This window comes from Phyllobates terribilis, unplaced genomic scaffold, assembly GCF_046119375.1.
Source record: "Phyllobates terribilis strain yellow unplaced genomic scaffold, ASM4611937v1 Scaffold_1__5_contigs__length_1240528914, whole genome shotgun sequence".
NCBI lineage: Eukaryota > Metazoa > Chordata > Amphibia > Anura > Dendrobatidae > Phyllobates > Phyllobates terribilis.
Window position 1 is genome coordinate 495,952,884 of NW_027362761.1, and position 72,089 is coordinate 496,024,972.

Consider the following 72,089-nt stretch of genomic DNA (forward strand, 5'->3'; position numbering starts at 1 on the left):
CCCCAATGTTGACTGCAATGACAACATCTGTAAAGCGCTGCGGAATATCATGGAGCTTTATAAGTAAGCATAATAAATAAAATAATAATAATAAACCCACGTGTTTCCTAGACTCTTCCATATAAAGAATATAGAAGTTGGTAAATTTGGAAAATGTACCTCTAACAATTTTAAACATTTGCTATGTTTTAAAGGAGATGATTAATCAGTGTTGGATCACCTTTCTTGGATTTACATTTATATACACTACTTACTAGAAGAAATACTGCATGTTGGCTGGAATACATGTGTCACGGGGATACCGCGACAGAGAGGGGTCAGAAGATTACGGCTTCTGGTCACCCGAACTCCTGCACTGGTTAGAACTGCTTCACTATCCTACTAAACAGTGCAGGTTTTCTTTGCTCTGGTATTGCTAGGGTTAATCTGTTCAATTGATCTCCAGGAGCTCTCCATCCTGGATTGCCTCAGCTGTTCTGTGTTGGACACTCCCCTCTGGTATATATGCTTGCCACTGGCATTTGGAAATTGCCAGTGATAGTTCTGCAAGAGTGACAACATGTTTGCTACACAAGGAGGATAACTAGCTTCCAGACCCTTCTATGTCTGCTGATCTACTAGTGTAATAAAGAATTGACCATGTTAAAATCCAGCATGTCCATCTTTGTTAACCTTAGCAAACATTAAGGACAATAGCTTAGGAGAAATCAAAATTATCCTACAACAATGACCTCTGCTCCAATGATATAATCATGTGGATTAACCGAGTTTACATACTTTTTTGAGGCCTGCTGACATGTAGCGAGGTGAGATACTAGAGTTAGGGACCATCCTGATTGTGTACACCTTGTCGCGATGGGATGGATTTATGCTCATTTCAACTAAGTACCCAATGTTATCTACATTTATTTATATTGTTTATATATTTACTGCAGGATATTTGCTCATTGTTTTCATCATAGGTTTTGTTTGTTAATGGCCACAGTGTGAAAGTGCACCTACACATTGCACTTATGCCAACAGAAGTGCTGGCACATTTTTTTGGTTATGAGTTTAGATATTTGCAGTCATATAGTGGGTGTAGCATCGGCGTCTCTGCCTCCTGCCGGGCAGAGAAGCTGACACGCCCCCTGGGCCTGTGCTGTGGTGCAGCGTTGCGCACGCGGGGAATACCCGGAGCCGGATCTGTTGGGGGTAGTAGTCCTCGTGGCGGTGACCCGGTCCGTGCCCAGGGTGTCAAACTAAATGGCAGTCTTTAGCAGTAGCTGTTAGTGTTCGACTACGCCACCCGTTGAATGCGGCTATGAAGCCGCCGCTGCAGGGCAGACCGCTGAGGCCGGTGGTACGGATGTGCAGCGTGGATGGTATAACCCCCAACGGGAGGGGTATGGCCTCAGGGCAGCCGACGTGAATGATGGGGTTAGCAGAGTTGCACGCAGGCACCAGGAACCACTCAGAGACGGTGCGGTGTAGTTCAGGGTCTTTACTGGTGGCAAAGGTAGACCCTCCCGGAGTACTGGCTAGCGATCGGGGCCTGGTCAGTCTGTGAGCAGATAGGATCTCCCCTGGCCAGGCGGAGTTGTAGGCCTCCCCAACTAATTGTACTCTTCTGGCTACCTTGCTAGAGGCGGGTAAAAGTAGCCCACGTCCCTGAGTGTACCGTGTGGTGCTCACCCGTATGGCCGGTGACTCGGGGCCTTCTGGTAGCTTCCGCTCCACGACGGCGGTGCTGGTCCCTTGCGTGTGACCATGCCTTCGGGTTTCTGGGCCAGAGGACCTGAAATCCCCTGCCGGTCGGTTTCTGCTGCTGGGTAAGGATTAGTCCCCACAGCCTCGGACTCCGGGTCCGGTGAGAACTCTTCAATCAGGGCGAGCTCTACAGCTTCCAGCCCCTGATTCCTTTTAGCACTGCTCCCACTGAGCTCCTGATCTTTCTTTCCTTGCTTTTGCTACACTCCAGACCAGACTGTGTCTCTGTCTGGGACTCCTCTTCTTCTCCCTAACCCTGCCTCAGCCCTAGTTTTATATAGGGGAAGTTCTTCCCCTCCCAGGACTGGGCAGGAGGTGTGGCATGCATAGGATTCCTGACCAGGAGACCTCCCACCTGCTCTCAGACGTAATATTGCTATTACTGTGGAAACCAGACCCCTGGGGTGCCACATTCCCCCCTAGTAAAATTTAGTACTCCGGGACTAAACATATTTTTGTAACCATAACAAATTATAAACAGAAACAGTACAATAAAGAAAAACACATTAGGATGGTCACGGCGTGTCCGCAACCGGGTGCAGTTTTTGAAGAAAACAAGGGTGTCCATTTCACCAAGGAACAGGGAGCCGTAACCAGGTAGGGGTCTGTCCTACCCCGAGTCTTTAACAGTCTTAGTCCTTTCCTGGGTTACGCTCCAAACATATATACAAAGGATTCCGGATAATCCATAACTGACACCTATAAAATAACTGGAAATACATAATTATTTACAAGCAACAATAAACAGGTAAATACAAATAAAACAGTCTAAACACTTTAGATCCTCCAACGTACGGGCAACTGGCCTCTAGTGGCTCTAGTGGACCTACGGAGCTTACTGACTGGTCCTGAGCTACAAGTTGTAGGAGCTGTCAAAGGTAAACTGGGCAGCTGTCTACGGGCTCTTTGGCTCACTAGGGGTACGGCAGGCTCACTATAAGCAGAGGGTTGATTCTCCTGGTCTGCTTGTGTGGGGTCTTCTGCCTCCTGGACCGGCTGCTCTTCCAGCTCTACCTGTTTCTCCGTAGGCACTCGGGATGCTGGTTGGAGGAAGGTGAGGACGGGTACCACAACAGCGCCATTCACTTGTGTCCAAGACCGAGGGAAGTCTCCGAGTACAGTACGGACCATCTCTTCCCTTTCCTCTGCGGGTCGAGGGTCTTCTTGTTCTTCTTCAGGGTTTCGTAGCTGTTCGGGACACTTCTTCAGGTGATCTCGGGAGACAATGGCTGTGGTTTCTCCTCCGTCCTTACTGATTGTGCAGACCTTTGGGTTCTCATGGCTTGAGGGCAGTACGGTGTACGGGTCTTTCTCCCACTGGTCGTCCAACTTGTGGAGCCATCTCTTCCTCTTCAAGACCTGCTCTCCAGGTACCAGGGGAACAGCGGGAGCATACTGGTTGTAAGCCTTCTCCTGTCTTTCTCTAGCTTGACAGAGACTTCGCTCAACGCTCTCCAGTACTTTCCGGTACTGCTGCTGCCTCTCTGTGTCCCAGTCTGCTTCTGGTGAAGTGTCCTCGGGTGTCAGGACTCCCATATCCAGATCAACAGGCAGCTTACCAGGTCTTGCTCTCATCAGGTAAGCCGGGGTACAGTTGGTAGAACCTACCGGGATGTGGTTGTATAGGTCCACCAGATCAGGCAGTTTCTCAGGCCACAGACTGCGTTCTTCCAGGGGCAATGTTTTCAGAAGGTCTATCACCACCTGGTTCATTTTCTCACAGAGTCCATTGGTTTGCGGATGATAGGGTGTTGTTCTTATCTTCCGGCAGCCATACAGAGTGCAGAACTCCTGGAAGACTTCCGCTTCAAAGGCAGGTCCTTGGTCCGTCAGCACCTGTTCTGGGTATCCGTGTGGACGGCAGAAGTGCTGCTGGAAGGCTCTAGCTGCTGTTTGAGCCGTTAAGTCCTTGACCGGGACCACCACCAGGAACCGGGAGTAATGATCTACGATTGTGAGGGCGTAGACATACCCAGATCTGCTTGGAGCCAGTTTCACATGGTCCAGGGCTACCAGTTCCAGTGGCTGTCGGGTGATGAGGGGCTGCAAGGGAGTCTTCTGGCTGGCACGGTCCTTCCTTCTTAGGTGGCACGGTCCACAGTCTCTGCACCACCTCTCGATGGTTCCTCTCATGCCTACCCAGTGGAACCGCCCGCGCAGCAGGAACTCCAGCTTCTTCCATCCGAAGTGTCCAGCCCCGTCGTGGTATGCATCCATCACCATGGCTGCGTCTCTTCTTGGCACCACTACTTGCCAGATCAGTTCATGCGTCCGGGAGTTAACCATTCTGCGGCACAACTTCCCCTTGTAAAGGAACAGTTGACTTTTCTCAGCCCACAGTTGCTTGGTCTCCTCCGGAGCGTCTGGGTCAAGGCGGACATCTGGCTGAGTCAGCATCTCCTTCACCAGTCGGACGGCGGGGTCACTGTCTTGCGTTTCCGCCCAGTTGTAATGAGGTAAGGGGTTGAACGTAGCGGATTGCTTACCCCTTACACGGTGGGAATACTGGATAGTCCCATGACGGTGGAACGCGGGGAGTTCAACTTCTTCCAATTCCTCTGGATCTTCCCCTATGTCCGGTAGGTTTGGCATTCTGGACAGGGCATCCGCGTTGGTATTGGAGCGTCCTGCCCGGTATTTGATCATGAACTCATAGTTGGACAGGCGGGCCATCCATCTCTGCTCCAGGGCACCGAGTCTTGCCGTATCCAGGTGTGTCAACGGGTTGTTATCCGTGTACACGGTGAACCGGGAAGAGGCGAGGTAGTGTTTAAAGCGTTCGGTGACTGCCCACACCACTGCCAGGAATTCTAGCTTGAATGAGCTGTAATTCTCAGGGTTTCTTTCGGTGGGTCGCAGTTTTCGGCTGGCGTAAGCAATTACCCGTTCCTTCCCCTGCTGGATCTGGGACAGTACGGCTCCTAGCCCGATGTTACTTGCGTCGGTGTAGAGGATAAAGGGCTGGCTGTAATCAGGGTACGCCAGGATGTCATCCCCCGTGAGGGCCATCTTCAGCTGGCGGAAGGACTCTTCTTCCAACTTCTCCCATCTGAAGAGCGGCTTCTGGTTCTTGGCCTTCCTGGACTGGCCTATCAGGAGGTCCTGCATAGGAGCTGCCTTTTTGGTGAAACCGGGAATGAACCTTCGGTAGTAGCCTACCAACCCGAGGAACTGCCGCACTTCCTTTACGCTGGAGGATCTTGGCCATTCCTTAATCGCGGTGATCTTATCAGGGTCGGGAGCCACTCCGTCAGCACTCACCACGTGTCCCAGGTACTGCACCCTTGGTTTCAGGAGGTGACACTTGGAGGGTTTCACCTTTAGGCCGTAGTTTGCCAGGGCTTCGAACACTTCTGCCAGGTGTTTCAGGTGGTCCTCGTAGGTCTTGGAGTAGACGATGACATCGTCCAGGTATAACAGGACCGTCTCGAAGTTTCTGTGTCCCAGACAGCATTCCATCAACCGTTGGAAGGTTCCTGGTGCGTTGCAGAGTCCGAACGGCATGCAGGTAAACTCGCTAAGTCCCATCGGGGTGGTGAATGCGGTCTTCTCCCGGTCCGCCTCTGCTACAGGAACCTGCCAGTACCCGCTAGTGAGATCCAAAGTAGAGAAGAAGTTAGCAGATTTTAAAGCGGCCAAAGACTCCTCTATCCTTGGTAAGGGGTACGCATCTTTGTGTGTGATACGGTTGATTTTCCGGTAATCTACACACATTCTCATGGTGTTGTCTTTTTTTTTAACCAAGACCAGTGGAGCTGCCCAGGGGCTACAGCTATCCCTGATTACCCCAGCCTCCTTCATGTCTCTAAGCATTCCCTTGGCGTGTTGGTAGTGTGAAGGGGGTACGGGTCGGTATCTCTCCTTTATGGGAGGATGGTCTCCCGTGGGGATATGATGTTCTACCCCCTTTACTCGCCCGAAGTCTAACGGGTGTTTACTAAACACTCTCTCGTACTCTTGAACCACCCGATAGACTCCCTGTTTCTGGTGTGAGGGAGTGGAGTCAGTACCCAAATGTAGTTGCTGACACCAGTCCTCTATTGTTTTCTTAGAGCCGTTACCTTCCTCTGGATGAGATGGAGGCAAGGGTTCCACGGACTGTACAGAATTTTGATTGATGGTATACAATTTGGCTAGCGTAGCATACCGGGGCAGGTACACTTCCCATTTCCCGATGTTTATTATGCGAACGGGCACCCTCCCATGGCGTACATCAACCACCCCCCGTGCTGTCAAAATGGTGGGCCTACTGTCTGAGTAGACGGGTTCTACCATTGCTTGGTAGTCTCTACCTCTTAGACCAATAGCTGCCCGGCACCAAATCATCATTTCACTTTTTGGGGGCATGGCAATAGGGAAAGGGTCACACATTCTCACGCTTCCAATCTCCCCACCGGAGAGTTCCACCTGTTGCCGCCGCATCAGTGCCCGGATCTCTTTTTGGAGCACTCGCTGTTGGCCGGAGCTGGCGTTCTTGGCAACCTGCTGTAAAATGAAAATCACCTCTGCAAGACAATTTTCAATCACATTAGTTCCTAGAGTTATCTTTGGGTGACTCTCGCGCTTGTCAATGTCTACAATGATCAGTCCCTGTGCTGCCAGTTCGACTCTACCGACTTTAATGGTCATCTCTTTGAATCCGATCTGTGGCACGGGTTGACCATTGCTGGCGATGATACTCAAGTCGTCGTCAGGGTAGCGGGTTATATCCGAGTCATTCCAGTACTGCTTAAAGAGCACGTACGGGATGGTGGTGACCTGTGACCCGGTGTCAAGTAGGGCACTCATAGGAATGCCATCCAGTACTACAGGCAAGACTGGACGTCCTCCCACGTATTTGTCACGCCAGTTCGATGGGCCTGGTGATCTTATTCCTAGGGGTTGGCCCTCTACCCCAGGTTGTGCCAGTTTAAAGGACAGTACCTTGCCATATGTCCGGGTTGATTGCAGCGGCGGCAGATGGGTTGTCCGTCCTCGTTGTATCGGTCGCTGGGTCTTCCTCTGGCCGGTGGGGTCCTCCTTGGTCGACGCCACGGGATGTCCTCCGGTCCGGATGCCAGCTGGATCTTCCCTGGAGCAGCAACCTGTAAAGACTGCACAGTTCGGGTTAGCGCAGCTACGCTTTTAGCTAGCTCTTGGACCTGATGGTGCAGGTCTGGAGCCGGGTCATTGTTCAAAGCCTGCGCATCAGCTCCCACAGGCCCTGCCGACAAGGGCGCCGCCTCCTGGTGGTAAGCGGTAGTAGGGCGCCTGTGGGCCACAACGCCACCCGGTGCCGGTTCTCGGAGCACCCGAATGGCTCTGTCCTTGAACTGTGCAAAGTCCAGATGAGGATCCTGTAAGGCCATTGCCCGCAACTGGGTTCGGTGGGCATTGCAATATAGTCCCTCTATAAATTGTTCGGTCAACAGCCTGTCCTCGTTTCCCACGCCGTCAGGGTCGGCCTGCTTAATGGCTCTCAGGGCCTCTTGTAGGTTTAGTGCATAGTCCCTTATATTCTCATGTGCTCGCTGTTTGCACCCGTAGAATCTAAGCTTAATCTCAGCTGAGGTGCGGGTATCAAAGGTGTTCTTCAGCCTGGTTAATATCCCTGCTACAGTCCTCCTCCCAGGTGGCCAGGACTTTACCTCCCTTTGGGCTGCCCCGGTTAGTTGGGCCACCAGGATGCTCACTTTTTGCTCTTCTGTGAGGGGGTACACCTGGAAGAGGCTATCCAGCTTTTCTCTAAAGTCATTCAGGGTATGTGACTCCCCTGAGTACTGGGGTAGCCAGGCTGCCCCCGGGATATAGGGCATCGTGAAAGGCATGACCGCTGCAGCGGTGGCTGTGGCAGTGAAGCTCTCCTCCGTATCCGACATCCTCCTCCCCCCTAGTGGACCGTGGCCTACCTTGCGATGATCCTCTTCCGTAGGCCGCGGCTCCGCAGTGGATCGTCAGGGTCGAGGACCTTCCGTCGCGCTCCTGTGACGTCGGCGTCTGCTGGGCTCCTTCCAGGACCTTACGCAACGTCCGGACGTGAGGCGGAGCTCCAGTTCTCGCGCGCTTTCGGAGTCCACGCCCCTCTTCTTCCCGCGCGGCATCTTCAAGATGGCGTCCAACGGCGGGAAAACTCCACGGATGGCGGGAAGAAGGCAGAAGATGGCGTCCAACGGCGGGAAAACTCCACGGATGGCGGGAAGAAGGTAGAAGATGGCGTCGGATGGCGGGAATCTTCACCACAGGTAAGTTTAAAAGTCTCTTTTTCAGGCACGCAGTACCCGGTGGTTGCGGGCACGAAATCCTGCCGACTACGCCAAAGTTGACGCGCCCCCTGGGCCTGTGCTGTGGTGCAGCGTTGCGCACGCGGGGAATACCCGGAGCCGGATCTGTTGGGGGTAGTAGTCCTCGTGGCGGTGACCCGGTCCGTGCCCAGGGTGTCAAACTAAATGGCAGTCTTTAGCAGTAGATGTTAGAGTGTTCGACTACGCCACCCGTTGAATGCGGCTATGAAGCCGCCGCTGCAGGGCAGACCGCTGAGGCCGGTGGTACGGATGTGCAGCGTGGATGGTATAACCCCCAACGGGAGGGGTATGGCCTCAGGGCAGCCGACGTGAATGATGGGGTTAGCAGAGTTGCACGCAGGCACCAGGAACCACTCAGAGACGGTGCGGTGTAGTTCAGGGTCTTTACTGGTGGCAAAGGTAGACCCTCCCGGAGTACTGGCTAGCGATCGGGGCCTGGTCAGTCTGTGAGCAGATAGGATCTCCCCTGGCCAGGCGGAGTTGTAGGCCTCCCCAACTAATTGTACTCTTCTGGCTACCTTGCTAGAGGCGGGTAAAAGTAGCCCACGTCCCTGAGTGTACCGTGTGGTGCTCACCCGTATGGCCGGTGACTCGGGGCCTTCTGGTAGCTTCCGCTCCACGACGGCGGTGCTGGTCCCTTGCGTGTGACCGTGCCTTCGGGTTTCTGGGCCAGAGGACCTGAAATCCCCTGCCGGTCGGTTTCTGCTGCTGGGTAAGGATTAGTCCCCACAGCCTCGGACTCCGGGTCCGATGAGAACTCTTCAATCAGGGCGAGCTCTACAGCTTCCAGCCCCTGATTCTTTTTAGCACTGCTCCCACTGAGCTCCTGATCTTTCTTTCCTTGCTTTTGCTACACTCCAGACCAGACTGTGTCTCTGTCTGGGACTCCTCTTCTTCTCCCTAACCCTGCCTCAGCCCTAGTTTTATATAGGGGAAGTTCTTCCCCTCCCAGGACTGGGCAGGAGGTGTGGCATGCATAGGATTCCTGACCAGGAGACCTTCCACCTGCTCTCAGACGTAATATTGCTATTACTGTGGAAACCAGACCCCTGGGGTGCCACAAAGCCATTCCCCCCACCGCCGCGGTCCAGGTCCGGCGTCTTCCCGTCCCCCTGCTGCTGTGGCGCGCAGCTTCTCGGGCACTGTGCTTAGGGCGCGCGCGCACTCCCTCCCTCTTAAAGGGGCCGCGCGCGCCGTCCTATAGAGTCCCCGGCCAATGGCCGGAGGACTTCCGCTACATAAGGCACCTCCTCCAAAATGGAGGTGCCTGTGCAAGGTTGTTGTTCCGTGTGCTTAACACTTGCTTCATCCCTCAGGTCCCGCTGCCTGTCAGTCCAGCCCCCCAGCCTGTCTAACAGTTCTGTTCTCCAGTCTGTCTACAGTTGTGCCCGCCAGCCTGCTTACCTTAAGCACCAGTCTGTAACTTGTCTTGCCCGCCAGCTAGTCTACCCGGAGCACCTGCCAGTTACCTGCCGTGCCCGCCTGCTCGCCTACCCTGAGCACCCGTCTGGTTATCTGCCGAACCAGCCTGCATACCTACCCAATCCACCCGTCTGCCTTCCTGCCATGCTCATCCGCTGTACCGGTCAGTTCCTGCCACCTGACCCATGGGAGTCACCTGCTCTCACACTAGGTCGGTCCCAGAGTGGCACCTGGTCCACCTGCCCAGTTCCTCCTTGGTTCACGGAGTCGACTAAGCTGCCGTGTAACCTTGGTCGGGCCGAGTAGTCACTTAGTCACGCCTCTCTGGGCCCTCCTTGCACCGAAGCACAGAGGTTCCACCACCCGGACTCGTAACAGTGGGCACATTATGAAAAACAATGAATTACTTTTAGCATGAGCTTAGAATTGAAAGCCTGATTTCTTCATGCTGTGTTGTCCTGTTATAGGTCAGCATGATTTGGAGGCAGATTTGCTCTACTATTAGCTGGAACAACCCAACGATTATTATGACAATGAACTGAGTGAGTTGGTGGCCGTTATAAAATAATAGATTATTCTTATAGCCGCTTTAAAGCATACCTGTCTTTTCAGGTAACTTTTCAGAGTAATCTGTCTTGTGTACATGAAGAATAGCACTATTTGTTGCCATTCTATAACTTGTGTCCTGCATTTTGCACCAGTTTTCCCCTCTGCAGTTTCTATCTGTAATATTCAGTTATCTCTCAGCTAGCGGGAGAAGGTGTTACGATACTGGCGTAGTACTGCTGGAGACCAGTGGCCGAAGGAGCACGAGCAAGAACAGCAAGTGGTAGTAGAAGTTCTTGGAGTTAGAAAAGGGAGTTGTAGGAAACAATCCATAGATAGGTGAGAACAGTCTGGGTAAAAATGTTCAGGAGCTGGAGACTGGAACTAGGCTAACAGCTAGACACAATACTTAAGCAATGAGTGAGAGATCCATGCAGCTGTAAGTTTGCCCAAACAGGAAACAAGATGGATCCCAAAAGAACAGAATCTGTCATCTTAGTAAAGGGCAATCGTGGAACACAACAGCAGCCTCTAGTGGTAAGAAGTGGGATTGTAGCACAATTATTAAGATGAGCAATAGCAGCCACTAGGGGTCAAACTGTAGAAAGACAACAGGAATTCTGACAGTAGGATAGCTGCTATGATGTCTCTCGTACACATTACACACAGACATGAATTATTGCTCTTCTTTCTCTCGGCATTGAAGCCCTTATACACCAGTACTAAGCAGTGTTGCTGTAAATCCAGCACTGAGGTAAAATAAATTAGCAAAAAAATGCAATCATCTGCCTGCGTCTGACTCGTCTGTGTTATGATCTGCAACATGTACTAAGGAAAGATAGGGGAAAGCTGTCCCTACTGTAAGACTAAGCTGAATCCCTACGATGTAGCGGACTGCCTGTACCTTGTGAACAGACCCGCCTTAGTCCTAGGCTAGTCTGAACAAAGACCTATAGAATTAAGGGAGGGGTCCCTAAATGAACTAAGGACTGGGACAAAAATGGGACACCTCCTAAACAGAAGTTGTTGCAGAGCACAAAAGACTAACTGACAAAAAGTACTAGAGGTCCCAGAGGACCAAGCGAACTGACAGAGATAGGCACCGAAGCACCTGGCTAGAAAGACAGTCAAACAACACTGAAGTCCAGCATAGCCGGAAGGGCGGAGCTGGAATATAAAGGCAGATGGTCACGTGACCGCAAAACACAAGATAGCAAAAACTAACAGGAGGGTTCTAACAGTCTGCCTGGTTTCTCACTGTGCTGAGTGCTCCTGACTCTTCTCCTCTAAGTCACAGAATTCAAATTGCTCTGAAACCCGACAGTTCAATGAGCTTGCTTTGACCAAGATAGATGTATTTCAATGTAGATGGTGAGTTCAGAAGGCAGAGGGGGTTTAAAGAAATGGCTCATAAATGGAGAAAGACGGATATTTCTGGTATAAGATATATTAAAAAGTTTCTTATATTCAGCTGTACTACTTATTTATGCTACATTTTTGCAGTGACCATTCAAGTTTAGAAAACAAATTACAAAAAGTGTTACTTTTGCACTTTTATCTGTCCTGCAGTACACCTATTAATTGGTGAGGTGATGCGTCTCCGTCTACCTGTTCACCGTATACTTAGTAGCAGCTGTTCTGGATATTAAACAAATGTCCCATTCACTTTATATAGCTTATCGGCAAGGGGGAAAAAGGTAAACCATCAGTGTAATAATCCCAATATCCACCTTTTTATAGGAAGTCAAAGTTGTGACAAAAGAGGGATTTCTAATGTGATAAAGGGTTATCTAGAAGTACATAACTGACAGTGAAGTTAATTTTTGCACTTAGTGTAGTCTAAAATACAATAAAAAATGCAAAAGCTTCTAAGAATTAATCCAAGACTGTGGCTGTCAGAAGGAATTAAGCTACTGGAAGCAAACTAGGAGTCAATTACATTGACACTGCAAACACCACTGATTACCTTGCTTATGAGAGACTGCTATGGAAGATTGATAGCTAGGGCATGTGGGTAGCACCAAGCAGATGGTAATTTTTATAACGGTAAACTCCAAATATTATAAGCACAACACTGAAGCCACGCTGAGGTCAGGATAAGCACAAGGCACAATCAATCAGCCCTAATATATTTTTCATCTGGAAGTTTTAATGGTCTTGGGCGAGGGAAGGACTGTAGATACATTTTACTAATAAATTAAGCGGAATTTGTGAGCCAAAAATACACTTCATAAACTACTGTACAAGGCTCTACACAAAATAAACATTAATGGGATGTTCTTCAGGGATTTGAGGAAATCTAATGTCGGGCATATGTGACCTTTCAATCACACACATAATAAGTATATTCATTTTTTTCAGCATTAAGCCAGTATCTAGTCCAATCGAACAGACACATATGCACTGACAAGAATGAACTTACATTTGCTTTTCCATTTCCAGCCTTCAGTTATGTTTTAGAAGCTGAAATCTGAAAATGATGGACTTCTGGACACAATGGACACCAAAGGTGCACAACAGACTAGTAATTGTGACAGGATGGATAGCACCCCATGCTGAGTCATTTTTCCACTCAAACGTGATGTACCCGGTGACAGAGGCACTGTTTTACTTTGATAACAGCTTTACACCCCCTTGCCATTTACTAAATCAGTTTCATCAGGTAGTCACCTGGAATGGCTTCCAATTAACAGGAATCACATTCAGAAAATGTTTGCGACCATTAGTAATGTTTTGATGTGATTTCAGTGGAAGCTGCTGAATTGTAGACAGGGGCAGTCTGAGACCGCTCTGTGCCAACAGAAATCGCCGCTGGGCACAGCAGGCAGGTAGTTAGCAACTTACTGCCTTTAAGTTGTTCGACCCATAGTGAAAAAATTTAAAAGTTGTGGATAACCCATTTAAGACCGGCCAACCAACCAATTCTTTTGGGCCCTGGTTCATATATCCATTTCTATGCATGTTTTTAGACTGTAGCAATTATCTTGACTCTAGCGGTCTAATCCATAAATTACTTCGAAGCCACCATGCTGGAATACATATTAAATAAATAGTTAAACCCACCAATTTCAGATTGATCAGATGTCACTCTAATGTACTCTGACTGTCCCTTGAGGTTTGCAGTTAAAGAAAAGTAGTTGTTCATCATGCCCAAACCTTTATTCCCCCATAGCATAAGTGATGTATGAGAGAGTGTTATTTCCTTTTCACTATTGTAACATGCTTGACTAATCAGTGGGCATATGTTATAACTATATAAGCACACTCACACGAGATATGTACAAACCAGGGGCGATGATAAATCTGCACACCCTATTTAGACTAGGAAATTCCTAACCTGACCCTGATTTGTCCCTGCCTGACTGCAGAGATTGGCACCCTAAGATTAAGCATTGGCGCCCCCACTCAACGTCGGTTGACCCTGAGTGTACTTAACTGCACTCTAAAATACACACCATGTGTATTCCACAACAACAGAAAGTAGTGCACACACGCAGAGCTTGAGAGGCAGGGCTTAGGATGTGTTCACACAGCCACACAGAAAAGATGGAAGAAAATAATAAAACCAAACAACAAACAGTATCAGTGGGAAATCCTCTCAGATCCCAAAAGAAAAAGAAAAGGGTACTAGGGAGGAAGACCCTCAAACAAACAGTAGGAAAAGCAACAGATTAGTTAGGAATGCCACACAGAGTTCTAGCAGCAGACACATCTCTACAACAACTGTTAAGAGGAGACTTTGTGCAGCAGGCCTTCAAGGTAAAATAGCTGCTAGGAAACCACTGCTAAGGACAGGCAACAAGCAGAAGAGACTTGTTTGGGCTAAAGAACACAAGGAATGGACATTAGACCAGTGGAAATCTGTGCTTTGGTCTGATGAGTCCAAATTTGAGATCTTTGGTTCCAACCACCGTGTCTTTGTGCGACGCAGAAAAGGTGAACGGATGGACTCTTGACGCGCCCCCTGGGACATATTCCTTTTTGAGGGGAATACCCGGCACCGGATCAGATGGGGGGGGGGTTGTAGTCTCCGAGCGGCTGTGACCCGGTCCCGTGCCCAGGGCGTCAAGCTCAGTGTTATGTGGCAGCTTTACAGATGTTACTAAAGTTCTTTTGTGTCGACTACGCCACCCGTTGTGATGCGGTCACTGTGGCCGCCGCTGCAGCAGGGTCCGCTGAGGCTGATGGTGGATGCGCAGCTTGGTGGGATAACCCCCAACGGGAGGGGTATAGCCTCAGAGGGGACAGGCGCAGAGGATGGGGGTTGTGGTGGTGCGGTGCAGCTGGCAATGAAGACAGACTCGGGTTGTGCAGTTAAGGGTGTTTACTTACTGCTGATGTTTCGGTCACTCCAGCTGCTAGTGACCACCCGAGCCGTGCTGCGTCCACCAGGTCCTGGATCCAGCCAACCCCCAAACAAGTCCGGAGCGTGGCCCTGAGCTCTCCCTCTGTCCTTTCTTCAGCCGTCCCCACCAGGGATTCACCTAGGTCCAGCTCCCTCGGGCCTTCTTTTGGGACACCCTTGGCCCTGGGTTCCCTGACCCTGCATGTGGTGTGCCTTCGGGGTGAATGTGGTGGGTGACCGTGACAGACACTGCCCACGGTCTCCGGTCTCTGGCTGGGGATTGTTTTTGCCCCCACCAGCTTGGGTTCCGGTACCCTGATGCTGACTCCTCACCCGGTGCTCTAATTTGGGTTCTTGGGTCCCTTCAGTCTTCCCCCTCTGGGTCTTTCTCTGCTCCACTCTCTCTCTCTCCAGGGCTGCTGTTTCCTGCTCTCTGCATCAGACTTGTCCTCTGCAGCTGACTGACTCTCTGCGTCTGACTTGTCCTCTGCAGCTGACTGACTCTCTGCGTCTGACCCTGATTCTAGTTGGTGCCCTCCTTATATATCCCTCTATGTGTGAGCTCAGGTGACCAGCACCCAATGAGCTCCTATCACTACCCAGACTGCTCCCCCTATCTGCCCCTACACTACATGGGATGTACCACCCCCCTCCCACTCCAGCCAGGAACAGGCTCGGTTGTACCTGCACATTTCTAAGTGGGAGTACCGTCGGCCTGCTCCTCTGGAATGGGATGTATGTAGTGCATGCAGTCTATCTGAGCTCAGTTCCACACTCCATCCTTACCCGGGAGTGGAATATCACACCTCTGGGTTGAGGTGCAATACCCCTGTAGCAGCCGAATCCTCAGGGTGCTACATTCCCCCCTGGTAAATCACAGCACGTCCTCGGGCTGTAAGACATAAAACACCAAAACATACAAATTTTTCATATAAACATATAAAACATATAAGACATTATATATATAACATATCTTATCAGATAAAACTTTCTCGTAGACTTCTCTTGTCTCTGGTTCCTCCTCCGGACACTGTGCAACGTGTGTCCGGGAAAAGTGCGACAGTCTCTTAGAAAAACTGGTTTTCCTATAAAACCGGTAGGGGGCGCTTTAGGACGCGCAACTATATACAGGGAAGTTGGAAGTTGGCCGCTCTCAGTCCTCGGCCAGGTAGAGGGAAGGGAATGGCTGCTCACAGTCCTCAGCCTGTGGGATTAAGGGGTTAACGGGTAAAACAGTTCACTGGTCCCAACGGGGACTATTTTAGCAGCAGCAACAGTTCCAGTTTCAGTTCCTTTATACCCCGATTGGGTAACTATTTACATCACTTCTCGGCCGCACTCAACGGCGTCTTCCTCCTGCTCTTTCTTGATATGGTGTTGCTTCAGACCCGTCCGGGTCCTCTGGCTCCTCCTCTCCGTCCCGCAACTCCTCCTCCGTCAAGCGGTGTACGTGGAGGGCGTAAGGTCCTTTGGCACACTTGTGCCGGGTGAAAGTGACCTCGTCTCCGACGTAGAGGTCACGGCCTTTGTGACCTTCCGGCAGGTGGGACTCGACGTCTCTGCGAGTCACAAAAACGTCACCGCGGTTGTTACGGTCCCGAATAAAGCCCCACCCATGCTGCGGGTTGAACTTTATCACTGTCCCGATGGTGCGGGGACAATGCGCTGCACGGGGGTTCCTCCTAGTCCGGCTCTTCTGCTCCGCGCTCCGGATTTGGGCCTGTTGTTCTCTGGCCCGCCTCTCCTCCCGTTCTCTCGTAAACTCTGCTAGCTGCTGACGACAACACTCAGTCCGCTCAGCGGCGACTGCCCGAGTTTCCTGAGTGAACCCCATTAGATCTTCTCCGGTGGGGTCCCACTCAAACTGTGCGTCTTCCAAAGGAGGCGAGACCCGAGTCACGGGCTTCGGAGCCGGGATCAGGGGCTCACACAAGGGCCCTCGTCTCTGTTGCCGCCCCAGCTCATGGTATCCTTCGGGCCAGATGAAGGGCTGCCCGTCCGGCCATGTGAGCTGGCTGAAGAGGTCCTCCCCCAGGTGTGGCACCCTTGGTATTGCGGGCGCGGGCGCGGTGGTGATGGCGCCCGGGTTGCCCAGGCCTTGCGGCCAGGCCTGGGGCACCTGGAAGGTGAAGGGCACCGTTAGGACGGCGGCGCCCTGGGCTACCTGGCCTTGCGGCCAGGCCGGAGGCTCCGCGGAGGTAGGGGGCGCTGTTGGTGGTGCGGCGCCCGGGGGTACTAGGCCTTGCGACCAGGCTAGTGGTAATTCCTGCTTTGTCACGCTCCGGGTCGAGGCGCGTGACGTCACAGGGGTCGCTGCGGCGGCTTCCGGTCGGGGCCTAGTCCATGGCGGTGACATGGCGGCTACGGGCACAGCAGGGGGACTTTCGGGCTCTGCGACGGGGAGCTGGGGCAGGTAAGCGGTGTCACGGCTTGGGGTATAGGCGTCCCCTTTACCTGCCTCCATGCGTTCGGCTCCCTCCTCGGCGCCGTCTCCGGCCTTGGGTCCTCCTGCGCCATCCTCAGAGGCGGTCTGCTTCCTCTTCCAGGGTAGCGTGCTCCGTTGACTGGTCTCTGGTTGCTGGGCCATCTCCCGGCTCCACTCCGCCAGTATCTCGCGCTGTACCCGGGCCATCCTCCTTGCGAGGCCCTCCAGGGCAGTTTGTGCACACTCCCGGTCTCGGGGGAGCTGCGCTAGGATCTCCGCTAGACCTAGCGGGGTTGTGGACTCTAGCAGGCTCCTGACCATCGGGTCGGTGCTGCTCTGCTCGGCTTCCGGCAGGCTCCTGGCCAGCGGGCCGGTGCTGCTCTGCCCTCCTTCCTCGGTCTCTAGCAGACTCCTGGCCAGCGGGCCGGTGCTGTTCTGCTTTCTCTCCATCTCCGGGTGAGTTCCTCCGCTACTCCTTGTTAGACCTCTTGCCTCCGGGTGCGCTCGCTCCAGACTGCTCCAAGCGACACCCATCTTTTCTCTTCTCTTTCGTCTCCTCCCACTTCGAGGGTGGTCCCCGGGGCAACTCGGTGACTGTCAGCTCCAGGGGGAGTTCTTTCACGCTGACAGACACCTCCAGCATCACAGTCTCTGTTGGTGGGGGCGGTTTCCACTTTTGGCGCCATTTTCTGTCCTGGCCCACGATGGGAGGTGGCCTCTTGCCCTCCTTTGGCACGCCCATAATGGCGTCCGCTGCTCTTCCAAGGCGGGAAATCTGCGGTTTTGGCGGGAAGCGTCGCCCAGTGGCGGGAAACTCTGCAGATGGCGGGAACAAGTTGGAAATGGCGGACAATCGGCGGGAAACGACTGGTGATGGAGTCCGATGGCGTGGACCCTCCGGAACTGGCGGGAGACTTCTTTCTGAGGTAAACTTGCACTTTTCTTCAGGCACGCAGTACCCGGGTGTTGCGGGCACGTAATCCTGCCGACTACGCCAAAGTTGACGCGCCCCCTGGGACATATTCCTTTTTGAGGGGAATACCCGGCACCGGATCAGATGGGGGGGGGGTTGTAGTCTCCGAGCGGCTGTGACCCGGTCCCGTGCCCAGGGCGTCAAGCTCAGTGTTATGTGGCAGCTTTACAGATGTTACTAAAGTTCTTTTGTGTCGACTACGCCACCCGTTGTGATGCGGTCACTGTGGCCGCCGCTGCAGCAGGGTCCGCTGAGGCTGATGGTGGATGCGCAGCTTGGTGGGATAACCCCCAACGGGAGGGGTATAGCCTCAGAGGGGACAGGCGCAGAGGATGGGGGTTGTGGTGGTGCGGTGCAGCCGGCAATGAAGACAGACTCGGGTTGTGCAGTTAAGGGTGTTTACTTACTGCTGATGTTTCGGTCACTCCAGCTGCTAGTGACCACCCGAGCCGTGCTGCGTCCACCAGGTCCTGGATCCAGCCAACCCCCAAACAAGTCCGGAGCGTGGCCCTGAGCTCTCCCTCTGTCCTTTCTTCAGCCGTCCCCACCAGGGATTCACCTAGGTCCAGCTCCCTCGGGCCTTCTTTTGGGACACCCTTGGCCCTGGGTTCCCTGACCCTGCATGTGGTGTGCCTTCGGGGTGAATGTGGTGGGTGACCGTGACAGACACTGCCCACGGTCTCCGGTCTCTGGCTGGGGATTGTTTTTGCCCCCACCAGCTTGGGTTCCGGTACCCTGATGCTGACTCCTCACCCGGTGCTCTAATTTGGGTTCTTGGGTCCCTTCAGTCTTCCCCCTCTGGGTCTTTCTCTGCTCCACTCTCTCTCTCTCCAGGGCTGCTGTTTCCTGCTCTCTGCATCAGACTTGTCCTCTGCAGCTGACTGACTCTCTGCGTCTGACTTGTCCTCTGCAGCTGACTGACTCTCTGCGTCTGACCCTGATTCTAGTTGGTGCCCTCCTTATATATCCCTCTATGTGTGAGCTCAGGTGACCAGCACCCAATGAGCTCCTATCACTACCCAGACTGCTCCCCCTATCTGCCCCTACACTACATGGGATGTACCACCCCCCTCCCACTCCAGCCAGGAACAGGCTCGGTTGTACCTGCACATTTCTAAGTGGGAGTACCGTCGGCCTGCTCCTCTGGAATGGGATGTATGTAGTGCATGCAGTCTATCTGAGCTCAGTTCCACACTCCATCCTTACCCGGGAGTGGAATATCACACCTCTGGGTTGAGGTGCAATACCCCTGTAGCAGCCGAATCCTCAGGGTGCTACACTCTACATGCCTGGTTCCCACTGTGAAGCATGGAGGAGGAGGTGTGATGGTGTGGGGGTGCTTTGCTGGTGACACTGTTGGGGATTTATTCAAAATTGAAGGCATACTGAACCAGTATGGCTACCACAGCATCTTGCAGCGGCATGCTATTCCATCCGGTTTGCGTTTAGTTGGACCATCATTTATTTTTCAACAGGACAATGACCCCAAACACACCTCCAGGCTGTGGAAGGGTTATTTGACCAAGAAGGAGAGTGATGGGGTGCTACACCAGATGACCTGGCCTCCACAGTCACCAGACCTGAACCCAATCGAGATGGTTTGGGGTAAGCTGGACCGCAGAGTGAAGGCAAAGGGGCCAACAAGTGCTAAGCATCTCTGGGAACTCCTTCAAGATTGTTGGAAGACCATTTCCGGTGACTACCTCTTGAAGCTCATCAAGAGAATGCCAAGAGTGTGCAAAGCAGTCATCAAAGCAAAAGGTGGCTACTTTGAAGAACCTAGAATATAAGACATATTTTCAGTTGTTTCACACTTTTTTGTTAAGTATATAATTCCACATGTGTTAATTCATAGTTTTGATGCCTTCAGTGTGAATGTACAATTTTCAAAGTCATGAAAATACAGAAAAATCTTTAACCCCTTCCCGACCCGTGTCACAGCGTCTGTGACATGGAAATCAGTTTGTTCCCGACCCGTGTCACAGCGTCTGTGACATGGAGGGATCGCGCCCCTACAGCGCCTGCGAGCGGGGTCGCTCAGGTGTCACAGTTTCTACTGCAACTAGACATCCTGAAGTTGACCCCACGGGGGTGGATTAACCCCCCCGTGCCTGGGACCCCTCTGATTGGCAGTTTCATTTTCACTTTTAGTGAAACTGCCAATCAGAATGAATTAAATATTTCACCAATGAAAATTGGTGAAATATTTAAATCTGGGCATGGCCTGATGCTTATAGCATCAGCCATTGGCTGGGGGGAGTGTCACCTCTGTCCCCCCCTCCCCCCATATCTGATTGGGGGGCTAGCGTCACATGGATACTAGCCCCAATCAGATGTGGAGGGAGTTTTTCACGATGGCTGAAACTCCCCAGCTCCTTCCTGTCCCTGGATCGTCTGCTACCCCCGTGAATCCTCTGCTGCCGCCGCCGTGGATCGCTTCTGCCGCCGCCGTGGATCGTCTGCCGCCGCTGATCCGCAGCAGGTAGTATTGCCCCCACACACCCCCGACCCCCCCTCCACCCCCCTCCACCCCCCCCTCCACTTTCATACCTGCACCCCGACCTCTGCTCCCTCTGCTCCCTCTCCCACGTCTTCATCCACCGGCTGCTGCTCTCCTTCTGACAGCCGGTGGACTGTGATCACAGGCAGCAGCAGGCTCAGTGTAAATGCCCTGCTCTTGTGATCACACCCACCATCCCCCACTCCCAGTGATCTCACCCACCATCCCCCCCTCCCAGTGATCACGCCCCCTCCCAATGATCACCCCCCACCTCCCAATAATCACCCCCCACCTCCCAATAATCACCCCCCCTGTCCCCAGTGATCACCCCCCTGTCCCCAGTGTTCACCCCCCCATCCCCAATGTTCACCCACCCATCCCAGTGATCACCCCCCCCCCCGCAAACCCAGTGATCATCCCCCTGCTGCTGCCGGCTCCTGCTCCCCTTTCTGCCCCAGTAATCACCCCCCTGATGCTGCCGGCCTCCTACCCCCCCTTGCTGCTGCCGGCTCCTGCCCCAGTGATCACCCCCCTTGCTTCTGCTGCTGGCTCCTCCATCTCCTCAGCCCCCTCCTACGCCAGACCACCCCCTCATGCGCCCGTGTTCCTGAGCGCACCCCCTACGCCTGACAGCCCCCAACGCCTGACAGCCTCCTACGCCTGACAGCCCCCTACGCCTGACAGCCCCCACACGTGACTGCAGAAGGTTACACCAAGCACACACACACACACACACACTATAATAAAGTTTCGATTTTTTTTTTTTTTTTACACACGCACACAGCACACAAAATGTCCCGCCCGTCCCGCTCATCCCAGTCTAGGGCGTACTCAGCTGAGGAGGCTATGTCAGGTTGGTGTGTGTGTTGTAGTGTATGTGAGGTTGTGTGTGTGTGGTGTATACACTACACTATACCACACCGCACACCAAGCTGACATACACTACACAATGGTGTCCGCTAACAAATTGGAACCATGTTGCGTTTGGAGAGTCCCTGTGTGCCCAAACATTGGAGCTCCCCCACAAGTGACCCCATTTTGGAAACTAGACCCCCCAAGGCACCTATCTAGATGCATAGTGAGCACTTGGAACCCCTAGGTGCTTCACAAATTGATTCGTAAAAATGAAAAAGTGGAAAAAAAAACACTTTTCTATTTTTACGGATTAATTTGTGAAGCACCTGGGGGTTCCAAGTGCTCACTATGCATCTAGATAGGTGCCTTGGGGGGTCTAGTTTCCAAAATGGGGTCACTTGTGGGGGAGCTCCACTGTTTGGGCACATCAGGGGCTCTCCAAACGCGACATGGTGTCCGCTAACAAATTGAATGGAAAATCGGCTCAAATTGTTAGCGGACACCATGTTGCATTTGGAGAGCCCCTAATGTGCCTAAACAGTGGAGCTCCCCCCACAATTGACCCCATTTTGGAAACTAGACCCCCCAAGGCACCTATCTAGATGCATAGTGAGCACTTAGAACCCCAAGGTGCTTCACAAATTGATCTGTGAAAACAAAAAAGTACTTTTTTTTTCACAAAAATTTTCTTTTAGCCTAAATTTTTTAATTTTCACATGGGTAACAGGATAAAATGCATCCTAAAATTTGTTGGGCAATTTCTCCTGAGTACACTGATACCTCATATGTGGTCATAAACCACTGTTTGGGCGCATGGCAGGGCTCAGAAGGGAAGGAGCGCAATTTGACTTTTGGAGCTAATTTTCCATTTAAAAAGTGAAATGGCGCTCCTTCCCTTCTGAGCCCTGCCGTGTGCCCAAACAGTGGTTTATGACCACATATGAGGTATCAGTGTACTCAGGAGAAATTGACCAACAAATTTTAGGATGCATTTTATCCTGTTACCCATGTGAAAAATTAAGATGTTCATTTTTTTCTTCCATGTTGCTTTAGTTCCTGTGATGCACCTGAAGGGTTAATAATCTTCTTGAATGTAGTTTTGAGTAGCTTGAGGGGTGCAGTTTTTGGAATGGTGTCACTTTTGGGTGTTTTCTGTCATGTACACCCCTCAAAGGGACTTCAAATGTGATGTGGTCACTAAAAAAATGGTTTTGTAAATTTTGCTGGAAAAAAGATAAATTGCTGATGAACTTTGAACCCTTCAAACTTCCTACCAAAATTTTTTTTTTTTCCAAAATTGTGCTGATGTAAAGTAGACATGTGGGAAATGTTATTTATTAACTATTTTGTGTCACATCACTCTCTGGTTTAGCAGAATAAAAATTAAAAATTTGAAAATTGCGACATTTTCAAAATTTTTCCCATATTTTTGATTTTTTCACAAATAAACGCAAATATTATTGACCTAAATTTAATACTAACATGAAGCCCAATATGTCACGAAAAAACAATCTCAGAATCGCTAGGATCCGTTGAAGTGTTCCAGAGTTTTTACTTCGTAAAGGGACACTGGTCAGAATTGACAAAAATGCCAAGGTCTTTAAGGTCAAAATAGGTTAAATGAGAAGGTGTGTCCAAACTTTTGGTCTGTACTGTATATCGATCACAACATTTAGGAGACTGGGAGAGGGAGTAGCTCCCTCTCCCGTCCAATCGGTGCCCCATGACATCATTGCGAGGTCCCAATTGTTGCAATGGCAACCCGAGGTCATCGTGATGGTATCCGGCTTACCCAGCTATGGAAAGCCTATTAGACCTTGCTCAGAGCATGGTCTAAGAGGCTTCTATCAGTGCAGCACTGACAGGTATAAGACATTGCAATGCTGGTGTATTGATATGCCAGTAATTATACCAGTAATCACTGATAAAAGTTAAAGTAATTTATAGGGACTAAGTAAGAAAGTAAAAAATAAGTTAAAGAACAATGTAAAAATATATATGATATACATAAATACGTATTTTTATGTAAAAAAAAAACAAAAAAAGCAAAAATAGTACACATATTTGGTATTGCCACATCAAGAACGACCCGACCTATAAAACTATCACACTAGTTTAACCCCTTCAGTAAACAACTTAAAAAAATAAATAAAAAATTAGGCAAAAAACTATGCTTTTTCCTCATATCACAGAACAAAAAGTAGAATAAAACACGATCGAAAAGACGAATGGTATCTCTGAAAACGCCATCTTGTCCCGCAAAAAACAAGCCACAGTACAGCTCAATCAGTGGAAAAATAAAGCTATAGTTCTCAGAATACAGAGATGCAAAAATAATATTTTTTTCTATAAAATAGTTTTGATTGTGCAAAAAGGGCAAAACATAAAAAAATTATATAAATGTGGTATTGCTGTAATTGTACTGACCTGAAGAATAAAGCTGCCTTATCAATTTTAACACATGCGGAACATCATAAAAAAAATAAATAAATAAAATTCCTGAATTGCTGGTTTTTGTTCATTCTGCCTCCTAAAAATCAGAATAGAAACAATCAAAAAACATTATGTGATCGAAAATGGTACCCATAAAAACATCAACTTGTCCCACAAAAAACAAGCCCTCACTTGACTCTGTTGGCAGAAATATGGAAAAATTGTAACTCCTAAAATATGGCAATGCACAAACAAAGCATTTTTTAGTGTGTGATAGCAGTCAAACATAAAAAGCCTATGGTCTAAGGGGTAACGTTTCTCCTTGTGGAGAGTGACACACCAGCTCTGGCCTGCCAAGGTAAGGAAGCTTATTCGCCGTGCAATACTCCTCTGGGAAATTTAATATGCAAATTGCCTCTTCAGAGAAAAAGAGAACTTGAACTCTATAGCGCCATCTATTGGAAGCAACAAATCTGGTATCGCTGTAATCGCACCAACCCAAAGAATGAGGAATGGCGTAAAAGATAAATAGAACCAATTCTTGACCTGCTGTTGATTTGCTCATTCTGACTTCCAAAGATCTCAGTAACGCTCGGCTCACATTTATCCTGTGCTCTTTGCTGAGCGCTTACACCTGGGTTTCCATGTAAATCTCTGAAATACGTGATTGAGATGGAACCCCAGGCGGAAGATTCCATACAATGAGGCAGATGGAGGCACTGTGGATGCTGTCTGACCTATGATCCATCGGTGTCCGTCTTTTTAAGCATGCATAAAAGTGCCCTCGGCCACAGTTTTATGGATGTCATTCGGAGATTTAGATGGAAAATTCCATGCAAGTACTCAGCGTAGAGCACAGGATAAACTTGATCCAAAATTTTTATGTAAAATGTACCCAATAAAAGCTTCAACTCAATCCACAAAAAATGCAAGGCTCCACTCAGGTCCTTCATGTGCTAATAGAAACATAGGGGGCTTCAATGTTACTGGTAGTACAAAAGCTCTGAATAAGCAAAATGGATCCTCGCCCCCCCCCCCCCAACGGAAATCTAGTAAATTTTGTGCTCCCAAATGCAAATGCCCCCTCCCTCCTGAGCCCCAGTGTACCTAAACGACATTTAGCATCCACATGTTTAGCATTTCTGTAGCTATGAGAGCCTTTAGACAGAGTAGGTTCTATCCCGAACGGGTTCACCTTGTCGCTGGTGGGGTAGCTTTCATACTATTTTTGATCAAAAACAGTGTTACTAAGAACCCTATTTTATTTAAATGCACTTGCTTTTTATTTACAGCAGGGTTTATTTTCGTTTTGCTTCTTGTAGGTTTTTTTGTAGCTATGAGAGCCTGCCTAATTTACGGGTGCATGTCTCCAGAAGTACGAGCTGGGCATAATTTACTGGGAATTAAAACATAGTAGTCACTACAATGTACTGGGCTCTACAACGTACTGGGAACTACAATCTACGGGCACGACAATAGCAGATTTGCAGTTTTCACTCAGCAACATCCACTGCTGTTTGTTCTGAAAAACACACATGTCAAATTATCACTACGCCTGTACATAAATTCCCAAAAGGGTATAATTTCCAAAATGTGATCACTTGAGGGTGGATTCTGCTTTTCTAGCACTTAGGAGTTCTGTATATGGAGTCTGCAAACTATTCTAGGAAAATCTGTGCTCCAGGCGGCAAATAGCGCTCCGTCCGTCCAGAGTCTCACCGTTTGGCTAACCAGTACTGTACAGCCACACATGGGGTATTTCTACATTCAGCAGAAATTGTGGGAAAAATCTTGGTGCCATCTTTGTCCATTTCCCTGTGTGAAAATGTAAAATCTGGGGCTAAAACTAAATTTTTGTGGTAAAAATGTAATTATTTTTTCTTCACTTAACAATGGTATAAAATGCTGTGACACACCTGTGATTTCAATATGATCACTGCACCCCTAGATGAATTCATTGAGAGGTGTAGTTTGTAAAATGGGGTCTCTTATGGGGGTTCTGCTGTTGTGGCACCACAGGGGCTCTGCCAATGTAACATGGCACCCTCAAACCATTCCAGCAAAATCTGAACTCCAATATGGCACTTCTTCCCTTATGAGCTTTGCACTGTGCCTCAAAAGTAGTTTTCGAGCACATATGGGGTATCGGTGTACTCCGGAGTAATTGCGTAACAAATTGTACTGTTTATTTTCTCCTATTATCCCTTTTGAAAATTAAAAACTTGGGGCCAAACAAAAAATGTTAATTTTCCATTTACTCAGCCTAATATTATACAATTCTGTGAATCGCCTGAAGTTTAAAAATGCTCACTGCACCCCTAGATGAATTTTGGAAGAGGTCTAGTTTCCAAAATGGGGTCACTTGTGGGAGTTTCTGCTGTTTTGGAATGTCAGGGGCTCGTCAAATGTGACATGGCATCTGCAATCTATTCCAGCCAAAATTGAGCTCCAGAATTCAGTTGGCGCTCCTTCCCTTCCGAGCGCTGCCATGCACCCAAACAGAAATTTTCCATCACATATGGTGTATTGGCGTACTCAGGAGAAATTGCACAACAAATTATATTGTCCATTTTATCCTGTTACCCTTGTAAAAATCATTAATTTGGGGCAAAACCAATATTTTTGTGGGAAAAATTTATTTTTTTCATTTTTACGGCTCAACATTCTGTGAAAAACCTGTGGGTTCAAGGTGCTCAGCACGCCTCTAGATAAGTTCCTTGAGGAGTGGAGTTTCAAAAATCTGGTCATTTGTGGGATGTTTACACTGTTTAGGCACATCAAGGACTGGTGCTCCTTCTCTTCCGGACCCTGCTGTGCACCTAAATAGTAGTTTTCCACCACACATGGGGTATCGGCGTACTCAGGAGAAATTGTACAACAAATTTTATGGTCCTCTTTATCTCCTATTACCCTTGTGAAAATGAAATATTTGGGGCTAAATCAACATTTTTCAGGGAAAAAGTAAAATTTTCATTTTTTCCTTCCACATTACTTTAATTCCTGTGAAGCACCTGAAGGGTTAATAAACTTATGGAATGTGGTTTTGAGCACTTTGAGGGGTGCAGTTTTTAAAATGCTGTCACTTCTGGGTATTTTCTGCCAAAGTCACTTCAAATGTGATGAGGTCCCTACAAAAATTGGTTTTATATATTTTGTTGGAAAATTTAGAAATTGCTGATCAACTTTTAACCCTTCTAATGTCCTAACAATAAAAAATTTTGTTTAAAAAATTATGCTGATTTAAATTATACATGTGGTAAACACTATTTATTAACTATTTTCCGTGATATAACTGTCTGGTTTAAGGGTATAAAAATTTAAAGTTTGAAAATTGCGAAAAAAATGTTCTCAAAATTCCGATATTTTCACAAATAAACGCAAAAAATATCAACCTAAATTTACCACTAACATAAAGTACAATGTGTAAAAAAAAACTAGAAGAATCACTGGGATACATTGAAGTGTTCCAGAGTTATTACCACATAAAGTGACACTAGTCAGAATTGTAAAATTTGGCCTGGCCAGGAAGGTGAAATACAGGCTGGGTGGTGAAGGGTTTAACCCCTTAATAACATCTGACGTACTAATACGCGTCTGTGCCCTGGGACTTAAGAGCCAGACCCGTATTAGTACGTCATGGCGATCGCGCGCGCACACAGGCTGTGCGGGCGCGATCGCCGCCGGGTGTCAGCTGATTGTCATAGCTGACACCCGGTACTATGTGCAGGGAGCGGTCACGCACCGCTCCCAGCACATTAACCCCCGCGATGCTGCGATCGAAGTCGATCGAAGTCGATCGCGGCATTGCGGGGGCAAGGGGAGGTGATCGCCGATACTCACCTCCTCTTCCGGCTTCCAGCGCAGTCTGCAAAGGCTTCCCGGGTGTTGCCATGACGACCCGATGTCGTCATGACAACATCCGGGTCACCAGAGAGCAGGAAGATTGCTTGGACATGCGCAGTGCATCTCCAAGCAATCTTCACACTGTGCACTTCTGACAGCCTTCATGGCATAGGGATGGTGCTCCATTCCTGTGCCATGCAGGCGATCAGAAAAAAAAAAGTGAAAGTCCCAGAGTGGGACAAAGTAATAAAGTGTATAAACTGTGTGAAAGTGGAAAAAAAAAAAAAAAAAAATGTGCAAAAATATTATAAAAAAATAAAAAAAATAATACACCAAAAATAAAAATATAATGTACCCATCAATAAATATTATTATAAAAAAAATAAAAAAAAAACAATAAAAGTACACATATTTGGTATCGCCACGTCCGGAACAACCTGACCTATAAAACTGTCCCACTAGTTAACCCCTTCAGTGAACACGGTAAAAAAAAAAAAAAAAAAACCAAGCAAAAAACAATGCTTTATCACCATACCGCCAAACAAAAAGTGGAATAACACGCGATCAAAAAGACGCATATAAATAAAAATGATACCGCTGAAAACGTCATCTCGTCCCGCAAAAAACAAGCCGCCATATAGCTCCATCAGCCGAAAAATAAAAAAGTTATAGCTCTCAGAATAAAGCGATACTAAAAAATATTTTTTTCTATAAAATAGCTTTTATTGTGTATAAGCGCCAAAACATAGAAAAATTATACAAATGTGGTACCGCTGTAAACGTACTGACCCGAAGAGTAAAGCTGCCTCATCAATTTTACCACACGCGGAACAGAATAAAAAAAAAAAAAAAAAAACAATTCCTGAATTGTTGGTTTTTGTTTATTCTGCCTCCCAAAAATCGGAATAGAAAGCGATCAAAAAATGTCACGTGCCTGAAAATGGCACCAATAACAACGTCAAGTCATCCCGCAAAAAACGAGCCGTCACATGACTGTCTGCCAAAATTTGGAAAAATTATAGCTCTCAAAATATGGCGATGCAAAAACTAGATTTTACAAAAAATGCGTCTTTTAGTGTGTGACAGCTGTCAGTCATAAAAACCCCATATGATTCTGGCATTGCTGTAATCACACCGACCCGAAGAATAAAGTCGTCTAATCACTTATACCGCACAAGGAACGGCGTCAAAAATAAACTCGAGTTAGGATTGGGCTAGGGTTAGGGCTGGGTTTGGGGCTAGGGTTGTGCTGGGGCTAGGGTTGTGCTGGGGCTAGGGTTGTGCTGGGGCTAGGGTTGTGCTGGGGCTAGGGTTGTGCTGGGGCTAGGGTTGTGCTGGGGCTAGGGTTGTGCTAGGGTTAGGGCTGGGGTTGGGATTTTTTTCAAAAGTAAGAAAAAAAGATGACGATATGGCGACTAGTGTTGAGAGCAAGTGCTTGCTACTTGAGTTTGCATCGGGTGCTCTGGTATGCATTTAGTATCGTGGGTATTTGAGTGACATGCTCGAGTCTCTGCCCCATATGCTTCGCGGCCAAAAAACTTTACGGGGATTGCCTGCCATGCACGAGCGATCCCCGCATGTTTTTTTTTGGGTGTCTAATAACCGTGAAACATGCGGAGCAGGGACTCGAGCATGTCACTCGAGCACACGCTGTACATGGTGCATACCTGAGTACCCGATGCAAACTCAAGTAGCGAGCACTTGCGCTCAAGAATAATGAAAACTTATTCAATATGATGACCTAATGTAAACAAATAATGTGCCGTACCTCTGGGTTCAAAATGTTCACTATACACCTTAATAAAATCTTTGAGGGGTATAGTTTCCAAAATGGGGACACTTGTGGGGGAGCTCCACTGTTTAGGCACATCACGGGCTCTCCAAACGCGACATGGTGTCCGCTAACAAATTGAATGGAAAATCGGCTCAAATTGTTAGCGGACACCACATTGCGTTTGGAGAGCCCCTCTGTGCCCAAACTTTGGAGCTCCCCCACAAGTGACCCCATTTTGGAAACTAGACCCCCCAAGGCACCTTTCTAGATGCATAGTGAGCACTTGGAACCCCCAGGTGCTTCACAAATTGATTCGTAAAAATGAAAAAGTGAAAAAAAAAACACTTTTTCATTTTTATGAATCAATTTGTGAAGCACCTGGGGTTCCAAGTGCTCACTATGAATCTAGATAGGTGCCTTGGGGGGTCTAGTTTCCAAAATGGGGTCACTTGTGGGGGAGCTCCAATGTTTGGGCACACAGGGACTCTCTAAATGCAACATGGTATCCGCTAACAAATTAAATGGAAAATCGGCTCAAATTGTTAGCGGACACCACATTGCGTTTGGAGAGCCCCTCTGTGCCCAAACTTTGGAGCTCCCCCACAAGTGACCCCATTTTGGAAACTAGACCCCCCAAGGCACCTTTCTAGATGCATAGTGAGCACTTGGAACCCCCAGGTGCTTCACAAATTGATTCGTAAAAATGAAAAAGTGAAAAAAAAAACACTTTTTCATTTTTATGAATCAATTTGTGAAGCACCTGGGGTTCCAAGTGCTCACTATGAATCTAGATAGGTGCCTTGGGGGGTCTAGTTTCCAAAATGGGGTCACTTGTGGGGGAGCTCCAATGTTTGGGCACACAGGGACTCTCTAAATGCAACATGGTATCCGCTAACAAATTAAATGGAAAATCGGCTCAAATTGTTAGCGGACACCACATTGCGTTTGGAGAGCCCCTCTGTGCCCAAACTTTGGAGCTCCCCCACAAGTGACCCCATTTTGGAAACTAGACCCCCCAAGGCACCTTTCTAGATGCATAGTGAGCACTTGGAACCCCCAGGTGCTTCACAAATTGATTCGTAAAAATGAAAAAGTGAAAAAAAAAACACTTTTTCATTTTTATGAATCAATTTGTGAAGCACCTGGGGTTCCAAGTGCTCACTATGAATCTAGATAGGTGCCTTGGGGGGTCTAGTTTCCAAAATGGGGTCACTTGTGGGGGAGCTCCAATGTTTGGGCACACAGGGACTCTCCAAATGCAACATGATATCCGCTAACAAATTGTCGGCTCAAATTGCTAGCGGATATCATGTTGCATTTGGAGAGTCCCTGTGTGCCCAAACATTGGAGCTCCTCCACAAGTGACCCCATTTTGGAAACTAGACCCCCCAAGGCACCTATCTAGATGCATAGTGAGCACTTGGAACCCCTAGGTGCTTCACAAATTAATTCGTAAAAATGAAAAAGTGTTTTTTTTTTCACTTTTTCATTATTACGAATCAATTTGTGAAGCACCTGGGGGTTCCAAGTGCTCACTATGCATCTAGAAAGGTGCCTTGGGGGGTCTAGTTTCCAAAATGGGGTCACTTGTGGGGGAGCTCCAAAGTTTGGGCACAGAGGGGCTCTCCAAACGCAATGTGGCGTCCGCTAACAATTTGAGCCGATTTTCCATTCAATTTGTTAGCGGATACCATGTTGCATTTAGAGAGTCCCTGTGTGCCCAAACATTGGAGCTCCCCCACAAGTGACCCCATTTTGGAAACTAGACCCCCCAAGGCACCTATCTAGATGCATAGTGAGCACTTGGAACCCCTAGGTGCTTCACAAATTAATTCGTAAAAATGAAAAAGTGTTTTTTTTTTCACTTTTTCATTGTTACGAATCAATTTGTGAAGCACCTGGGGGTTCCAAGTGCTCACTATGCATCTAGATAGGTGCCTTGGGGGGTCTAGTTTCCAAAATGGGGTCACTTGTGGGGGAGCTCCAATGTTTGGGCACACAGCAGCTCTCCAAACGCAACATGGTGTCGCTAACAATTTGAGCCAATTTTGCGTTAAATTTGTTAGCGGACACCATGTTGCATTTAGAGAGCCGCTGTGTGCCCAAATATTGGAGCTCCCCCACAAGTGACCCCATTTTGGAAACTAGACCACCCAAGGCACCTATCTAGATGCATAGTGAGCACTTGGAACCCTCAGGTGCTTCACAAATTGATTCATACAAATGAAAAAGTGTTTTTTTTTTCACTTTTTCATTGTTACGAATCAATTTGTGAAGCACCTGGGGGTTCCAAGTGCTCACTATGCATCTAGATAGGTGCCTTGGGGGGTCTAGTTTCCAAAATGGGGTCACTTGTGGGGGAGCTCCAATGTTTGGGCACACAGGGACTCTCTAAATGCAACATGGTGTCCGCTAATTATTCAAGCAAATTTTACAATCAAAAAGTCAAATAGCGCTCCTTCCCTTCCAAGCCCTGCCGTGCGCCCAAACAGTATTTTTTCCCCAAATATTGGGTATCTGCGTGCCCAGGGGAAATTGCACAACAAATTTTGGGGTCCATTTTTTCTTGTTACCCCTGTGAAAATAAAAAAAATTGGGTCTAAATTAACATTTTTGTGAAAAAAGTTAAATGTTCATTTTTTTCTTCCACATTCAAAAAATTCCTGTGAAGCACCTGAAGGGTTAATAAAGTTCTTGAATGTGGTTTTGAGCACCTTGAGGGGTGCAGTTTTTAGAATGGTGTCACTTTTGGGTATTTTCTGTCATAAAGACCTCTCAAAGTGACTTCAAATGTGATGTGGTCCCTAAAAAAATGGTTTTGTAAATTTTGTTGGAAAAATGAGAAATCGCTGGTCAACTTTTAACCCTTATAGCTCCCTAACAAAAAAAAATTTTGGTTCCAAAATTGTGCTGATGTAAAGTAGACATGTGGGAAATGTTATTTATTAACTCTTTTGTGTGACATATCGCTCTGATTTCAGGGCTTAAAAATTCAAATTTTGAAAATTGCAAAATTTTCAAAATTTTCGCCAAATTTCTGTTTTTTTCACAAATAAACGCAAGTGATATCGAAGAAATTTTTCCACAATCATGAAGTACAATATGTCACGAAAAAACAATCTCAGAATCAGGGGGATCTGTTGAAGCGTTCCAGAGTAATTACCTCATAAAGTGACAGTGGTCAGAATTGTAAAAATTGGCCCGGTCATTAACGTGCAAACCACCCGCGGGGCTTAAGGGGTTAAACTTGCCAACTTTTCAAAATTGTCTTGTGGGTTATGGAGTATTGCATATTCTTACACCTCTCTGGCAAGCCGTGTCCTGTTGTCATCCCTTGATTGCAGCATTGGATGAGTGGGATTGGCATCACAACAATTGAAAAGATTGTAGGATGGATGCTTTCCTTGAGGTTCCAAAAAGTTTCTGCAGCGGAAGGTTTGCCAACTCTTCTGGAAGTCTGGAAGGTCCCAGACATTATGGTAGAGTTGAAAAGGAAAATATAAAATTGGTTAAAGGGTTATGTCCATAATCACATTATTTTTCACAAAGCACAATAAATTTAGGCTGTGTGCCCACAATGCGTTTTTTAAGCGTTTCCGCAGCGGGAAAAACGCTGCAGAAACACTTAAAAAACGCATGGTAGAAGGCCTGCCATGTTTCCCAATGATAATCCACATGTGGTGTGCACATGCTGCCGAAATCTCCGCTGCGGATTATCATTGCGGAAAAAAACGCAGCACTACCAATTATTTTGCGGAAGTGCTGCGTTTTCGCCACCATAGACTTGCATTAGACCGCATGTATTACGCATCACTGTATATGTAGATGCGCATTCTATGCGTTCTAATGTGCGGATGGTACCCAGGTCTAGAGAAGAGGAGACTCTCCTCTGGACCTGGGTACCATAGAAAACTGTAAAAAAATATATATATATATATACTTACCTTCTGGCGGCCCGCGCTGCGCTCCTCCTCGCTTGCCGGCAATTCGCGATGTACTGAAGGACCTACGCTGACGTCAGAGTCAAGTGACGGGTCACCCGACACTGACGTCGGCAGGTCCTTCACTCTACCGCTGCCGGCAGCCGGGTCAGTGAAGCAAGACAGCGCGGGCCATTAGAGGGTAAATATATATTTATTTATTTTATTTTTTGACATTCTCTCGGGTCACACTATATAAATCCATGCTGTTTGCATGGATTTATATAGTGTGACCAAGTTGACAAACACTTTCCAAGTGATGCTAAAATCACTTGGAAAGCGCTTGTCAACCCGCATGCGGAAATGCAAGTGAAGAACGCTTCACTTCCGCTTGTTCCTGGCAGGAAAACGCATGTACAATCCGCATGCGTTTTTTTCTGCCAAGGAGATGCAGAAATGCTCAGGAAAAAATCCTGAGCATTTCTGCATCGTGGGCACATAGCCTTATTCTTATTGCTATATACAGACTAAGCCCAACAGAACTTTTCTTTCTTTTACATTTTTCATCTTTTTTCATCTATATTTTTGTGCATTCAATTTCACATAGCTGAATGGGTGGTTCTATTCTTGCACTTCTAAAACTACATTTTCCAGCAGCCCTTTGCTTCTCCTCGGTGCTGCAGACCCCTCCCTCTCTCTTCACACTAGCCCAAGTCTGTGTTATCATCAAGCTTATCTAAGTTAAGAATTTACCTTATGCTTTAGGGTACTCTTTGCTGCTATACAGCAGCCTGCCTGACAAATTGAATCTTCTGCCATCTATACCAGCATGTGTGTTTTTACATATTTGTTAGCTGGTTTCTAGCAGAGCTCAACTTTCCTAGACTCCTCCATACCAAAGCTTGTGATTATTAGGCAGTGCAGAGTTGATCTGTGTTAGTTGTCAGCTGCTCACAGATTAGTGATGGAAAACTGTTAATGCTACTCTGATGCATATGACTGAGGTTTATCTTCTGCCATGTGTATCAGCAAAGCCGCATTTGCAGTTTCACATCACTGATCAGTAAGCAACAAGTAACAAACACAGCTCAGCTCTGCACTGCCTCACAATTACCAAATCAGTATTGGAGTAATGTAGGAGAGTTGAGCTCTACTAGAAGTCAGCTAACAATGATGTACAACCATGCAGGCAGCTATATTATTATTATTTATTTATATAGCACCTTTGATTCCATGGTGCTGTACATGAGAAGGGTTACATACAAAATACAGATATCACTTACAGTAACAAATAAACAATGATAGACTGGTACATTCTTGCAGACGTACATTCTACAGGATGGTGGGGAAGGAGACAGTAGGTGGGGGGTTGCATCAGCTCCGATGTTGGTAAGGCGCAGGTCAGGTGTTGGTAAGGCAGCAGCTCTGGTGGTGTTGAGGAGGCAGCGGGGTCATGGCAGGCTGTAAGCTTTCTTGAAGAGATGGGTTTTCATGTTCCGTCTGAAGGATCCGAATGTGGTGGATAGTCGGACGTGTTGGGGCACAGAATTCCAGAGGATGGGGAATATTCGGGAGAAGTCTTGGAGGCGATTGGGTGAGGAGCGAATAAGTGTGGAGGAGAGAAGGAGGTCTTGGGAGGACTGGAGATAATGTGAGGGAAAATATAAGAAGATTAGTTCAGAGATGTACGGAGGAGAAAGGTTATGGATGACTTTGTAGGTCAGTGTAAGTAGTTTGAATTGGATACGCTGAGGAAATGGGAGCCAGTGAAGAGATTTGCAGAGGGGAGAAGCGAAGGAGTAACGAGGAGAGAGATGAATTATTCGGGCAGCAGAGTTAAGAACGGATTGGAGAGGTGCGAGAGTGTTAGCAAGTAGGCCACAGAGGAGGATGTTGCAGTAGTACAGATGGAAGTTGATGAGGTAGATTGAGGGTTGAGGAAAGGAAAGATTCTGGAAATATTTTTGAGCTGGAGGCGACAGATGGTGGAAAGAGCTTGGATGTGCGGTTTGAAGGACAGGGCAGAGTCAAGGGTTACTTCGAGACAGCGGATGTCTGGTACAGGTGAAAGTGTGGCACCCTGCTGTTCACAGGTACCACAGGACCCAGGGTGCATGGATGGACTTCTCCACAAGAGGCCCTCATTACATACAAACACCTCCACCCTTCCACCTCATACCACCAGAGGGAGCCCGTTAGGGATATATATATGGAGGGTGGAGCCAGGCAGTCAGTCAGTCAGTCAGTCAGTCAGACAGACAGAGTCAGAGAGTCTGAGAGCGTGCTGACGCTGAGAGCAGCGAAGACGCAGCACGTCTGCTGCTGAGTTCTGAGGGCCCCGAGTGTGGCCGACGGCAAAGAGGAGAGGAGAGAGGAGTTGAAGGGGCAGAGGAGCATCCTAGGCTCACCCCGAAGATGCAAACCGGACACCGGGTCCGCGCCTACAGGGTCCTTTATATCCAGTAGGGACCACCGGCATTCCAGGAGGACTGCAAGTCCCTGGCAAACCTGAAGCTAGAGCCATTACAGGACCAGGAACCACGAAGGCCCCGGCGACCAGGGATAGTGGTTGCCAGAAGAAGGTCCCACTACCAAGCGACAGGTGAAAGAAAAGCACGACACATAAGCTAAGCCAAGTTGCAGGCTGGCTAGGAGCATACAGAGAGGCAGACACAGACCAGGAGGCCTTATACCCGCTCACTAGGGAGAAGTCCTGAAGTGCACCCATCCTACTGAGCACCCTGGACCGTACCTGACATCCGCACCAGTAAAGGTATTGAAGCGAATCCCCTGTCTCTGTCAGTTACTCCTGCTGTGCCATCCCGCCTGCACTACAAGCCCCAGCATCACCACCCACCATCAAACTCCACACTGCCCCGGGGGCCCGCTCTGCCTGTGGGGAGCAGAAACATCCCAGCTGCCATCCCATCACCCCCCGGAGGTCTGCAGCAGCGCTGGTAATCCTTACCAGGTACCACAGGTGGCGTCACAAACTATTTACTTTATTTTTTTATTTCTATCCAAGTTCCAATCCCCTTTTTCAAGAGTGACCCCAGGGTACGGGCCCGGGAGCCGACTAGCGCGACATCCCCAAAACCAGGCAAAGACCCAGGTACCGAGTCGTCCCCATCCCCTGGGCGCGTCATTGTCATGTCGTTTATTGTGATAGATAGGTCAGGTAGGGAAGATACGTGAGATGGAAGAAAGATGATGAGTTCCATTTTGTCCACATTGAGCTTGAGGAAGTGAGAGGAGAAGAAGGAGGATATGGCTGATAGACACTCTGGGACTCTGGACAGCAGAGAGGTGGCATCTGGGCCAGAGAGGTAGATCTGAGTGTCATCAGCATATACGTGATACAGGAAGCCATGTGAATTTATGAGTTGTCCCTGGCCAAGGGTATAGATGGATAGGAGTAGGGGTCCTAGGACAGAGCCTTGAGGGAGTCCAACAGATAGAGGGTGGGGTGAGGAGGTAGTGTGGGAGTGGGAGACACTAAATGTGCGCTTGGAAAGGTATGAGGAGATTCAGCATAGGGCAAGGTCTTTGATGCCAAAGGAAGAGAGGATCTGTAGTAGGAGGCAGTCGTCAACTGTGTCAAAGGCAGAGGACAGGTCTAGAAGGAGGAGTATAGAGAATTGTCTGTTAGCTTTGGCTGTAAGTAGGTCATTAGTAATTTTGGTCAGGGCAGTTTCAGTGGAATGATGGGGACGGAAACCAGATTATATTTTGTCGAAGAGCAAGTTAGATGAGAGATGGGAGAAAAATTTATCGTGAACATGTTGCTCAAGGAGTTTGGAAGCAAATGGGAGCAGCGATATGGGGCGATAGCTTGACATAGCGGTCGGGTTGAGGGATGGCTTTTTGAGGATAGGCGTGATTGTGGCATGTTTGAAAGCAGAAGGGGAAGGTACCAGAGGTTAGTGATAGGTTGAAGAGGTGGGTTAAGGCCTGGATAAGTGTGGTAGTGAGGTTGGGAAGGAGGTGGGATGGGATGGGGTCAAGTGCACAAGTGGTGAGGTGTGATTTGGAGAGGAGGAGAATAAGCTCTCCTTCACTGATGTTGGAGAGGGAGGTCATAGGGGAGAGGCATTGGTCTGGTATGCAAAGGGGTTGTGGTGGTTGAACAATAAAGACTTGCCTTGTTTGGTCAATCTTATTTTTGAAGTGTGTGGCAAAGTCCTCAGCAGAGATGAGGGGTTTGGAGGCAGGGCCGGCGTCAGCACCCGACGTACTCAGGCAAGTGCCGGGCCCTGGACCATCAGGGGAGTCCACCCCCCGTCAGGGCCGTGGCCGCTTCCCCGGCATTTGTGCAGGGCCGCCGGTGCTGTCAGAGCCCTGTTTTGCTTCATGTGCTGCTGCTCCAATCAGGCCCATTCAGGGGAGCCGCTATGCACTTAGATCCGGGGCCTGGGCCCCGGATCATAAGTGCACTGCACCAAATCTCTCTTTAGCATTTTTTTTCAACTATGTAATGCAGCGGCTTGCTGCATTACTAAAATGTCCAGGAGGGTGTGTTCTGGCTGACCACGTACTTCCCCTTCAGGTGACTGATCACATGACTGTGACATCATCACAGGTCCTGTGCGCACAGAAGGATATATAAATCCCGGTGGTTTTGAAACAGTGGAAGGCAAGAGGCCTGGTCCCTGTGTCTGGGACACCATTAGCCTGAAGAGGCCTGGTCCCTGTGTCTGGGACACCATTAGCCTGAAGAAGCCTGGTCCCTGTGTCTGGGACACCATTAGCCTGGAGAGGCAAGAGGCCTGGTCCCTGTGTCTGGGACACCATTAGCCTGGAGAGGCAAAAGTCCTGGTCCCTGTGTCTGGGACACCGTTGGCCCTGGAAGGCACGTAGCCTGGAGACCACGTCTGGGGAGCCTTAAACCACAGCTGTGGCAGAACAGAGCTGATAGAAGCAGCTAAGACCCGGCAAAGGTAAAAACGGTGCTTTAAATGAATATTGATGTTGTACCTTGCTGAAGTCTGTATTTGAAGCCAAGCGGGCATAGCTGCCACTGAAAAGGCTCTAGGATATTACATGTGCAACATTCCTGCTAGCCACTGAGATGGACTATGTTATAAGCAGTTTATGATGTGTAATAAACTGCTGGACTTCATATTACCGGAAAACATAGCATGTGTGCTTTAATTGACCCGGTGAAGTGAGTGCCCCTCAACATGATCATTAGCGCTACCTTACAACTGATTAAACTTTGTTATCTGTCTGTGCGCTGAGTGCGCACGCCACACTACATGCAGGGTTCAGGCTCTCCTGCGTGCAGTGGATATGTCATTACCTCGCAGCTTCTCTCCCTGCTCGTCCTTCTGGCAAGTCAGAGCAGAGGATCCATGTGCAGAGCAACTGCACAGCGCCACCTAGGGGGAGTATACAACGCGCCCAGGGGGATATGGGGGAGACTCGGTACCCGGGCCTTGACCTTCAGTGGGATGTCATGGCAGTCGGCTCCTGGGCCCGTACCCTTGGGTCACTCTTTAAATGGGGTTTTGTTAACAGTTTTGTCTCGTGACGCCACCTGTGGTTCCCGGTAATGGGTACCGGTGCTGCGGCAGACCTCTGGAGCAGATGTTTAGGGCAGCTTGATTGGTGCGGCTCTCCACAGGCAGAGCACAGCTCCAGGGCAGTGTAGGTTGTAAATCAGGGGCGGCAGCATGGTAGAAATAACTGGCAGAGACAGTGGAGTGCAGTCATCCGAGTTTACTCACAGTTCTTTAGGTTCCTAAGGTACACTGTCCAGGTGTCAGCCTCCCGCGTCGCACTATGTTTGCCAGGCAGGGGTTCAGCACTACCTCAAGTATATCAGAAGCACTTAACGGGACCCCCTTTCTTTATGTTCCTTCCTTAGCCGACTTCCCGCGCTGGGTCTTCTCCCTCCTGCCCTGCGCCCCGCCACACCGGGTACTCTGAGATCCCTCTGGGCAACTTGAAGTTCCCGGACCTACTTGGTGCCTTTCACGGTGGCTTAGGTGCGGTTGTGGCAACTGTACCATATACTGTAAGTGCAGAAGCCTCCAGTTTTCCAGCCGAGACCTGGAGTAACTCGGCTAGGCCAGGGACCGGTTCCCTTCTTGCGGCCTGATCCCTCTGACACTTGGCAGATTCGGGCGTAAGGGTGCCATCCTGCACTCGCCGTACCCCCTGGGATCCCTTCTGTTCCTGGAGCCTTCCTCCCTGACTCCCCTCTCACTCCCGGGCCTCTCTTACTAGGCCCCACTCAGGAGCAGAGCTCCTAAAGAGACTCTGCTCCCCTCCTCTCTTGCTGCTAACTGACCAACTACTACTACTCCTCTAAGATGGCTTCCTATATATATATTCTCTAAGTGCTCCTCTGGTCTACGTCCTCCACCCACACCCACTACTGGTTCCCCCTCACTTTGGTTCCCCCCACTCCAGCCAGGGACAGGGCAGCAGAAGAAGTGCATAATGCCCTTCCAGCCGGCCTGGAGTAGTTTAGTGTTGAGTGCAGGTGTTGTGGTCCCGGGCAGTACTCCTTCCTTACCTGAGAGAAGGAGATGCCACACCTCTGGGTGAGATGCAGTACCTCTGTGGCGACTGAACCCTCAGGGGCGCCACATATATGTTGGAAGGGGGAGGAAGGAGGTCAATGAGGCCTCAGGCCAGGTCTGTCAGTGAATCTAGCCACCCTGTTTTAGGGAGAGGTAATAGAGACCACAACTCTCTCCTCTGTGCCTGCACAGCACACCCCTCCCCCTCCTCCTGTAATGTTAGAGACACCTCAGCAGTCGTGACGGGGGAGGGTGTGCAGGACTGGGGGGGGGGGGTGTACAAGCTCCTTCTGCTGATTTCTAATGTCAGGACACCCCCACTGCTGCCACTGGATAAATGCTGATGAAGAGAGTAAGTATGTACAGTATATGTGTATATGTCATGTCCCAGTATAATGTGTGTGTGTATATATATATATATATATATATATATATATATATATATATATATATATATATATATATATATATATATATATATATATATATATATATATTGTAATGCAGCGGCTTGCTTGGCATTACTGTAATGATCCAGGATGTGTTTTAGGCTGACCATGTACCTTCCCCCTCAGGTGACTGGTCACATGACTGTGACATAGTGCAGGTCCTGTGCACACAAAATGTCTGATCACATGACTGTGACATCAGCACAGGTCCTGTGGGTGTGTACTACAGGATATATAAACCCTGATAGACTTGACACAGTGGTGTGTGTAAGGCCTGAGGCCTGTTCCTGTGTGGGACACCGCTAGAAAGTGAGGCCTATTGAAGCCTGAAAGGCAGAGGCTGGATGTTGGCTGTGTAAGCATACCAGTAGCCTTGGATGGTACGAGGGCTGGAGACTCCCATCTGGGAAACCATAAAGCCACAGGAGTGGCAGAATAAACCTGAAGCAGCTAAAAACCCGCCAAGGTAAAAACACTGCGTTATATGGACATTCATGTTGTTGCCTAGCTGAGGGCTTTAACTGGAGCCAAGTTGACGTGTCTGTCGCTGGAAAGGCTCCCGAATGTTATGTGTGTAATATGCCGATGAGCCACTAATATGGACTGTGTGATAAGCAGTTATGAAGTGCAATAAACTGCTGAAGTGTGAAAACTGAAAAACGTGGCTGGTGTGCTTAATTGATCCGGTGCAGCGAGTATCCCCCAGTATGATGACTAGCGCTGCCTTACATGATATATATATATATATAATGAGTATAAAGGTCATGTATATAGGTGATGTCTTGGTATGATGTGCTAATGTGTCTGTTTAAAGTGTATATATAATGTGTATACAGTGCCTACAAGTAGTATTCAACCCCCTGCAGATTTAGCTGGTTTTATTAAGATGCAAATAAGTTAGAGCCTTCAAACTGCAAACGAGAGTAGGTTTTATGAACAGAAGCATAAATCTTACAAACCAAAAAGTTATGTTGCTCAGTTGAATTTTATTAAATTTTAAACATAAAAGTGTGGGTCAATTATTATTCAACCCCTATGTTTAATATTTTGTGGAATAACCCTTGTTTGCAATTACAGCTAATAATCGTCTTTTATAAGACCTGATCAGGCCGGCACAGGTCTGTGGAGTTATTTTGGCCCACTCCTCCATGCAGATCTTCTCCAAGTTATCTAGGTTCTTTGGGTGTCTCATGTGGACTTTATTCTTGAGCTCCTTCCACAAGTTTTCAATTGGGTTAAGGTCAGGAGACTGACTAGGCCACTCCAACACCTTGACTTTTTCCCTATTGAACCAGGCCTTGGTTTTCTTGGCTGTGTGCTTTGGGTCGTTGTCTTGTTGGAAGATGAAATTACGACCCATCTTAAGATCCTTGATGGAGGAGCGGAGGTTCTTGGCCAAAATCTCCAGGTAGGCTGTGCTATCCATCTTCCCATGGATGCGGACCAGATGGCCAGGCCCCTTGGCAGAGAAACAGCCCCACAGCATGATGCTGCCACCACCATGCTTGACTGTAGGGATGGTATTCTTGGGGTCGTATGCAGTGCCATCCAGTCTCCAAACGTCACGTGTGTGGTTGGCACCAAAGATCTCGATCTTGGTCTCATCAGACCATAGAACCTTGAACCAGTCTGTCTCAGAGTCCTCCAAGTGATCATGAGCAAACTGTAGATGAGCCTTGACATGACGCTTTGAAAGTAAAGGTACCTTATGGGCTCGTCTGGAACGGAGACCATTGCGGTGGAGTACGTTACTTATGGTATTGACTGAAACCAATGTCCCCACTGCCATGAGATCTTCCCGGAGCTCCTTCCTTGTTGTCCTTGGGTTAGCCTTGACTCTTCGGACAAGCCTGGCCTCGGCACGGGAGGACACTTTCAAAGGCTGTCCTGGCCGTGGAAGGCTAACAGTAGTTCCATAAGCCTTCCACTTATGGATGATGCTCCCAACAGTGGAGACAGGTAGGCCCAACTCCTTGTAAAGGGTTTTGTACCCCTTGCCAGCCTTGTGACCCTGCACAATCTTGTCTCTGATGGCCTTGGAATGCTCCTTTGTCTTTCCCATGTTGACCATGTCTGAGTGCTGTTCACAAGTTTGGGGAGGGTCTTAAATAGTCAGAAAAGGCTGGCAAAAGAGATCTTTAATCCACGCATGTGAAGCTCATTATTCTTGGTGCCTGAACTGCTTCTTAATACTTTAGGGGGACCAAACAGAATTCTTGTGGTTTGAGGGGTTGAATAATAAATGACACTCTGAATTAACTTTTAACGTTTAAAAAAAACAAAAAAAACAAACAAATTTGCTGCAGTGCATTTCCCACTTTCAGGCTGATCTACAGTACAAATGTCACAATGCCAAGTTAATTCCGCATGTGTCAACCAGCTAAATCTGCAGGGGGTTGAATACTACTTGTAGGCACTGTATATACAGATCATGTCTCTGTATAATGTGTATGTGGCGCCACTGAGGGTTCAGTCGCCACAGAGGTACTGCACCTCACCCAGAGGTGTGGTATCTCCTTCTCTCAGGTAAGGAGGGAGTGCTGCCCGGAACCCCAACACCCGCATCCAACACTAAACTGCTCCAGGCCGGCTGGAAGGGCAGCATGCATGTGCGCAGCTGCTGAGCCCTGTCCCTGGCTGGAGTGGGGGGAACCCAAAGGTAGGGGGAACCAGTAGTGGGTGTGGGTGGAGGAAGAAGTTTAGTGGAGCACCATAGTAGTAGGTATATAAAGGGAAGCCATCTTAGGGTGGCAGGATCAGAAAGGACAGTCAGTGACTGAAGTCAGTCAGGGAGCAGAGTCTCTTTAGGAGCTCTGCTCCACAAGTAGGGCCCAGTCCTAGAGGCCTAGGTGGGGAGCAGAGGAGTAGGCTCCGTTCTAAGAAGGGATCCTAGGGGGTACGGCGAGTGCAGGACGGCACCCATACGCCCCGCATCTGTCAGAAGACAGAGGGATCGTAGGCCGCAAGAAGGGGATCGGCCCCTGGTCCAGCCATGCTACTCTACGTCTCGGCTGGGAAAACCGGAGGCTTCTGGCTTCTATAGTCAGTTGCTGAAGCCTCATTCTAATCCCCGTGAGGGTCAAACAGGTCCAGGAACTCCAACAAGACAGGAGGAACTTCAGAGCACCCGAGCGGGATTGAGAGTGGGAAGCGCAGGGCAGGAGGGAGAAAGACCCAGCGTGAAGACGGTCTAGCTAGGAACACAAGAAAGTGGGGTTCTGTCAGGTGCTCCTAATCTGCCTCAGGAAGCGCTGAACCCCTGCCTGGTGAACGCAGCGCGATGCGGGAGGCTGACACCTGTACAGTGCACCAGTGGAACTGTCATAAGAACTGTGAGTAAAAACTCATATGACTGCACCGCACTGCCCCCATCCCTTCTTTCATCTGCGCCATCTCTTCCTCCCGGCACTACAACGCCCAGCGCAACCTACACTATCTACACTGCCCTGGAGCTAGTGGAGAGCCATACCGTCCCTGCTGCCGTAACACCAGCTCCAGAGGACTGCTCCGCAGCGGCGGCTCCCTTTTGGCCGCAATCCCCAGGTGGCATCACAAACACTTTCCCAAATCCCCTAAAAACTATTAGCCCCGCTTTTACTGACCGCCCTGGGTCACGGACCGGCCAGCTACCGTGATATCCCCCAGCAACCAGAGGCCCGGCGGCCAAGTACCCCACGGCCCAGGGGGCGCGTCATGTATATGTGTAGGTCATGTGTTTCCGTATAATGTGTATATGTATAATGTGTAGGTCATGTGTCCGTATAATGTGTATATGTATAATGTGTAGGTCATGTGTCCGTACAATGTGTATATGTATAATGTATATATGTATAGGTCATGTGTCCATATAATGTGTATATGTTTAATGTATAATTTCTCTGCCGTATCTGTTGTGAGGCAGTGACTGGGATCGTATACGAGGGGCGTTATATATCTCCAGAATGTGTACAGAGACCTATTAAATCCATTGGAGTGCATTGCAGTCACAGACACAGCTGCGGCATCAATGCAGGAATGAAGGTGAGCATTGACCTGGTCAGGCTATCTGGCTAAGGCAAATTAAGTAAAACCCGGCAGGGCCTTCATTTCTTGGGGGAGGCTACAGGAAGGCAGTGGGACGGCCTCCTCACTCCAACCGGGTTTTCCAGTGGCTCTTGCCACAGGTCCTTTAAAAACCCCGCACTAAGGATTAGTGTTGTTCAGTGTTGGGACCTGCTAGGAGCATAGCAGGAAAGCTTGGCGGATCTATGAGTAGCTGAACCCACGCCTGGGAAGGCTCTGCACCCGTCAGGCTCTGAGAGGTCCGGTGTGGCCGTTGCCCACGGCAACAGTTGTTTATGAACTTATGTTAACCCGGCTGCGAAGCTTTCTGTTTACCCGTAAGTTGCTGAATAAAAGCTGTTTATGTTGGACTTGCTTGGGTCACTGCCTCAGTTACTGCATGGTGTGAACACCGCTGCCTTACAGCTTGGTGGAGAATGCTGGCATTGTGACTGAGGCATACCTCACCGGCAGCTGCATGACCACAATCCGGCCCTGCCACCTTTCAGCCCAAACCTGTGGACAAAATGGAGGAGCTGTTAAGGCAATTGGTCCACACGTAGCGGCAGCTACAGCAAACCAATGAGCTCACCATGCAGCAGCTCAGAGCGCTGCAGGAGACGCCGACAGCACCAGCCCCGGAACGTCAAGAGGCCCAGGACAAGGACCGCTCCGCGTTGAGGAAGATGGGACCGGAGGACGACGTGGAAGCCTTCTTCACCATTTATGAGCGCACAGCGGAGTGGGAAAACCTACCAGCCGGCCAGTGGGCAGAAGTAGTGGCTCCGTTTTTGCTCGGCGATGCCCAGAAGGCCTACTTCGACCTCAGTCGGGAGGACGCCCAGGACTACCAGAGGCTCAAAGGTGAGATCCTTGCCCGGCTGGGGGTCAATACGTACGTGAGGGCTCAGCGTGTGTTTTCATGGGCCTTTGTGGAGATCCGACCCATCCCGTCCAGTCTCAGGCTTATGACCTTTTGCAGCTGGTAAAGAGGTGGCTCCAGCCTGAGTCTTTGACTCAAAACCCAGATGGTGGAGAGGGTGGTTATCGAGCAGCTGGTGAGGACTCTGCCGGCCGCTATCCAACGTTAGGTAGGACAAGGGGACTCCTGCACCCTCGACCAGGTGGTCAGCCTGATCGAGCGCTACTCAGCCACTCAGGACTTTGTCCGGGACTCTGTCCCCTCGCAGCCGTCACACCGATCCCTGCCAACCCAGGAACTGGGAAAGGGGTCACGCCCCTCTGCTGAGGACAGTCAGCACCGTACCCGTGCTAAAGGGGTACCCCGGAGTGAGAGTGGCAGAAGACCGATTCCCTCCCAAACAGTGATAAGAGCTAACCGTACCCCCAACATTAGGTGCTGGTGATGTCAGGGGCCGGGACATGTGGTTGCTAACTGCCCCCTGACTACGGAGCCTGTGGAATGTGGGTATAACCGCTGGGTCTCAATGTATGCCCAAACTGTCTGTACTGCGAGTGCCGACCCCCCCCCCCAGACAGTGAACCCCAACTGTGCCAGGTACTGGTTAATGGGTACCCCATGGAGGCCCTCCTAGACTCGGGAAGCCTGGTGACTTTGGTACATGGGCCGCTGGTGGCAGGAGACAACCTCAGTGGACGGACAGTCGGGGTTGTGCGTATCCATGGGGACCCCCGAGAGTACCCAACCGCGGAGGCAGTTTTGTCCACGCCATGTGGTGACATAAAACATGTGGTGGGGTGGTAAAAACTCTTCCCTATGGGACTGTGTTGTTAAGAGACTTGCCCCTGTTCTGGACTGTGTGGAAAAATAAAATCCACCCTCCCCCAGTAAAATTTATTACAGGCGCTGTACCCGACGAACCCGAGTCAGGGGTACCTGCCATAGGGGTGTCCAACCTAGGGACAGAGTGTGACCCCGATAGGTCTCCCCTAGAGGAGCTGGCAGGAGAAGTCGAGGAGACCCCATCAATCCCCGAGCTGGAAGTGTCCCGGGACACGTTTGGGACAGCTCAGCTACAGGATCCCACCCTGACTCGGGCACGGGAAAGGGTGATATAGGTAAATGGCGTAGCTCAACAGCCCAGTGCAGATACTGTATTTCCACGCGTGGTGGTCAACGGTGAGTTGCTCTATAGGGTAGACAAAATCAGGGATGTGGTTGTGGAACAATCAGTGGCACGTCAGTCGTACCGTCGGGTGGTTCTGGAGATGGCACACACACATCTGCTGGGTAGACACTTAGGGGTTAAAAAGACGCAAGAACGTATATTGCAGCGGCTCTTTTGGCCGGGGATTTACGCGGAGGTCCAAAAGTACTGCGAATCCTGCCCCGAATGTCAACTGACCACACCCACCGCCAGTTTCCGTAGCCCATTGGTACCTCTGCCAGTGATAGAGGTACCTTTTGAACGGATTGCAATGGACTTGGCAAGGCCCATTGTAAAATCCGCTCGTGGTAACCAACATATACTTGTGGTCGTCGACTATGCCACCCGGTACCCGGAGGCTGTACCGCTATGCCACACCTCGGCGAAACTGATTGCACGGGAGCTCTTTGCCATGTTCTGTCGCCTTGGGCTACCTAAAGAGATCCTGACGGATCAAGAGACCCCTATTATGTCCAAGGTGATGAGGGAACTGTGCAAACTGCTAAAAATAAAACAATTGCGCACCTCGGTGTACCACCCTCAAACCGATGGGCTAGTAGAACGGTTCAATAAAACCCTCAAGTCCATGTTTAAAAAGGTGGTTTCTAAGGACGGAAGGGATTGTGACATGTTGCTACCCTATTTGATGTTCGTGAGGTACCCCAGGCTTCCACAGGGTTCTCTCCCTTTGAGTTACTGTACAGCAGACACCCTAGGGGTCTGTTGGACGTAGCCAAAAAGACATGGGAACAAGAGCCGACTCCACATAGGAGTATACAGTTAGGTCCATATATATTTGGACAGAGACAACATTTTTCTAATTTTGGTTCTAGACATTACCACAATGAATTTTAAGCAAAACAATTCAGATTCAGTTGAAGTTCAGACTTTCAGCTTTCATTTGAGAGTATCCACATTAAAATTGGATGAAGGGTTTAGGAGTTTCAGCTCCTTAACATGTACCACCCTGTTTTTAAAGGGACCAAAAGTAATTGGACAATTGACTCCAAGGCTATTTCATGGACAGGTGTGGGCAATCCCTTCGTTATGTCATTCTCAATTAAGCAGATAAAAGGCCTGGAGTTGATTTGAGGTGTGGTGCTTGCATTTGGAAGGTTTTGCTGTGAAGTAAACATGCTGTCAAAGGAGCTCTCCATGCAGGTGAAACAAGCCATCCTTAAGCTGCAAAAACAGAAAAAAACCATCCGAGGAATTGCTACAATATTAGGAGTGGCAAAATCTACAGTTTGGTACATCCCGAGAAAGAAAGAAAGCACTGGTGAACTCATCAATGCAAAAAGACCTGGGCGCCCACGGAAGACAACAGTGGTGGATGATCGCAGAATAATCTCCATGGTGAAGAGAAACCCCTTCACAACAGCCAACCAAGTGAACAACACTCTCCAGAAGGTATCAATATCCAAATCTACCATAAAGAGAAGACTGCATGAAAGTAAATACAGAGGGATCACTGCACGGTGCAAGCCACTCATAAGCAACAAGAATAAAAAGGCTAGACTGGAGTTTGCTAAAAAACATCTAAAAAAGCCAGCACAGTTCTGGAAGAACATTCTTTGGACAGATGAAACCAAGATCAACCTCTACCAGAATGATGGAAAGAGAAAAGTATGGCGAAGGCGTGGTACAGCTCATGATCCAAAGCATACCACATCATCCGTAAAACACGGCGGAGGCAGTGTGATGGCTTGGGCATGCATGGCTGCCAGTGGCACTGGGTCACTAGTGTTTATTGATGATGTGACACAGGACAGAAGCAGCCGAATGAATTCTGATGTATTCAGAGCCATACTGTGTGCTCAGATCCAGCCAAATGCAGCCAACCTGATTGGTCGTCGTTTCATACTACAGATGGACAATGACCCAAAACATAAAGCCAAAGCAACCCAGGAGTTTATTAAAGCAAAGAAGTGGAATATTCTTGAATGGCCAAGTCAGTCACCTGATCTCAACCCAATTGAGCATGCATTTCACTTGTTAAAGACTAAACTTCAGACAGAAAGGCCCACAAACAAACAGCAACTAGAAACCACCGCAGTGAAGGCCTGGCAGAGCATGAAAAAGGAGGAAACACAGCGTCTGGTGATGTCCATGAGTTCAAGACTTCAGGCAGTCAATGCCAACAAAGGGTTTTCAACCAAGTACTAGAAATGAACATTTTATTTACAATTATTTAATCTGTCCAATTACTTTTGGTCCCTTTAGGCTAAGTGCCCACGTAGTGTTTTTCAAGCGTATATGCTGCGGAATTTCCGCAGCATAAACGCTTGTTAAACGCTAGGTAATCCGCCCCCCATGGTCCCCAATGGGATTCCGCAAGTTCTATGCACATGCTGAGGATTTTTCCGCAGCATTTATGCTGCGCTCAAAAATCCGCAGCATGTCCATTAATTTTGCGGAATTGCGGCGTAATCACCACCATAGACTTGCATTGAGACGCATATAATCCGTGTCAGTACATTTGTACTCACGGATTATATGCATTTCAATGTGCGGATGGTACCCAGTCCTGGAGGAGAGGAGACTCTCCTCCAGACCTGGGTACCATTGTACTTGTAAAAAAATGAATAAAATAAAAAATAAAGTTTATATTCACCTTCCGACGGCCCCCGGTCTCCTTCCCTTTGCTTGCGGGCAGGACGGTAGGACCTGCGGTGACGTCAGTCATGTGACCGCAGGCCCTTCAGTGCAGTGTCCCGTGATCAGCTGGCAGACAGGAGGGAGCGCAGCAACACACGCCGGGCCATCGGAGGGTAAGTATAGGTTTATTTTTTTATTTTTAAACATTCTTATGGTCACAGTATATATGCCGGTTGCATGGATTTATATAGTGTGACCTAGTTGTCAAGTACTTTCCAAGTGATGCTAAAATCGCCTGGAAAGCGCTTGTCAATCCGCATGCAGAAAGGCATGTGAATAACGCTTCAAATCCGCATGTATTTGGCAGGAAAAACGCATGCACAATCTGCATGCGTTTTTTCTGCCAGGGAGATGCAGAAATGATTCAGAAATTTTCTGCTTCATTTCTGCATCGTGGCCACATAGCCTTAAAAACAGGATGGCACATGTTAAGGAGCTGAAACTCCTAAACCAGTGGTTCTTAACCTTGTTTGAGGTACAGAACCCACCAGTTTCAAATGCACATTCACCGAACCCTTCTTTAGTGATAAATCAAATATGATTTTTATCCAAATTCAAGACATAGGTATATGTTTTTTTACTGGTACACAAAATGAACGGTGCATGAACATCACCTTGATCAAAGAACAAAACCAACACAGTGCATGAACTCACAACAAATTACATACCTGCAAATCAGTGTGACTTCTGCTGTTGTTTTTGAGAGACCAGTTCAGATATGCGTGGCTTCACCTTGGCAAGTGCTACTCTCATGTCATTTTCACAGCAAAGTCTGTTCCTTTTCTTTGTTTTTATGTCCAGCATCCTCGAAAAGGATTGTTCGCAGAGATATGTTGTAACAAATGGTATAAAAAATTCCAGGGCTTTCTTGGCAATAATTGGATACTTTTCCAACTGTCGACACCAAAACGTTGAGAGCGTTGTTGTTCTGACGAGTTGCTGTTGAACCTGGCTCTGCTGAATTTCAATGATTTCGTCGAGGTATTCATAATTGACATCTGCTGTTGTGGCGCCCCTGCGGGTTCGACTGCCACAGGGATGCTGCACTTCTCTAATGGAGTGTAGTGTTCCTCCTCTGAGGTAAGAACAGTGTGATGGTCAGGACCCAACCTCCACATCCAACACCACATTTCTCCACCAGAGGGGGCTAGAATGCACTAGGTGCTGCCCTCCTGGTTACAGGGAGACTGGGGAACCAAGAGTTAGGGGAACCATTTAGTGGGTGAGGGTGGAGGACTCACATTTTAGTGACACTTTAAATTTCATATTTAATAACAAAGCCATTTTGGTTCTGGGTCTTGGTATTGTGATCTCCCTCCCTGAGCGTGGATCCTGTGTGGGCCTGCAGAGGATGGAGACACAGCCCTCGTACCTTAGCCTTGGGTCGAGGGGCAGGTTGTAGACAAGGAATGTCTCAACCCGGTCAAGGACCACGACCAAGAAGGCCCGGAGCTTAGGAGTGGAGCTCCACAGCAAATGGATCCCAGGGAGGATGCAGACGGAGCGGTGTACGCCACCTGTCCTCACCACCTGATATATTCAGAGGGAGTCCGGCTGCAAGAGGGGTACCGGCTCCCGACACCTGACCTTGCTACTCCACGTCCTGGTCGGGAAAGCCCGGTAGGCCCTGAGGATCCCACCGGGTATCGGAAGGAGCAGAGCTGCCACCCGTGCCCTTTTTCTGAGAGGAGTTCTACACACACAGACAGGAAAGGATACGGTCTGTAGTTCAGGAACACTCTGGTGCGGGGTCCTGATTGAACGCTGGACTTACTCGGAGGTTGTCGGACACCCGTTCCGGGTGACCGCAGAAGGGAGCAGGGAGTCGCCTTCCTTCTGCCATCTCTTATGTGAGTAAAGCCTTGGAAGTTCACCCCTATGGCCTCTGGACTTTTTATTCTGCGCTACACCGCACAACGCGGCACCCGGTCTCCTCTACTACTACCCCCTCCATCCTGTCTCTCTGCCCTGAGGCCCTGCTCCGCCTGTGGGGAGTAGTAACATCGCCCGGCTGCCCTAACACCATGCCTCAGCGGACTGCGGCAGCGCTGGTGGCTTTCACCAGGTGCCACAGGTGGCGTAGTCGAGATCAGCCACTCAACCCGGATAAGCCCGTACCATCTCTTTTTTTAGTGTGATGGCCCTGGGCACGGAGTGGGTCCGGGCCACGGCTGCACCCCATCTACATCACAGGTCCCGGCTCCGAGTCCCCCATCTCCCAGGGTAGGGCTTACAGAAGGCGAGCGTGAGTCACCCAACTTGGCTTAGTCGGCAGGATCACGTGCCCGCAGTAAAGGAAGGAATTACCCATTGCTACCGGGTACTGTGTGCCTTACACCTTGGACTGTCATTTTCCACTTAAAATGGCGCCCGCCCAAGAAGATCAGGCGCCATAGTGCTTTGGAAAGATGGTCTTCTAACACCTCCTATCGTGGGCTAGGCTCCCACATGGCGCCAAAAGTGTGGACCGCCCCTTCCATCAGAAACTGTCCGCAGGGTAATGCCCGTCAAAAAGCATGGGCTGAACGAAGGCGTGCCTGTCAGCATACCGCCCTGGAGCCGTCCCGAAAGAGGAGGAAAAAGAAAAACAACAAGGTGCGGCCATTGCAGTTGGAGTTTGGCGACCTTCAGGAGCGGACATGGACGCTGCTGGAGAGCAACAAACGGAGCCTTTCGAACCCGGTTCAGGTCCTTCCCCTGGCAGGGAGCGAAGCGGCACCAGACTTACAGCGGGAGATATTGCATTTCTCCACCAGGAAGCCCCGGGCCTTGCACGGAGACTGGATGAGGCCCAGAAGGCGGCGTCTGCTGCGTGGCGGGAGGAAATGCTGCTACGCATCCGGACCCGCCGCCAAGGAGCTGAAGCTCAGGGAGAAGCGGTGACTGAGGTCGCGAGCGGCCTAGAGGCGGGTGAGTGTGCTACCCCTGCCCCGGCTGCTGAACCTACCATACCCATACTGGACCTCATGGCCAAATATCTCCTGCCTGGCGCGGTCACCTGGGAGCAGGTCTTTGCCCCGGAGCTGCAAGCTTCAGCTATAGGCGGAGACCTGCATTGCTGCCCAACTCTCGAATCGGAAGCACCTGAGGCTGCTGGGGTGTCCACTGACCCCAACCCAGACTGGTCCGCACTTGCAGAGGACCCGCAGCAACCCCCGCTGACACCGCTACCCGCACCGACAGTCACCTGGCCGGAAGCTGAGGAGTGGGCCTGGGACAACCAGGGGGGGGACCTGATGGGCTTCCCCTGGGAGACCCGGGCTGAAGCGCAGAGGAGGAGCGAGCGGTGCCATGAGCAGATTCTCCAACTCAGCCGGGAGCAACGCCAGAGGGAGATCCGCTGCGAGCGCCTCGAGGTGCGCGCCAAGGCTGCAAAGTCCTGGGTCCGACAGGAGGAAGCTACCCGTCCAAGCCCCCGTGTGGAAGGGCAAGTTGTCCGCTTCCACCATGAGGCGGGGTGGGGGTTCATAAGGAGTCCCCAGTATCAGGACGACATCTTCGTCAGCAGGCGGGACGTCGAGCCGCGTCTGAAAAAGGGACACCCTGGCCGGAACCTCTTCCCGAGTGACATAGTTATATACACCCGTCACCATGGGGTGCGGGGGTGGTACGCCCTGGATGGCCACAAGGTGTCCGGGAGCGACGCCCCCTCGCGCTCAGCCTCAGAGGACCGGTCAGCCTCCGTCGGGAGGAATGAGCCTTTTCCCAGGAGGGAACCCGAGAGTTAAGCAGCCCCGGCGGCTGTAACTTGTTTAAAGTTGTAATGTTTGTGTTTATGTTTTAATTTACCTCCCCGGTTTCTAGAGACATTGGTCCCTGCGGACTTGCAGCAGACAGACTCCTTACTTGTAAATAGTTTCCATCTCTTTAGGTGCTCCTTATTGGTTTTATGTAAAACCGTGGATATTTCTACCTCAGAACTCAGAAGAAAAACCTGTCTGGAGTGGCTCTCCTGGAGGTCCAACTCGGGATCTTCATGCCCTGCAGCCACCCCAGGGCCCACGTTGGGGGTTTAGGACAGGTCCCTTGCGCTTCTGAACTGCCTTTAAGTCCTTGCACTTTAACCCGTCTGTCTGTGCATACTGTACATGTCTCTGGATAATTCTAGCACTTTTATATTTTTAGACCCTTGTACTTTTATATTATTATATGCTGTTTGAAACGTTTAAGAAGAAGTGCCTCCCATAAAGGGAAGATTGTTTACTGTTATATAAAAAAAAAAAAAAAAACTTTACCAGGTATTACTCTTTTGCAGCCCAAGGACATGCTGTGTTTCACCAGGGGGGAATGTGGCGCCCCTGAGGGTCCGACCGCCACAGGGATACTGCACTTCTCTAATGGAGTCTAGTGTTCCTCCTCTGAGGTAAGAACAGTGCGATGGTCAGGACCCCACCTCCACATCCAACACCACACTTCTTCCACCAGAGGGGGCTATTATGCACCAACTGCTGCCCCTACTGGAGTTGGGAGAGAGGGGAACCAAGAGATAGGGGAACCAATTAGTGGAGGATTCACATTTCAGTGACACTTAATAATTCATATATAATACACAGCCATCTTGGGCTCGCGGTTCCTTGACTGTTCTTCGATCGTGATCTCCCACCCTGAACGTGAATCCTGTGTGGACCTGCAGTGGATGGAGTCACAGCCCTCGTACCCTGACCTTGGGTCGAGGGGCAGGTTGTAGATAATGCATGTCTCAACCCGGTCAAGGACCATGACCAAGAAGGCCCGGAGCTTAGGAGTGTAGCTTCACCGCAAATGGATCCCAGGGAGGATGCAGACGTATACGCCACCTGTACTCGCCAACCTGATCTATTCAGAGGGATTCCGGCTGCAAGAGGGGTACCGGCCCCCGATACCTGACCTTGCTACTCCACGTCCTGGTCAGGGAAGCCCGGTAGGCCCTGAGGATCCCACCGGGTAACGGAAAGAGCGGAGCTGCCACCCGTACCCTTTTTCTGAGTGAAGTTCAGAGGGAGACCCGGCCTATCTACACACACACACAGACAGGAAAGGACCCGGTCTGAAGTCTAGGAACACTCTGCTGTGGGGTCCTGATTTAACACTGGACTTACTCGGAGGTTGTCGGACCCCCGTCTTTGGTGACCGCAGAACTCCGCGAGGAGCAGGGAGACGCCTTCCTACTCCAATCTCTTTCGTGAGTAAAAACCCTGGGAGTTCACCCCTATGGCCTCCGGACTCTTATTCTGCACTACACCGCACTACGCAGCACCAGACCTCCTAGACTACTACCCCCTCCATCCTGTCACTCTGCCCTGAGGCCCTGCTCCGCCTGTGGGGAGTAGTAACAACGACTGCTGCGATAACACCATGCCTCAGCGGACTGCGGCAGCGCTGGTGGCCTTCACCAGGTGCCACAGGTGGCGTAGTCGAGATCTGCCACTCAACCCGGATAAGCCCGTACCATCTCTTTTTTAGTGTGATGGCCCTGGGCACCGAGCGGGTCCGGGCCACGGCTGCACCCCATCTACATCACAGGACCCGGCTCCGAGTCCCCCATATCCCAGGGTAGGGCTTACAGAAGGCGAGCGTGAGTCACACACTTGCTTGGGTCACTGCCTCAGTTACTGCACGGTGTGAACACCGCCACCTTACACTGTGCATCATGAATCGTGGTATGTGCTAGAGGGGCCCACTGAGACTCTTTCGCCCGGGGCCCACGAAAACCTGGAGCCGGCCCTGTTCATAGAGGGGGCAATGGAGGGTGGAGGAGGGAGTTAAAAGTGTTGAATAACTGTTTGGGGTTATAGGATGAGGAAGATACAAGGATTGTGAAGTAGGCCTGATTAGCAGAGGTGAGGGCTGATTTGAAAGCGAGTGTTGATTGTTTGAATGCAGTGAAGTCATTTTGTGAATGTGTTTTCTTCCAATGCCGCTCTGCAAACCTGGACACTTGCTGAAGTTTTTTAGTGAGGTTATTGTGCCAGGGCTGTCTATTGATTGTCTCACTCTGCCATGCACAAGTGGGGTGAACCACATCAATAGCTGATGTGAGAGTGGCATTGTAGAAGGCGCTGTCTGTGTCGTGGAGTGAGTATATGGATGCAAGTGGTAGAGTAGAGTCAGAGTGCATCAGCTATATTGATGTACATTGTAGATGGCAGAGGATAAAATTAACCATGTAGGCTACTGTACAAGAGAAGACAGTGTAGAAAAGCATAGCGTGTATTCTAAAAGTAGAATACACTCTGTCTGTGCTGGAGGCAGAGCAGAGCTATGCTTCCAGAAGCTAGATGAGAAACCTTGCACTGCGCATGATTGACCAGGGGCACTAGAACTCCAGCAGGCCTATTCCAATGGCAACTGGAAGGTAAATAGAACCAGGGGACATCCTTTGGACAGTGATATGTGCAAAACCGGACAGATTTAAAATGAGTAATATTTGCACAAATTAATAAATATGTGTACATTATTATAAGACTACATTGTGAATAATCTTAAGCAATAGGTGACAGATCAATTAAAAGAAAAAAGTATGTACTCATGTGTACAGTATATACAGTACAGACCAAAAGTTTGGACACACCTTCTCATTTAAAGATTTTTCTGTATTTTCATGACTTTGAAAATTGTACATTCACACTGAAGACATCAAAACTATGAATTAACACACATGGAATTATATATTTAACAAAAAGTAGCCACCTTTTGCTTTGATGACTGCTTTGCACACTCTTGGCATTCTCTTGATGAGCTTCAAGAGGTAGTCACCGGAAATGGTTTTCACTTCACAGGTGTGCCCTGTCAGGTTTAATAAGTGGGATTTCTTGCCTTATAAATGGGGTTGGGACCATCAGTTGTGTTGTGCAGAAGTCAGGTGGATACACAGCTGATAGTCCTACTGAACAGACTGTTAGAATTTGTATTATGGCAAGAAAAAAGCAGCTAAGTAAAGAAAAACGAGTGGCCATCATTACTTTAAGAAATGAAGGTCAGTCAGTGTGAAAAATTGGGCAAACTTTGAATGTGTCCCCAAGTGCAGTTGCAAAAACCATCAAGCGCTACAAAGAAACTGGCTCACATGAGGACCGCCCCAGGAAAGGAAGACCAAGAGTCACCTCTGCTTCTGAGGATAAGTTTATCTGAGTCACCAGCCTCAGAAATAGCAGGTTAACAGCAGCTCAGATTAGAGACCAGGTCAATGCCACACAGAGTTCTAGCAGCAGACACATCTCTACAACAACTGTTAAGAGGAGACTTTGTGCAGCAGGTCTTCATGGTAAAATAGCTGCTAGGAAACCACTGCTAAGGACAGGCAACAAGCAGAAGCGACTTGTTTGGGCTAAAGAACACAAGGAATGGACATTAGACCAGTGGAAATCTGTGCTTTGGTCTGATGAGTCCAAATTTGAGATCTTTGGTTCCAACCACCGTGTCTTTGTGCGACGCAGAAAAGGTGAACTGATGGACTCTACATGCCTGGTTCCCACCATGAAGCATGGATGAGGAGGTGTGATGGTGTGGGGGAGCTTTGCTGGTGGCACTGTTGGGGATTTATTCAAAATTGAAGGCATACTAAACCAGCATGGCTACCACAGCATCTTGCAGTGGCATGCTATTCCATCCGGTTTGCGTTTAGTTGGACCATCATTTATTTTTCAACAGGACAATGACCCCAAACACACCTCCAGGCTGTGTAAGGGCTATTTGACCAAGAAGGAGAGTGATGGGGTGCTACGCCAGATGACCTGGCCTCCACAGTCACCAGACCTGAACCCAATCGAGATGGTTTGGGGTGAGCTGGACCGCAGAGTGAAGGCAAAAGGGCCAACAAGTGCTAAGCATCTCTGGGAACTCCTTCAAGATTGCTGGAAGACCATTTTCAGTGACTACCTCTTGAAGCTCATCAAGAGAATGCCAAGAGTGTGCAAAGCAGTCATCAAAGCAAAAGGTGGCTACTTTGAAGAACCTAGAATATAAGACATATTTTCAGTTGTTTCACACTTTTTTGTTAAGTATATAATGCCACATGTGTTAATTCATAGTTTTGATGCCTTCAGTGTGAATGTACAATTTTCATAGTCATGAAAATACAGAAAAATCTATAAATGAGAAGGTGAGTCCAAACTTTTGGTCTGTACTGTATATATATACATACATACATATATATATATATATATATATATATATATATTTATATTTATTTTATATATTTTTTTCAAATAATGGAAATTATATATATATATATATATATATATATATATATATATATATAATTTCCATTAAAGAACTTGAAAAAATGAAAATGGAACTTTAACTCAAAGTGTCATTCACGTCAATATCCGATGTGCACTCTAGTCCCTTTATCACATTTGACTCAGCCAGTGATATGTATAATGAGAATGTAATACGTTTATGAGTATGAGTAAATTAACAGCTTGAGCCTAATGTTGATGCTATTGTATTTCGCTTACTAATCACCTTGGCTTTCTGTAACATCTCTTTCTTGTAGGTGGGTTAGGTGTCCTTTTTACAATTGGAAATATTCTAACAGGGAGAGAACTTTCGGTGATTTCAGTTATTATCCCCACACATTATTATCATTATACTTTCAGAAATGTTAGAAACTTTTAGGAACTATTGGAAAGTGTCTTTTAGAAGAAAGGTCAGAAAAACTTTGTAATTCAGAATATATGATCTCATTATTTCCACTAGTATTTAGTATCTCCGTCAGCAGCCAGATTGTGAACATGAGAGCTGTGCAGTCTTTGAGGATAGTCATACTAACATGTGCAGGAGGAGAACCTGTATTACTTATATATTAGTATTCGCCACAAATTAACCCCTTCTCCCCGAAGTCTGTTTTCACCTTCCTGACCAGGTCAATTTTTTCAATTCTGACCAGTGTCAATTTATGAGGTAATAACTCTGGAATGCTTAAACAGATACTGGTGATCCTGAGAATGTTTTTTCGTGACATATTGTACTTTATGATAACGGTAAAATTTGTTTGATATGACTTACGTTTATTTGTGAACAAATCAGAAATTTGGCGAAAATTTTGAAAATTTTGCAATTTTCAAACTTTTCATTTTTATGCCCTTAAATCAGAGTCATGTCACACATAATAGTTAATAAATAACATTTCCCACATGTCTACTTTACATCAGCACAATTTTGGAAACATCATTTTTTTTTGTTAGGAAGTTATAAGGGTTAAAATTTGACCAGCGATTTCTCATTTTTACAACAAAATTGACAAAACCATTTTTTTAGGGACCACATCACATTTGACTTGACTTTGAGGGGTCTATATGACAGAAAATACCAAAATGTGACACCATTCTAAAAACTGCACCTCTCAAGGAGCTCAAAACCACATTCAAGAACTTTATTAACTGTTCAGGTGCTTCACAGGAATTAATGGAATGTGTAAGGAAAAAATAAACATTTAACTTTTTTTCACAAAAATTTGACTTTAGCTAGTGAGGAGCGAGCATGCTCATTACTCGAGATTTACAAGCACGCTCGAGTGTTTTCCGAGCATCTTCGACGTGCTAGAATGTTATGTTTAAGTCATCACTCCGTGCTCATGATTTGCGACTGTTTGACAGCTTTAATACATGTAAGGAATGCCTGTTTGTTCTGTGGCCGACAGCACTTTTATGCACGGCTATTAAAAAGACTGTCGCCGCCGGATCATAGGCCAGACGGCATCCACAGTGCCTCCATCTGCCTCATTACAGGGAGTCTTCCGTCAGGGGTTTCCGTCTGAATCACGTATTTCAGAGATTTACACGGAAGCCCCTTTGGATTGGTGCGACTACAGCGAAACCAGATTTATATTGGGTTTTTATGTTTGGCTGCTGTCACACACTAAAAGACGCTTTTTATTGTAAAAACAAGTTTCTTGCATTGCCATATTTTGATAGCTATAATTTTTCCATATTTCGGCCAACAGTGTCATGTCATGTCTTGTTTTTTGTGGCTGCAGCTGGCGCTGACATCAAGACAAGTTGCGACTGGGTTGTGGGTGGGGTTATTCCCCTGCGTCACACCCGGCATCCACCGCGCGCTCTCCCTGTCCTCATTCACTGGGAAAGCGCATGGTGGATGCCGGGTGTGACGCAGGGGAATAACCCCGCCCACAACCCAGCAGCCGCCGCGGGGACCCCAGCACTGAGTCACGCCTTACTTGTCGTGATGTCAGCGTGGGGTCACGTGCTGCCTGTGAGCGGCCATCGATAGCGCCGCTCACAGGCTGTATCAGCAGCGCAAGGTAATTATAAAGAAGGTTGTTTTTATCATTAAAACACACTTTTTTAAAGATTTTTAGAATTTTTATAAAAATTTTTTTTACTGTTTCACATTATCTCAGTATAGTAAATCAACGTTCCCTGCCCTGATCGCTAATCTAATACTCTGTAATGCATCCTCACTGCAGAACATCAGATCAGCGTCTGACAGGCAGGAATGAGGCATCTCAGCGCGCTGAGTGGCCACCTGCCTGCAGGATCTTGAAGGACTCTGCAGCCATTTTGGGACCGAGGGTCACCATGGAGACTATCAGCACAACGCGATAGTGACAGCGATGCCCTGCTATGTCGCTGTCACTATAGACAGCGGCATCACAGGGGTTAAATGCCTGCGATCGATGCTAGCACTGATTGTGGGCGTTAGAGCTGACACCTGCACTCGATCACAACGGCGCTCAGCATGAGCCCGCGCGTTCGCGGCACCGTATATGTACGGCGCCTTGCATGAACGCATCTGCAGCAGTGCCATATATATACACCGCATGTCAGGAAGGGGTTAATGTCCCCAATACATTTGTGAAAATAAAGTGGCCAACCCGTTTAAGGTGTTAAAGGGAATCTGTCACCAGGTTTCTGTTATGTAATCTGAGAGAAGAATGATATAAGGACAGAGACCCTGATTCCAGTGATGTGTCACTTACTTGTCTGCTTGATGCAGCATTGATAAAATCACTGTTTTATCTGCAGCAGATCTAGCAGTTCTCTGAATGCTGAGCTCTGTGTAACCCTGCCCATACCACTAATTGTCAGCTTTCTGTGTACACTGTGCATAGGCAGAAGGCTGCCAATCAGTGGTGGGGCGGGGTTACACAGAACAGGAGGACTACCTGTCTCAAGACACCTAGTCCTCTAGTGATAATCTCCTGCTGGTAAAACACTGATTTTATTGAAACTACAGCAAGCAGTCAAGTAAGTGAGACATCCCTGGAATCAGGTTGTCTGCCCCTACATCATGCTGTTCTCAGATTAAACCTGATAAAACCAGAAAAAAATGCTGACAGACTCTTTTTAAGCTATAAACAACATTAAACTTTGCTTATGATAAAATAAAGTTTTATTGCAATTTGAAAGTGGGCTTTCATAATAATTTCTTCTGGTGGGCCCAAGCAGCCTAATTTTGACACCATGTATTACAATCTATTTTGTTGGTATTTTTCTTGCAGTGATTAGCAACAAAGTGTTGTTTCCTGTTCTGATTCCAGGCAATCACAATCATCTTTCACATTATGTTCCTGCCACTTCTAAGAAACGTATAATGCCTACTGTTATTACTAATAAAATTCCATTATTATATAATAGAGGTTTAATCTTTATTTAAAGGGGTTGTCCATCTCTGAGGTAATTTTTTTTTACTTGAATGTATGTATTTGGATCCAAAAATCGGTTTTATTAAACATTTTGCACAGTTTTGTTGTTACAGACTCTGTTTTCAACTTTGATATTGTCTGTGGTCATAAAGCAGCTGAAAGAAGCTCGGAATAAGACAGATACCTTCCAATTGGACTGTCAAAATAAGCTCACTGACTGATTCTCAGCTTATGAATTCTGCAGCCAGCAATAGAGAGTGCAACTCAGAGGCTATAGTAGACAATCAGTGCAAAATTTAAAATTAAACCCATTTTTGAACAATCCTTTGCATATGAATTGTCATAAATTTTGTAAAAAGGGTCATGTTCACTGTCGTGGAGCTGTGCAACCTCTATGCACTGCCATGCAGTAAATACTTTAAATATAGCACACTTTCTTACATTACCAATGCACAAAAACATGATGCAAAGAAGCATCACGAGTGTCCATTTCCAAATAAATATAATGTGCATAATATATATAATAATAATAATCTTTTTATTTATATAGCGCCAACATATTCCGCAGTGCTTTACAATTCAGACAATTTACAGACCTTATGGCCACTGTCCCCATTGGGGCTCACAATCTACATTCCCTATCAGTATGTCTTTGGAGTGTGGGAGGAAACTGGAGAACCTGGAGGAAACCCACGCAAACATGGGGAGAACATACAAACTCCTTGCTGATGTTGTCCTTGGTGGGATTTGACCCCATGACCCCAGTGCTGAAAGGCTGCAGTGCTAACCACTGAGCCACCGTGCTGCCCGATATAAGGTATATAAAAGTTTACAGTGACTGAATAATAAATAATTCCATACAGTGACAATACTACCAAACAGTGTCTAAATATTATCACCCTCTAGTAAATGACTAATAGACGCCAAAACCATTATGCAGTGCCTAAATACCAGCATAATACAATAACTGATACACATTTCCATACAGTCACCTTTTTATACTGTCCCAGAGTGAATAATAGCGGCATACAATAATTAAATGATATTGGTTTATGTAAATCACCAACATTTTCATACAATGACTGGCTAGTACCATTATGCAGGGACTAAATTATACCATCACACATCAAACACCATGATTAAATAATTGAGCAAAAATTTGGATAACGTTGGTGGGAATCAGGAGCCCTAAACAAGAAACCCTCAGCAGAGGCTCAGAAACCTTCTGGCTGTTCAGAATGTTCCTGATCCCCTGCAAAGTGTTTCATTGTTCTCTTCTCCTGGTTCCCAGCATTGATGTCCAGATCTTTGTCTGATTAAGTGATCCAACGTGCAGAACACAATAAGGTGAGCCTCCTTATACTAATGTATGCTTGAATACTGCAATGTACTTAAGCTTAGTAAACTGATGTACATTAGCATCTTTCTTTTTTGGGGATCCTCCGCTCCAAATTTTTGCCTCCTATAATGACTAAATAATTCCACCATACTGTAAAAAATAATACCATCATACTATGAAAACATAATACCACCGTACTGTGAATCCCCAATTTTGCTTGGCTGTAGGTTGTATTCAGTTGCATCCATTAAACTAGCACTTCCGGAAAACTAATGTATTTCCTAATACTAGTAATTATGTATGATGTGTGGTGTGGATGTGTTACCTTACCGATTGCTGTCACTTCCCGTTCCCAGCACCACTCTGAGCTTCTTCTGATCCATGTGACTAAAATCCAGATTAGCCGGCTCACATAACATCTTATATGCGGACCAGAAGTCGCTATGAGAGCCTCAATGTGGGTCTCATGGGCTTACTGTTTAGTGGACCAGTCCTCACGGAAAACATAGTGTGAGCCGGGTAGTCTGGATTGCTGAGTGCAGTCACATGGTTCAGAAGAGGATTGGAACGCAGCTGAGAACGGGAGAAGATGACAATCATTAAGTATTGAAATACTTCCAAACTACACAACATACATATTAATAAGGGATTAGGGAGTAACATTTTTGCTGGGGGTGCTTCTTTAACCTCATTATGCTCCATGTGTGGTATCATTACCTCATGGTGTGTGTGGTATGGGTATATAATGCGGCCTCAGGAGCTGAGCCTGCTCCACACAAGTAGATACCGGCTTTGTTATTCAACCAACGTCTATCTATAACAGCAGCAACCGGAATTAGCTTTGATTATTCCTGTTAACCCCTGAAATGCCAATGTCAAACACTGACCGCAGCATTTAAGCTGTGCAATCCTGTCCAAGCCCACTGTTCAGGGTTCCCATTGCCACCTCATGACTGGGTAGTGTGGGGATTGAAAAAAGTGAAAAAATGTTTTTAAAAGTATTAAAAAAATAAAAGAAAATAAAAATTCAAACCACGCACCTTTTTCCCAGTTAAATATAAAAAGATTAAAAAATATATATTAATATTTGACATCGCAACATCGGTAAAAGACTGATTTATGAGAATATTAAATTTTTAATTTGCTTGAGAAAGGTCATGAAAAGAAAAAACAGAAACCGACAAAATTACCATTTTTTTTGTCGCTATCACACCCACAAAAATGCAATGAAAAGCTATCAAGATGTAGTATGTACCCCAAAATGTTACCAATAAAATCTACCACTCGGCACTCAAAAACAAAAGCCCTCTCATAGTTTAATTTATGGAAAAATAAACAAATTATGAGTCTCATAAAATGGGGACACAAAGCTATTTTTTTTTCGTAAAGTTTTGAATATTTTTTAAGCAATGAAATGGTAAAAAAAAATACTGCATGTTTGGTATCGATGCAATTGTACTGACCTGGAAAATCATGTTTCCAGGAAATTTTTACAGCGCAATTCATGAACATGTTGACCATATGTTACCATTTTACCTTACAATATTGTTCATTTTTCTTTGGAACCTGCCATGTTTTAAAAGGCTGACTGTAATCTATCACTTTATGCATCAGTTATTAATTATGGAAAGGTGACAGAAGGACACAAAGTAATAACCCATCAATTAAAATGATTCAAATGAAGCCAAATGGTTATTTCAATAAATATGAAAAAAAAACGTTAGAAATGTAAAACTAAGTATTAAATCCTAGGAAAGAATGTTCCTGTAAACAGCGAGCACAAACCTTTTAGACACAACCTCAATGCTTTTTCCTCGGTCCGTGGCTGAAAACACTCACAGATTCAATCTGCATGTTAAAGCAGGTACTGTGTAAACCATTCCAAAAGGCTTTTAGATGCACTTACAATTTTAATATAAAGTATACACAAATTAAAGCTGGCTTTTAAGGATATTTACATATTCAGTAATGGTGCATTGAGAAAAATTGAAGGTGCATTATTGCAATTTCACATAGAGACAGATTAGAGGCATGATGTACAAAGTAAGTAAAGCTCACTAAAGTGACACTTTGTTAGACCACTAATGAGTGATAAATGCAATAACATTATTACCTGACAAATAAATTACCACTGTTATTGTTGCTGCTCTAATTAAATGAATGGGAATTATACATAAGATAAATGCATACGATGGCGGCGAGTATACGAGGAATGTGCACTCTTATCTTAGGCTGAATTAGAGCTTGATTTAGAGTATGGAAGGTGTGAGGCATGAAGATTTGCATCTTGCATTTAATGATATTATGTGAAATGGGTCAGAAGGGCTTATTAATTTGTGCTAAAAGGGAGAAATGAGAGAGAAATGTCAGAATATTTAGAGTTGTAGGAAAACATGTTGCAGTCAATTAAAGGACAAAATTGTACAAAAATGTATCGAAGATGAGATAAGGGACTTTATGGATAGAAAATGGTGTCAGGTCCCTTTTAGATTATATTATTTTACAGGTTCCTTAAAGGGAATGTCCAGACTTGGGATATAAGTCTGCAGTCACTCTATGTGACTGTGGATTTGTAAATCCTCACAGCATGCACACTGCACGCTGTCAGGATTCTCCCAGCACCAACAGTGGGATTGGCATGCGCATGACCGCAAGTATTTTATTTGCATACATGCAGTCACTTGCCAACTAGTCGTGCATGGTCTCACTCAACACCAGTGTATCGAGCGAGGCCGGACACGTCTATTTGGAATGTGGCTTGAAGTATGCCAATCGCTTACTTGCAGTCACATGACCCCCGCTCTTGGGACCAGAGAATCTTCACAATGCATGGTGACTGCAGACTTGTACCCCAATGCCAGACTACTACTATAGTGCACAAATGAGCAGCCAAGGTGAAAATTAAATTTAGCATGTAACAGACATATTAGAAATCATATAGTACCTTTGTAGTACAGCGGTTATGACATTTTTACAATCCTTCTAAGAGGATTGTTAGAGAGGTTCCTCGTAGCATAGCTGATCAGAGTGTCCTGCACTTGGGATTCCAGTTTCCAGATAACTTACTATCTTGGGAATTACCGTTTAACTCAGTCTTCTCCAATAGTCTTCTAAACCAGACAATCCCCTTAAACTCCCTCCTGTTATTTCTTTATCATCACTAATAAAGTTGAATTGCTGGGTCCAAGTTTTAGAAGACTTCAGCTTTCTATTTGTGGTGATATTTAATTTAGATATTTTTTTAGATATAGTAACCTTTCTGTGCATTGATTTGGGGCAGAAGGAAGAATCTAAGCGTTTATTCTGAGTATTAACATGACCATCACATTAAAGTTCAGCCATCTACCCAATACTGTAATCTTCCATTTGCAGCTTTCTAAGGTTAGAAAAAAAAAGTATACTTGATTTATATAAAATCATTCATACGACTGTCAAACAAAAATCTTTAAATCAACTGTTTAAATTTAACAGATCTTTGACAATATATATATATATATATATACACTGCTCAAAAAAATAAAGGGAACACTCAAATAACACAGCCTAGATCTGAATGAATGAAATATTCTCATTGAATACTTTGTTCTGTACAAAGTTGAATGTGCTGACAACAAAATCACACAAAAATCATCAATGGAAATCAAATTTATTAACCAACGGAGGCCTGGATTTGGAGTCACCCCCAAAATTAAAGTGGAAAAACACACAACAGGCTGATCCAACTTTGATATAATGTCCTTAAAACAGATCAAAATGAGGTTCAGTATTGTGTGTGGCCTCCACGTGCCTGTATGACCTCCCCACAATGCCTGGGCATGCTCCTGATGAGGTTGCATATGGTCTCCTGTGGGATCTCCTCCCAGACCTGGACTAAAGCATCTGCCAACTCCTGGAGAGTCTGTGGTGAAACGTGACGTTGGTGGATGGAGCGAGGCATGATGTCCCAGATGTGCTCAATCGGATTCAGGTCTGGGGAACGGGCGGGCCAGTCCATAACTTCAATGCCTTCATCTTGCAGGAACTGCTGACACACTCCAGCCACATGAGGTCTGGCATTGTCCTGCATTAGGAGGAACCCAGGGCCAACTGCACCAGCATATGGCCTCACAAGGGGTCTGAGAATCTCATCTCGGTACCTAATGGCAGCCAGGCTACCTCTGGTGAGCACATGGAGGGCTGTGCGGCCCTCCAAAGAAATGCCACCCCACATCATTACTGACCCACTACCAAACCAGTCATGCTGAAGGATGTTGCAGGCAGCAGATCGCTCTCCACGGCGTCTCCAGACTCTGTCACATCTGTCACATGTGCTCAGTGTGAACCTGCTTTGATCTGTGAAGAGCACAGCGCGCCAGTGGCGACTTTGCCAATCGTGGTGTTCTGTGGCAAATGCCAAGTGTCTTGCACGATGTTGGGCTGTGAGCACAACCCCCATCTGGGGACGTCGGGCCCTAATGTCACCCTCATGGAGTCGGTTTCTAACCGTTTGTGCAGACACATGCACATTTGTGGCCTGCTGGAGGTCATTTTGCAGGGCTCTGGCAGTGCTCCTCCTGTTCCTCCTTGCACAAAGGCGGTGGTAGTGGTCCTGCTGCTGGGTTGTTGCCCTCCTACGGCCCCCTCCACATCTCCTGGTGTACTGGCCTGTCTCCTGTAGTGCCTCCAGCCTCTGGACACTACGCTGACAGACACAGCAAACCTTCTTGCCACAGCTCGCATTGATGTGCCATCCTGGATGTGCTGCACTACCTGAGCAACTTCTGTGGGTTGTAGAGTCCGTCTCATGCTACCACGAGTGTGAAAGCACAACCAACATTCAAAAGTGACCAAAACATCAGCCAGAAAGCATTGGTACTGAGATGTGGTCTCTGGTCCCCACCTGCAGAACCACTCCTTTATTGAGTGTGTCTTGATAATTGCCAACAATTTCCATCTATTGTCTATTCCATTTGCACAACAGCATGTGAAATTGATTGTCAATCAGTGTTGCTTCCTAAGTGGACAGTTTGATTTCACAGAAGCTTGATTTACTTGGAGTTATATTCTGTTGTTTAAGTGTTCCCTTTATTTTTTTGAGCAGTATATATATATATATATATATATATATATATATATATAATATATACTGTATATATGTTGCCGCTTTTAGAGATGGCAAATCGTTTGAAATTCAAATTTGCTCGGTTCTACTAATTTTTCTAAATAAAAAATGTGCTTCGCAGTGAATGAATTCAACGCAAATGACAATGTTGCAAAGACTCTAATTCCCCTGAAACGATGTGTGTAACACTCTCATATCTCTTTGAACTGTATCCAACCTCTTTCAAGCTCTGTAACACAAACATAGCCTTAGTAATATCAAAGAGACGTCCCCATAGAATTGGATGGTAGCACGATAGTAACACACAGCCCATTTAATAACATAACACACTTAAAAACTTTTTTTTTTTATTAAAAAACAGTCCAAAATTTATCCTTCTTCGTTTTTTCGTGATCAAGCAGATTGTTCTTTGACACTGACTCAAACTGACTCTGTCGTTGTCAGAGGTAACATCATCCTGCAGTGACTGAAACGAGTGACACTCCATAAATGTATGAATGAAACAAGTGGTATTACATAATGTTCCCTGCTTCTTCTCCTCTAATACATTTGCCAGAGGCAAGGGTACCTAATTGTCACCTGCATTTGGTAGTAGTACTGCTGGGCGGATGGTGTCAGTGGTGATGGTGGTACTTCGGCAGACAGCGTTCAATTTGGTATCTGGCACGTCATCTGAGTGCATGGTGATATGCTCCATATCCTCCTACTTTGATCCCCTGATGAACCCCTTACTGTAGAGGGGGGAAACGCGTTGGGTTCTAAAATTGCGGAGAAAGAGCAAGATAAGTATTGTCTATCTTACTATCTTATATTAACTTTGGAGATGTTTTAGCAGAGTCTACTTTATATTGCATACTCAATTTGGCAAATGCAGTAAGATATTATCTGTCCTATTAAGGAGAGCTGTTTTCATTGCATATTGTTTATAATTCTTTGGACCAATGGTATGTACTAATTACTGTCTGTGATCTATATACCCCCACTCTGGTCTATGTGTGCATGTGGGGGGATGTGGTGTCACTTGGAGTGGGTACTCATTTTTTATCTTTGTGACAGTCCCTAGTCTCGTGAGCACTGCAGGGCCCATTAGGGACTTGTAGGGGAAGCCAATGATGTGTGGGGGTTCCTATTTACATTAGGGTTCACATCCGCTGTCAGGTAGGGACATTGATAGGGCCTGATTTAGGCCCTAGGGATTTCCAAACATTACGTGCTTTTCTTGCTACATTTAATACATAAGTGACACCACAAGTTAGCTCTATATTGTATAGGCAGACACTTTTTGCAGGGCATACCAGGGACCAATTTGGTAAACCTACGCTGAGTGGGGGTATGTATCTCGTGCATCAACTAGGGTGCCAACCCCTGCTGTCAGGCAGGGACAAACAGGACCCTGATAGGGACCTAACAGCTCACTTGTCCCTACTGACCCTTGGTAACCTATTTATGGGATATTTTTGTTTGCAAGTTATTTATGTGATGGTACATTTGTGATTTTAAAATAAAATTGATATTTTTATAGGGGTTTTTTTTGCTTGGTTTATGAATTGATGGGCCTCTTGATAAACATTTACTTCTGGTACTTCTGCTGTTGCTAGCAGCTCCCTTATTATTAGCCATGGCATGGTTTGTTTTTTTTTGCTTTTACAATACCTGTCCGTTACCATTGCCACTTTTTTGTTTTACCATATATTTTGTACAAACCTATTATTTTTGACAATCTTTTCAACTCAATTATTCAGACCGTCAAAAAAAGGATGTAACAAATATCAACAAAAATACTAGATAGGTAAATACATGTACAAAGCGTGAAATGGGATAGCAGGCTGCATTATAGGTGTGGCGTGTATGGTTGTCAAATTGGATAAGTAAAACTGTGTGCAAAAAAGACATGCACAGTTACATGGCTAATTTTTTTTTCTATTTTATTATACAAAATTCAAGCCTCTTTCCCAAAAATAGCAAAACAAGAAATGCAAGGTACACATCCAAAAAGCCAGTACCTGCACCTGCAACGGGGCAGTGTATTGGTACAATGCATACGGATGTAAACTTTTGCTAGAAATCAGATGTGCAAAAACAAATTGTTTGCTTCACACACACATGGTGAGCTAGGTAGTTGCAGTCCGATATCTGGATTGTGGGGAATTTTGTATTTTTAAAAAACAATTATACTCCATTCACAAATAGGTTTGGACAAGAAATTAAAATATTTTTTAAAGTCACTTTTGACACGCAAGCATACAGTCTTATTTCAGTTTTTTTCCCTCTAACAAATATTGAGCTGCCTTGCTTATGCTTTCTAGTGCATTAAGAATGAAAAAATAAAATGTTTAATTATAATTCAAATGAAGTAGGACAGATGCCAGTAATACCATATTGCTGATTAATCACACTGGCACTGCTGCTGGAATCTCTACTATCTCTTCACTATCAACTGAGAGGGGAATAGAGCTGGGATGACAGAGGCTTCAGATCTTCAAATAGTTCTTCAGCCTGATTACAATATCAATTCAAACACTGATTTCTCAGTAATGGAGGAAAGGACTGGCCATGTAAAGTTATCTCTGGACTTCTCTTTAAATGAGCTACATGCACATATAAAGTTTGGGCGATAAAATCCTGCTGACAGATTCCCTTAAAAGTACTGTTTAAGAGAGCAGAGATAAAGGTACTTATCCTGGCATTGGGACAATCTCACAGACAGACGTCAATAGTAAAGGGGATTGACCCCCATTGAATTTAACAAAATGATAATTACTAACCCTTTGCTATCCCAGCACGACCCGATGGTCTTGGTTTACACGGCTGCAGTAGTAATGTCACAACTATAGCATGTGACTGTTGCACCCAATCACTGGGCTCAGCAATCATGCTGATTGGCTGCAGTGTTCACATACTATAGTAACAATGTCACCTTTATTGGTACACAAAGACCTGCTAGTGGAAGCAGCGCTGGAGCTGTAGGGGTTAGGTAATAACAATTTTATTTTTTCACCCCTTTGGGATATTTAATTTAGAAAACAAAAAACCTCTTCAATTCATTCTGCAGTCTGCTATGGGGATATGTCAAAAGCAAAAGAAAAGTCAAAGATGCTGTACGATTTTTACAGGATGAAAAGGGTGAAGTGGTCGAAAATGACGTTGAGGAGACCGAACTTTTAAATTCCTATTTTGCATCTGTTTTCTCTAAGAAAGCAAATATAACATCAATTGATCCTCTTCACTGTGCTATCGAAGGAATAAAATAATCCACACTATCTATAAACAGAGAGATGGTGAGGGAACACTTAGCTAATATAAATTAATTTAATTCTCCGGGTCCAGATGAATTACATCCCAGGGTACCAACCACTAGGCAGAATCTTTGAAAATTCCTGGAGAACAGGAGAAGTCCCAGAAGATTGGAGAAGGGCAAATGTTGTCCCTATCTTCAAAAAAGGAAAGAAGATGGAGTCAGGAAATTACAGGCCAGTGAGCCTTACTTTTATACCAGGAAAAATCTTTGAACAAATTATTAAACAGCATGTAAGTACTTGGATAAGAATACAGTAATTCATCAGAGCCAGCATGGGTTGTTAACAAACAAGCCATGCCAGACTAGTCTAATTTCCCTCTATAATGGAATCACTGACTGGGTGGATCAGGGAAATGCAGTCGATATAGTATATCTCAACTTCAGCAAAGCATTTGATAAAGTATCTCATACTATCATTATTGAAAAAAATACAAATATGGGATTGACAAGACTACGGTTAGGTGGATTCATAACTGGCTCAGTGATCATACTCAAAGAGTGGTAATAAATAGTTGCACATCCAATTGGAAGAATGTTTCAAGTGGGGTACCACAAGGCTCTGCCCTGGCCCCAGTGTTGTTCAACATTTTTATAAATGATCTAGGTAAGGGAACTGAAGGTAAACTAATCAAACTTGCAGATGATGGAAAGCTAGGAGGAATAGCTAATAATGGAGGAGAAGACAGAAAAATGATTCAGAAGGAGCTAGATAAGCTTGAACAATGGGCAGCTACTAAGAATGGTATTAACAGGGTGAAATGCAAGATTCTACATCTGGGCAAGAAAATCTAAAATGACATCTACAGAATGGGAGGAATAGAACTAAGCAACAGCAAGTGTGAAAAAGACTTGGGTATACTAATATATCACAGACTTCACATGAGTCAACAGTGTGATGCAGCAGCAAAAGAGGCAAACACAGTTCTGAGATGTATTAAGAGTAGCATAGAGTCTAAATCACATGACGTAATTATCCACCTCTACTCCTCCTTGGTCAGACCTCATCTGGAATACTGTGTCCGGTTCTGGGCACCACATTTTAAAAAAGACATTGAAAAACTGAAGCAAGTTCAGATAAGAGCTACCAGGATGATGAGCAGACTGCAAATTATGTCTTATGAGGAACGGTTAGAGGACCTGGGAATGTTTAGCTTGCAAAAAAGACGGCTAAGAGGAGACTTAATAGATGTCTACAAATATCTGAAGGGCTGTCAGTGTAGAGTGATCATCCTTATTCTCATTTGCACATGGAAACACGAGAAGCAATGGAATGAAACTGAAAGGGAGAAGATACAGATTAGATATTAGAAAAAACTTTGACAGTGAGGGTGATCAATGAGTGGAACAGGCTTCAACGAAAAGTGGTGAGTTCTCTGTTAATGGAAGTCTTCAAACAGAGGCTGGACAGACATCTGTCTGAGATGGTTTAGTGAATCCTGCATTGAGCAGGGAGCTGGACACAATGACGCGGGAGGTCCTTACCAATTCTAACATTCTATGATTCTACGTACTGTGATATATAGAGGCTGTAGAAATTAAACTCTCTAGCATTTTTAATGAAATCCAAATGTAACCACTTAAAAGAAAATGCTTTTATGTATTTTCATCTAAATTAAAGCTGGCTAGAAGCATAAAATCTTTTGTCCCAGGGATGCCATATTTATGATGGGTGTCACTATTGACTGACAGGTTTGCTTTAAACCTGTCTGATCCTACTGTTTAGTGAAGATGGTAGCCACAGTTTGGCTGTCAAGATTCATATCTATATCAATTACCCAGTGTGAGCTCTTCATATGCTTATGTTAATGAGCACAACCAGCACTATTTGATATCCTATTCACCCTATGTCTGCAGTTCCTATGTTTTCCTTTGGCCTTATGACAATAATATTCTT